At 43.2% G+C, this 54,323-nt stretch overlaps 1 protein-coding gene across 2 annotated transcripts; it reads right to left on the bottom strand.

Annotated features, from left to right (window-relative positions):
* Positions 1-11,257: 11,257 nt before the first annotated feature.
* On the bottom strand, positions 11,258-51,357 carry RABGGTA (Rab geranylgeranyltransferase subunit alpha). 2 transcript variants are annotated; one of them, XM_060779965.2, is made up of 17 exons: positions 51,176-51,357; positions 46,383-46,442; positions 44,892-45,002; positions 42,341-42,462; positions 42,040-42,227; positions 38,613-38,810; positions 30,248-30,331; positions 28,107-28,189; positions 27,912-28,013; positions 23,859-23,964; positions 23,697-23,748; positions 20,051-20,139; positions 18,614-18,702; positions 16,093-16,209; positions 12,961-13,074; positions 11,666-11,753; positions 11,258-11,519 (listed from the first exon to the last, which is right to left on the bottom strand). In XM_060779965.2, exons 2-17 carry the CDS (start codon positions 46,383-46,385, stop codon positions 11,371-11,373), a joined length of 1,695 nt encoding a protein of 564 aa, XP_060635948.2. In that variant the 5' UTR covers positions 46,386-46,442; positions 51,176-51,357; the 3' UTR covers positions 11,258-11,370. The 2 variants fall into 2 exon arrangements, with proteins under 2 accessions (XP_060635948.2, XP_060635949.2); XM_060779966.2 differs by lacking the exon at positions 51,176-51,357 and adding an exon at positions 50,984-51,094.
* Positions 51,358-54,323: the final 2,966 nt, after the last annotated feature.

Raw genomic sequence — 54,323 nt, 5'->3', positions numbered from 1 at the left:
CTTCTAGCAGTCACCAGCCAACCCCTCTCCAATGCCAGAGATAGGCTGAGAGGAGACATAATGGGGGGCATGGATAAATATGTGGAAAGATGTCACGAGAAAGAGGGAGCAGGCCTTGTTTTCTGCTGCCCTGGAAAATAGGACTCGGAGCAATTGGTTCAAATGACAGGAGAGGAGATTCCACCTGAAGATTAGGAAGAATTTCCTGACAGTAAGAGCTGTCCAGCAGTGGAACTCTCTGCCTTAAGAGTGTGGTGGAAGCTCTGTTCTTGGAAGCTTTTAAATGGAGGCTGGATGGCCATCTGTCAGGGGTACTTTGGTGATGCTTTTCCTGCATGGCAGGGGGTTGGACTAGATGGCCCACATGGTCTCTTCCATCTCTATTATTCTATAATTCTTCCAGCTATGTTGAGGATGTTCCTATACCCGGTAATAGAGGATCTTGGAGATGACCAAGATATTTGCCACCTGAGTGGGGTGGCCATTGGAACCCCTTTGTTTCCCAACCAAAGGTTGGCACAAGATACTTTGCTGCCTGAGACAAAGTTTTCAAAAGGCACCCTCTTCAATCGTGGCCAGATTGGTGATGACCCAATATATTTTCTTGCCAGAGAGAGAATATCAACTGGAGCCTTTCAAATGCCATTTTCCCAATTCCAGCCAGGCTGGGAATGACAGGGTTTGAGTCAAGGAAACAAATGGCTAGGTTGGGAATGACCCAAGATGACCTATGCTAGCCAGGTTGAGAGTGACCAGACAGGGTTGGGGCTGGCCCAAGATTGCAACCTGACCCAAGTTTGGACAGTAGTTGGAATTCTTATGACCCCAACCAAGGGATAGCTTACAATATTTATTTTAGGGGGGAAAACATGAGAATCCCCCTTGCCTTTGATGAAATACTAGTCCCAGGAGAGCTGGCTGCGGGATTTTGGGACTTGTAGTCCAAAATAAGGAAGCTTTCCCTTGCTCTGCTTCTGAGGTTGCACACTCATTCATGCAATCCATGGATGCCAAGGGTACAAAGTCATCCTGGGTGTCATCTCCATGCGCACTTTGCTTCTCTCTGTACTTTCCAAGGACTTCTCCTGGGAAGTTGAATCACTGTTTTAGTAAAACGTAATTGCAACAGTTGACTCTCCTGCAGACACGGATGCTTCCAAATTATCACACAGCTGGAAGGGGTCATGAAGGTCACTTTCCTTGACCATTTGCCATTGCACAGTGAGGGTCCCGATTCTGCTTCTTTGCCCTCCAAAAAGGCACAGCATCTTCCTTAGATCTGGAATTAGGACCCAGGGGGCTGGGCCTTGTATTTGGGAGTTGCATTTGGAGAAAGAGTGATGCGAGCGAGTGGGGTGTTGGCACAGGCAAAGGTGAACTGCGTGTTGGAACAGGTTGAAGGGAGGATGCTCCTTGCAGGAGGAAAGGTGGTGTCCTTTTGGGATTGCCTTCAAGAGACCGATCCCCTGGCTTGACAGATAGGCTGGGCCCAAAATGACAGCCCTTGCCTTTTCCCATGAAGCATCCTGTCCCTTTAAGAGCAAGGCAACAGACAGGCATTCCACTGGTGCAGAGTTTCCCTGGGCATGATGAATGTGTATATATATATGTGTGTGTATACATACACACACACATACATACACACACACAAACACACACATATACACACATATACTATAGTTACATATACATACACACAAATTGTCTGTGAGATATATATGTATGCATGCGTATATGTGTGTATATGTGTGTGTAACACACCAGTGTCTTCAATGGGTTGTTGTAGGTTTTTGGTCTATATGGCCATGTTCTAGAAGCATTCTCTCCTGACGTGTCGCCTGCATCTATGGCAAGCATCCTCAGAGGTTGTGTGTTTTCAATGTTTTCATTGTAATTACATAGTGATTCTGCCACGGGTGGTTGTCACAATAACCCTCACAACAATCTTGCAAGGGAGGTCAGGCAAGGGAATGAATACTGGGTTGCTGTGAGTTTTCCAGGCTGTCTGGCCATGTTCCAGAAGCATTCTCTCCTGACGTTTTGCCCACATCTATGGCAGGCATGCTCAGAGGTTGTGAGGTCTGTTGGAATCTAGGCAGGTGAGGTTTATATCTCTGTGGAATGTTCATTTTGTTACAATTGAGGATGCATTTACATAGAATGCACCGTAGAAGTAATGCAGAAGTAATGCAGTAACGTAGAAGCAATGCAGTTTAGCACCATTTTAATCGCCATAGCTTAATGAAAAAACGAAATGCAAAGATACAGAATGGGGGACAATGCCTGGCTCGAGAGCAGTACGTGTAAAAAAGATCTTGGAGTCCTCATGGACAACAAGTTAAACATGAGCCAACAATGTGATGTGGCGGCAAAAAAAGCCAATGGGATTTTGGCCTGCATCAATAGGAGCCTAGTGTCTAGGTCCAGAGAAGTCCTGCTACCCATGCTCTATTCCGCCTTGGTTAGACCACACCTGGAATATTGTGACCAATTCTGGGCACCACAATTCAAGAGAGATATTGACAAGCTGGAATGTGTCCAGAGGAGGGCGACTAAAATGATCAAGGGTCTGGAGAACAAGCCCTATGAGGAGCGGCTTAAGGAGCTGGGCATGTTTAGCCTGAAGAAGAGAAGGCTGAGAGGGGATATGATAGCCATGTATAAATATGTGAGAGGAAGCCACAGGGAGGAGGGAGCAAGCTTGTTTTCTGCTTCCTTGGAGACTAGGACGCGGAACAATGGCTTCAAACTACAAGAAAGGAGATTCCATCTGAACATGAGGAAGAACTTCCTGACTGTGAGAGCCGTTCAGCAGTGGAACTCTCTGCCCCGGAGTGTGGTGGAGGCTCCTTCTTTGGAAGCTTTTAAACAGAGGCTGGATGGCCATCGGTCAGGGGTGATTTGAATGCAATATTCCTGCTTCTTGGAAGGGGGTTGGACTCTTCCAACTCTTTGATTCTATGATTCTATGATTCTAATGTTGTGGAATCATGGAAGCTGTGGTTTTACAAGGTCTTTAGCCTTCTGTACCAACAACAACAAAGGAATTGTGGAAGTTGGAGTGCAAAACCGAAGTTTGTCCATACCTGGGTTACACAGTGAATCCCAAACTCCAGTTCTCCAACTGTTTTGGACTTTAGCTATCAAAGACCGGAGATACTGGGAGCTGAAGTCCAAAACATTAGGAAGAGTTTGGGAAGCACTATAGCAAGGCTGGGAAAATTTTGAGCTTTCCAGATGTTTTGGACTTCCAGATGTCTCTGGCATCACAACTAATGGCAGGGGATGGTGGGTGTTGTAGTCGAGATCATCTAGAGAACATTTCCTGAGTTTAGGGAAACTACTTGAGATAGCTTTCCCAAACTTTAGACTAAAATACGATGCAGTTTCATTACCCCCACTGACAGGTGTCGAGGGCCATGCTGTCCGAGGATGATGGGTGTTGTTGTACCTTCCCCAAACTTTGCAACAAGCTTCCTGGCAACTGGCAGGAGAATCCAACTGGAGTGACGTTCCCTAGACTTGGTGGCTCTCTCAGTGCCTCCTTGCATTTGCTTCTTTGTGGCTTTGAGAGCTACAACTCTGGAGACTTGCCCAGTCCTTTTGGCAACTCCAAAAGCTTAGACAGCAAAGAAGAGCTAGCTATTGCCTCAAAACCTTTGTCATTTGGGAAGGGAGGAGAAGCTCTTTTGGTACAGTGTGAGGATTTCGGTATGTCAATCTGTTGGAACCGAATGGCAGATGGAAAGGAGCCGGGCGCAAGGCACGGTGGTATCTTTCGAAAACAGGTCCTGCTGCTTTGGCAAGAGAAGGGAAAAAAACACCAAAAAGGAAAGGGAGGGAAAAGATTGAACCTGGTGGATCAGATGTAAAAATAACACCCCAGGTGGCCCCACCCCGGCCATGCTGACTAGGGAATTCATCAGCCGGATAGACCGGAATAGCGATGGGGAGAAGGAAGGCGCATTGGAATGGAGCACAGCTGGGAAATGTTCATTTTTGGGAACTGCAACTCCCAGTATCTCTCATCCAACTTTGCTGGGAGCTGCCATCAAAACTCTGGGATGGCTAGATTATGGTGATGGGATAGAAAGGAGCTTGGAGAACATTTCTCTTGTGTGACAACTCCCACAATCCCCTATTTTCCTGGGAGTTGCCATAATCATCATAATAATCATCATCATCATCATCATCACCATCATCATCATCTATATAAATAAAAATGTAATGTTCGTTTGTAGTATTCACAGAACTCAAAAACTGCTGGGAAAATTGACACCAAATTTGGACACAAGACACCTAACAACCCAATGTATGTCTTTCACTCAAAAAAATTGATTTTGTCATTTGGGAGTTGTAGTTGCTGGGATTTATAGTTCACCTACAATCACTGAGCATTCTGAATCCCACCAATGATGGAGTTGATCCAAACGTGGCACACAGAACTCCCATGACCAACAGAAAACACTAGAAGGGTTGGGTGGGCATTGACTTTGAGTTTGGGAGTTGTAGTTCATCTACATCCAGAGAGTACTGTGGACTCAAACAATAATGGATCTGGACCAAACTTGGCAGAAATATTCCATTTGCCCAAAAATGAACACAGATGGAGTTTGGGGAAAATAGACCTTGACATTTGGGAGTTGTAGTTACTGGGATTTATAGTTCGCCTACAATTGAAGAGCATTCTGAACCCCACAAATGACAGAATTGGGGCAAATTTTCCACACAGAATCCCCATGACCAACAGAAAATACTTAAGGGCAACTCTCTTCACCAGGACAAGAAAAAGTAATCGAAGCCCTCCTGACAAAGAGCCAACCAGCCATAGATATAGATAGATATGATTCACACACACACAAACAGTGTTATAGATTTGAAAGGGACCCCTAAAGAAGGACAATGATATGTTGTATGTCCCAGAGCAGGCAAACCAGACACTCTCCACATCAACACTGACAAAGAAACAACAAGAAATACTGTTTACCTACAAGCATAAAGAAATCACATATATTAGAAACCAACGCTTTCTCGTTACTGTATTTTCCAGATCAACAGACTGGGCCACAGCAACGTGTGGCAGGGGATGGCAAATAATAATAATAATAATAATTAAAAAATTATATTCTGCTCTATCTCCCCAAAGTGACTCAGGGCAGATTCCAAACATAAAAGGCAAACATTCAATGCCTGAATACAACAACAATACATCCATACTAACAAAATTTATACAAAACTATAAAAGGTCTTGGATGTCTGGATATTGGGGAAGAGATCATGTACACCAGGGAGCAAGAAGGTGCATCTGCACTGTAGAATTGATGCAGTTTTAATACCACCTGAACTGCCATGACTCAATGCTATGGAGTCATGGAGTTTGTGGTTTGATGAAGCACCAACCATCTCGGGCAGAGAAGGCTCGAGACCTTGCAAACTTCCTGACTGTGAGATCCGTTCAGCAGTGGAACTCTCTGCCCCGGAGTGTGGTGGAAGCTCCTTCTTTGGAAGCTTTTAAGCAGAGGCTGGATGGCCATCTGTCAGGGGTGATTTGAATGCAATATTCCTGCTTCTTGGCAGGGGGTTGGACTGGATGGCCCATGAGGTCTCTTCCAACTCTTTGATTCTATGATTCTATGATCTCCAAGGATTCCATAGCATTGAGCCATGGCACTTCAGGTAGTGCCAACTGCATTTATTCTACAGTGTTGGTCAGGCATTGGCCAACTTGGGCCCTTCAGGTGTTTTGGACTGCAACTCCCACCATTCCTAACAGCCTCAGGTCCTTTCCTTTTCCACCTCAGCCACTTAAGCTTCTCACACCAGGCTTACTCACACCAGAGGCCTACTAACACTGAAGCCTACCTCACACTGAGGCCTTCTCACACTGAGGGCTCTCTCAGACTGATGCCTCTCTCACACTGAGGTGAACTAACACTGAGGCATACTCATACTGAGGCCTACTAACACACTGAGGCCCCTAAGCTTAAGCAGCTGAGGGGGAAAAGGCTGTTAGGAATGGTGGGAGTTGAAGTCCAAAACACCTGGAGAGCTCAAGTTGGCCCATGCCTGGTACAGATGTACCTATAGTCCTAAAATGTCCCATATCCAAACTTAGGTTCTGGGAAAAACAGGGCAGGGAAGCACACTGGCCTTGTTCCCATGCGCTTATCCGGACAGGGCTACCCACACATGGGCTCCATTCACATTCCATTCATTCATTCTCACACGCATCCACAGATAAATAGGGATGACGTAGGCGCTCAGAAGCAAAAGCCTTGAAGGAGTGCCTCTAGGAGGAGCTGCCTTTACATTCTCCCTCCTTCAAAAATTGGTAGTTTTGTCAGAGGGAGATAATCCTGGGACCGAAAAGGGAGGTTTACTGGCTTGGGATTTGTCATGCTGATTCTAAAAATGGCACCAATTTCCCCCCCATCAGCTCTAGGTTTTGAGATACAACATATATGGCATACAGCTCTTTGATTGTAGGTAAAGGTAAAAGTTTCCTCCTGACATTAAGTCCAGTCATGTCCAACTCTGGGCGTTGGTGCTCATCTAAATTTCTAAGCCCAAGAGCCAGTGTTATCCGTAGACACCTCCAAAGTCATGTGTGGCTGGCATGACTGCATGGAGTACTGTTATCTTCCCGCCGGAGTGGAACCTATTGATCTATTCACATTTGCATGTTTTGGAACTGCTAGGTTGGCAGAAGCTGGGGCTAACAGTGGGGGCTCATGCTGCTACTTGGATTTGAACCTGAGACCTTTTGATCAGCAAGTTCAACAGCTCAGCAGTTTGATTGAAGATGAACTATAAATCCCAGCAACAATAACTTCCAAATGTCAAGGTCTATTTGCCCCAAACTCCACCAGTGTTCACACTTTGGCATATTGAGTATTTGTGCCAAGTTTGGTCAAGATCCATAATTGTTTGAGCCCACAGTGCTCTCTGGATGTAGGTGAACTACAACTCCCAAACTCAAGGCCAATGCACCACCAAACCCTTCCAGTATTTTCTGTTGGTCATGGGAGCTCTGTGCGCCAAGTTTGGTTCAATTCCATCGTTGGTGGAGTTCAGAATGCTCTTTGATTGTAGGTGAACTATAAATCCCAGCAACTACAATTCCCAATTGACAAAATCAACCCCTCAACCCCATCAGTATTCAAATTTGGGCATATTGGGTATTTCTGCCAGATTTGGAACAGTGAATGAAAATCCATCCCGCATATCAGATATTTACATTATGATAGACCCAATGAGGAAATGATGTTTATAACCCAGGAACAAACATAGTATAATAATAAATATTATCAAACTGCTTTTCTCTCTTTAAAGAGACTCAAAGCAACTCATTTTTTCTCGAAAAGGATGCCTCATTGCGGACCAAGAATCCGAAAGGTGTCTCCGAATGCCTGAAAGCGCTGTCACCCCAACTACGAATAGAAATATTTTGATCTGGATTTGTAGACGGAAGGGAAAACCCGCACTTGACGTAATGAAAGAGGTGGATCTTACTTGACGCATCTCTGAGAGGATGCCGCAAGACCTTCTTAGCAAACAGCCTTGGCACAGGAGATGTGGCAAAAGCTCGGTCTCCCATGTGCCTGGTTTCATGCGCACGTCTGGGTCATAGTTCTCCTTAAGGGAGCATGAAGCAACCAGCGCATACGTTGTGGAAACATAGTTTTATATCAATGTACTGATGGGGAATCTATCTGCAAACCCGAGGAATGAAAAAAGTGTAGTTGGAGTGTGAAGCTGCAAAGAGTGGGCAAGTTAAAGCAGGTCCACCTTTGGATCAAAGTGTAAACACAGAGAGGAATTCACACCTGAAGGATCATAGCAATAAGAGGGCAAATACTAGCAAGTTGGGATTAAGGTGTATGCATTGCGATTCGAAACACATCCAACTTCTTGTTTTCTTAAGGAAGCTTTCTTGGCAGAGTTTGGGAAGGTCTCTTCTTTGGGGGTGACTTACTTACTTAAGCGATCCCTCATAGCTCGAGGATCATAGAATTATAGAATCAAAGAGTTGGAAGAGACCTCATGGGCCATCCAGTCCAACTCCCTGCCAAGAAGCATGAATATTGCATTTAAATCACCCCTGACAGATGGCCATCCAGCCTCTGTTTAAAAGCTTCCAAAGAAGGAGCCTCCACCACACTCCGGGGCAGAGAGTTCCACTGCTGAACGGCTCTCACAGTCAGGAAGTCCTTCCTCATGTTCAGATGGAATCTCCTTTTTTGTAGTTTGAAGCCATTGTTCCGTGTCGTAGTCTCCAGGGAAGCAGAAAACAAGCTTGCTCCCTCCTCCCTGTGCCTCCTCCCTGTGGCATGCCCAGCTCCTTAAGCCGCTCCTCATAGGGCTTGTTCTCCAGACGCTTGATCATTTTAGTTGCCCTCCTCTGGACTCATTCCAGCTTGTCAATATCTCTGTTGAATTGCGGTGCCCAGAATTGGACACAATATTCCAGGTGTGGTCTAACCAAAGCGGGATAGAGCATGGGTAGCATGACTTCCCTGGATCTAGACACAATGCTCCTATTGATGCAGGCCAAAATCCCATTGGCTTTTTTTGCCGCCACATCACACTGCTGGTCACAGCTGACCTCCAGTTAGAGCGCTCAAGGGCCAGGGCTTCCCAGTTCTCAGTGTCTATGCCACAGTTTTTGAGGTTGGCTGTAAGCCCATCTTTCAATCTCTTTTCCTGTCCACCAACATCCCGTTTTACATTCTTTAGTTGGGAGTAGAGTAACTGCTTTAGGAGACAGTGATCGGGCATTTGGACAACGTGGCCAATCCAGTGGAGTTGATGGTGGAGGACCATTGCTTCAATGCTGCTGTTCATTGCTTCTTTCAGCACGCTGACATTTGTCTGCCTGTCTTCCCAAGAGATTTGCAAGATTTTTCGGAGGCAGCATTGATGGAATCGTTCCGGGAGTGTAACGTCTGTACACAGTCCACCTTTCACAGGTGTATAGCAGGGTTGGGAAGACAATGGCTTTATAAACAAGCACCTTTGTCTCACTACGGATGTCCCGGTCCTCAAACCCTTTCTACTTCATTAGGAAGAATGCTGCACTTGCAGAGGTCAAGCCGTGTTGTATTTCAGTGTCAATGTTGACTTTTGTGGAGAGGTGGCTGCCAAGGTAGCGGAAAAGGTCAACATTTTCTAATGTTACACCATTAAACTGTGTTTCTGGCATAGCAGAGGGATTGGCTGGTGACTGCTGGAAGAGCACTTTGGTTTTCTCAATGTTCAATGAGAGGCTGATCTTCTCGTATGCTTCTGCAAAGGTGTTGAGAGTGGCTTGTAGGTCTCTTTCTGAATGCACATGGACTACCTTATCATCGGCATATTGGAGTTCTATAACAGTTGTTGTTTTGACCTTGGTTTTGGCTTTCAGTCTGCTGAGGTTAATTAGCTTGCCATCTGTCCGATAGATGATTTTCACTCAGGAAGAGGCCTGAGGATGTTAAGAATGATGGGAATTGAAGTCCAAAACACCTGGAGGGCCCAAGTTTGTCCATACTTGGTGCAGATGTACCCATAGTCCTAAAATAGCCAAAGTTAGGTTGTGGGAAAAGTAGGGCAGGGAAGCACTCTGGCCTTGTTCCCAGCTTCCCGTCAACAAGATGAAGTATCATAGCAATGAAGATGGAAAATAAGGTTGGGGCAATAACACATCCCTGTTTGACACCTGATTCCTGGGGATCATGGGCATTGTAGTCACCCCCAAAGGAGAAACCTTCCCAAACTCTGCCAAGAAAGATTGCAGGGCAGCAATCGTAAAGAATGACTTGAAATTAAAACTGTTATGCCCATGACTCATGCCAGTTTCTAGATCAAACAGCAATATTTGGACACGAAATCCCGTGGTGTGTTTACTCAAAGGCAAACCCCACTGAACTGAACTGAAAGGGTTTAATCACTCACCTGTTGACACAGAAGACCTGATCTCTGACTTCCTCTCTGTCATTGTGTGTCTAGGATTACAGCCTTAAATGGATAAAGCAACCACACTCCGTGAAATATTAGCTGATTCATCTTTTAAGTTGAGCAAGAGCCTGGGTGCATCCACACTGCAGAATGGATGCAGTTTGGCACCACTTTAACTATAATGGCTGAAAGCTATAGGATTCTAGGAGTTGTAGCTTCACAAAGTCTTTAGCCTTCTCTGCCAATGAGTGCTGGTGCACCAAACTACAAATCCCAGCATGCAAATAATTTTATGGTTGGGGGTCACTACAACATGAGGAACTGTATTAAGGGGTCGCAGCATTAGGAAGGTCAGGAGTGACTTGAGAAACTGCAAGTCGCTTCTGGTGTGAGAAAATTGGCCATCTGCAAGAACGTTGCCCAAGGGGCGCCCGGATGTTTTTACCATCCTTGTGGGAGGCTTCTCTCATGTCCCCGCATGAGTTGGAGCTGATAGAGGGAGCTCATCCATGCTCTCCCCGGATTCAAACCTGCGACCTGTCAGTCTTCAGTCCTGCCGGCACAGGGGTTTAACCCACTGAGCCACCGCAAATATGTGATATGCAGGGTGTATTTTCATTCATTGGACCAAATGTGGCACAAATACCCGATATGCCCAAATTTTAACACTGATGGGGCTGATTTTGTCATTTGGGAGTTGTATTTGCTGGGATTTATAGTTCACCTACAATCAAAAAGCATTCTGAACTCCACCAATGATGGAATTGAACTAAACTTGGAACACGGAACTCCCATGGCCAACATAACATACTAGAACAGTTTGGTGGGCGTTGACCTTGAGTTTGGGAGTTGTAGTTCACCTACATCCAGAGAGCACTGTGGACTCAAACAATGATAGATCTAGAACAAACTTGGCACAGATACTCTATATTCCCAAATGTGAACACTGGTGGAGTTGGGGGAAAATAGACCTTGACATTTGGGTGTTATAGTTGCTGGTGTTTATAGTTCACCTACAATCAAAGAGCATTCTGAATTCCACCAATGACGGAATTGAACTAAACTTGGCACACAGAACTCCCATGAACAACATAACATACTAGAAGAGTTTGGTGGGCGTTGACCTTGAGTTTGGGAGTTGTAGTTCACCTACATCCAGAGAGCACTGTGGACCCAAAGAATGATGGATCTGGACCAAACTTGGCACGAATACTCAATATGGTGGGTGTATTAGCATATTCCACTGTTGAACAGCTCTTACTATCAGGAAGTTCTTCCTAACAATCAGGTGGGATGCTAATAATAAGACCATTGCTCGATATACCAGTTAATTCTCTTCTTTAATTTCCTCATGCCAATAAATTAAAGGTATCAGGGAAATGGGAGGTGGGGAGAGGCAGGGTTTGACACAGCGAGTGTGCGCCCACCGGCCCATCAGGTCAGGATGGTGGCCACATTTGGCAGCAGTGCAACGAGTTCCGATTGGATGCCGGGGATTCGGCACAGAGGGTTGCCTTGGATGTTGAGGTGGGCAAGTTTGGGGAAAGAGGCCAGGGGTTGGAGATCGGTGGGTCGCCGAAGGCCTGAGCGAGGGAGGAAGGAGTTAAGGAGAATATTGACCAGAAGAGCCCATCTTTGGCTTCCAAGTGGAGTATGGTGCCCCCCACCCCACCCAGCCCCAGAATGCACCCCACTGTTGGGCTAAAGGGCTATTAATGGTCAAGGATACGGTTGTTACAAAGGGAGAGCTCTTCCAGCCGAGGAAGAGGAGGCAGCCCTTCTAAGGTCTCAATCCGGTTGTCATCGGCTTCCAAAACCTGAAACATAAGCAGAAAATACAAAATGGTATAAGCTATGGGGTCAGAGCTCTGCCTCACCACTGCGGGCAAATAAAACCAAGTCCCACTCAGAGTCATATCTAAGAAAAATGTTGCTTTGTTGGAAATTACAACCATCTTCAAGCCTTTGTTGATCGATAATCCTGTTGTTTACTTGTATGTATGTTCTGATATGCAGTTTCTTTCCTTGCTCTATGTTTTTTTTCTCTTGAGAAGTTGTGGGGCTGCAGATCACATGATCCGATCTGAGACTGCTCAGAGCTCAGACTCCATTTTAGATTCTTCTTAGATTTTGGACTGCTAAGAGCAAATACATGCTTGCTTGATGTAAGAGATATTGTTATTGCTTATTGTGTATTTTCTGTTTTGAGTTTATTTTAACTGTTTTGTATTGGTTATTGTTATTGCTTTTGTTTATTGATGTGCTGTGGGCTTGGCCTCATGTAAGCTGCACCGAGTCCCTTGGGGAGATGGTAGCGGGGTACAAATAAAGTATTATTATTATTATTATTATTATTATTATTATTATTACTATTATGTCCCCATGCCATCTACACACAGGGAAACTATCTCAAACATGGGTTGTTGTAAGTTTTTTGGGCTGTCTGGCCATGTTCCAGAAGCATTCTCTCCTGACGTTTCGCCTGGATCTATAGCAGGCATCCTCAGAGGTTGTGAGGTCTGTTGAAAATTCGTGTGTCTTGGAACAGTTTCTCCCCGTAGAGATGGTCAATATATTGTTGAAGACTTTCATAGCCAGAATCACTGGGTTGTTGTAAATTAATTTTCTCAGAGTTCAATTCCCAGAATCCTTCTAGCTGGGGATTTTGGGAGTTGAAATCTGAAAATAGCAAGTGGAAGAAGTGTGCTCTCTTACCTACTATACAACTTAACACTTTTATACCACGTTAAAACTCTAGTTTGGTGAGACAGTTGAGTTCTTCTGATAGAGAATTCTAAAACTCTCAGGAAACTACACAACTCAGCTTTCCATAGGACGGAGCCATGGCAGTTAAAGTGGTATTAAAGTGTTGTAATTGCATAGTGTAAAAACAGGCCTGTGTTTCAATGACTGGCAGGGATGTGTCAGCGCTTGCCCCTCTTGTCAGTGCTTCCAATGCCTCAGGGGATGATGGGAGTTATAGTTTGACAAGCCTGGATGGAAGCTAGGCTGGAGAAGCCTCACCTCAAGGCAGCGCATCATGGCCAACGTGGGGGGCAAAGTGCAGAGGAGGTTGTCCGAGAGGTTCATGTGCGTGACCAGCAAGAGATGCTCCAGGTGGCAGAGATTGGTGAGGCCCTGCAGAAAGGAAGGGATGGGATCAGGGCAAGAGAGGGTAAAATTAAAGGAGAGAAATCCAGAACTCATCTCAATTATTGTCTCCCCTCCACCCCACCTTGCTGCCTTTCAGCTACCATCTCTTAGAAAAAAAGTAACTCTTAATTTTTGGAGCATACCCCCCACAATCCTCTCACTAATGGGAGACTTGAGGAGTTCTAATAACATAGGAACACTGCTCAGTTATATCTTTTTCATGCTGTTGTTATCCAGAGACAAAATCCAGTCGCTCACTTCCCATGTTTCTGCTGTGCCCCTTTAAAACAATCTCAGCCAATACTCAGCACTACATCTTCCCTCTCTTTTCATCTGGTATCTTTCATACATTTATAGATAATGTGATATGTAGCATTTACCGTATATCCTCAAGTATAAGCCAAGTTTTTCAGTCAGTTTTTTAGGCTGAAAGAGCCCCCCTTGGCTTATACTCGAGTCAACGGTATTTATTATTTTACTCTTTTATTATTATTATTATTACATGTATTATTTTACTCTACTTATTATTATTACATTTACATTATTTTACTCTATTATCTTTGTCATTGCATTTATTATTTTACTCTATTTATTATTACATTTATTATTTTACTCTGTTATTATTAATTTATTATTTTACTCTATTTATTATTATTACATGTACATTATTTTACGCTATTATTATTGTTATTACATTTATCATTTTACTAATTTATTATTAATATTGCATTTATTATTTTACTAATTTATTATTGCATTTATTACTTTACTCTATTACATTTATTATTTTACTCTTTTTTTTTTTTTTAAATAATTTTTATTAAAGTTTCCACAAGTCCACACAAGGAAAGAGAGGGAACAATGACAAGGAGATAGAACAGTAGGAAAGGGAAAAAGAAAGGGCAAAAGAAAGAATAATACAAACAGAATAACCAATACATAACCAACCCTCAATACAAACAATAAAATTACTTAAACTATTCTAAAATGACTTCCACTCCAGCCTCAGGATCTTCTCCATATATTTCTTCTCCTTAGTATCTATTCTCATCCTAATGTTTTTTCAACTTTTTTCTCATAGTCATATATGGGGGACCAATCCGTCCTTCTTATAATTTTTCCATTATTCCTTCTCATCAAAAAAGTCAGTTCGTCCATATCTCTTATTTCTTTAATTTTCTTCCACCATTCTTCAATATTCGGGACCTCTTCATTCTTCCAATATTTGGCAAAAACCATCCTAGCCGCTGTTATGCAATAAGTAAATAATTTATCTTCATTCTCTTCCAGTTTGAGATCAGTGTCTGTAAATCCAAGAAGGTAATATTCGGGTTTCTTTTTAAATCTTTTCTTTAGTATTTTTTGCATCTCCTCATGTATAATAGACCAGAACTTACATGTCTCTTTGCATGTCCACCACATGTGGTAAAAAGTACCTACTTGCTCACTACATTTCCAACATTTATCTGAAACATTTTGATACATATGACTAAGTTTACTCGGTGTTAAATACCACCTGTAAAACATTTTATACCAATTTTCTTTCAGATCCATAGCATATGTATATTTTAATTTTTTATTCCACATCATTTCCCATTCACCAAAGTGAATGGGCCTTCTTATATTTTCAGCCCATTTAGTCATACAGGCTTTCACCTGTTCAGTTTCTGTCAGCCATTGAAGCAGCTTGTTATACAGTATTGTAACCGTTTTCTTTTGTGTTTTTAAAATTTTATCCCATATATTCTCCTTCCAATCAAAACCGATTTTTTGATCTTGCTTAAAGTATTCTTTGATTTGTAGGTAATTTAACCAAGTTATATTGCCATATTTTACTCTATTATTTTCTTCTATTTATTGTTATTATTACATTTATTATTTTACTCTATTATTATTTATTATTTATTCTATTATTATTATTATTATTACATTTACATTATTTTACTCTATTATTATTGCATTTATTATTTTACTACATTTATTATTACTGCATGTACATTATTTTACTCTATTATTATTATTTATTATTTTACTCTATTTATTATTAATATTGCATTTATTATTTTACTCTATTATTTATTATTATTACATTTATTATCCTGCTCTATTATTATTATTACATTTACATTATTTTACCCTATTATTATTGCATTTATTATTTTACTCTATTTATTATTACTACATGTACATTATTTTACTCTATTATTATAGTTATTACATTTATTATTTTACTGTATTTATTATTAATATTGCATTTATTATTTTACTCTATTGCAATTATTTTACTCTATTACATTTATTATTTTATTCTCTTTATTGTTATTATTACATTTATTATTTTACTCTATTATTATTTATTATTTTATTCTATTATTATTACATTTATTATTTTACTCTCTTTATTATTATTGGAAGGATACGTAAGCACATTTACACTGAAGAAGGTTAGAATAATGGTTCAATCAGAATTGGACAGTCTTATCTTAAATTCCAGTTTTATGTAAATATTCAAAAACATTTAACCTACTGAGGCCTCAATTCATGTCATTGTATTGGTGTCTATTTTTATTTTGAAATTGACCAATGGCTGCTGCATTTCCCACCCTCGGCTTAGAGTCAAGTCAATACATTTTCCCAGTTTTTTATGGTAAAATTAGGCGTTTTGGCTTATATTTGGGTTGGCTTATACTCAAGTATATACAGTACATATAATTTTAGATCTCATACTGGGAAAAATCCAGGTTCAAGTGCAAGTTAACTCAGTGGGTTTTCATAGCTGAGTGGGATTCAAACTCTGGCGATGTTTGGTAATGTTGAACCCAATAGGAAGGCTTCCCAGGTATACTTGCAGCCAATTGGTAACCAGAAGGGTTGAGTGAAGCTTTCATGCTATCAGGCACATTGGCGACACCTGAAACACACCTGATAATCCTGGCTCTGACTCCCTCTAGGACCCTCCTGCCAAGTCCCATTCACTTTCCATTATGCCCCTCCATCTCTTACCCTCTGTGACAAATCCACGACCCGAGACTCCGCGTATTCCATCTTGAGGATGCTGTTCTCAATCAGAAACTTGCTGCGCAGATCGTCCAGGTAGGCTGAACGCATGGGGTCAGCGGCCTGAGAGCAGTCAAGGTGAAAAGGAAAAAGAGGTCAACAGGTATTGACATTATAAAGCAGGGGTGGAGCATCTAGTTTAAAATACTGGATATCCCGTATTTGGGGGCTTTGAATCCCTTTTGAGTTGTATAGGATGCACCAGATCTTGCATCCCTTGAGAGCGAGCATTAACCATGCTTCCAACAGACCAGCAGTTTGAGAAACTGTAGGGTTTGACTGTGGGGTTAAGTCTTCTCAAACTATAGGGTTTGACCGGGACGGTGGCGCAGCTGGCTGGGAGTCAGCTGTATTAAGATCACTACTGACTGTAAGGTCATGAGTTTGAAGCCAGCCCAGGTCAGTGAGCTTCCGACCAAAATTGTGTAGCTTGTTGTTGACCTTTGCAGCCCGAAAGACAGTTGTGAGAGCCGTTCAGCAGTGGAACTCTCTGCCCCGGAGTGTGGTGGAGGCTCCTTCTTTGGAAGCTTTTAAACAGGGGCTGGATGGCCATCTGTCAGGGGTGATTTGAATGCAATATTCCTGCTTCTTGGCAGGGGGTTGGACTGGATGGCCCATGAGGTCTCTTCCAACTCTTTGATTCTATGATTCTATAAGTAGGAAATTTAGGTACCACTTATGTGGGGAGGCTAATTCAGCTGATTTACGAGGCCATAAAAATCTCCAGGAAGTATGCAAAGAATGAGGAAGTACTTAATCAGAGTCACAAACAGACGGTGAAGCGACAGCTCCCCTGGAATGTTAAACAGCCTCTGAGTGTCTGTCTACATATGTTGTGTGTCTATGGCATTGAATGTTTGCCATGTATATGTACATTGTAATCCGCCCTGAGTCCCCTGCGGGGTGAGAAAGATGGAAGATAAATACTGTAAAGAAATTTGTCTGTTGGGATTATCACAAGTCTGGAGGTGACATGGGAAGTGGGAGCAATCCATAACAATACTGCACTACGGAAGCAAGTGGCAACCTTACAGCGGGGAATCTCTTATGTCGCCTTTACAACATTGTTTGGAAGGTTCTTGCCTTTTGACATATTTCCTTCTCTACTGACAAGAGAAGGAAAGAGAGAGGAGAAGACTGATGGGGAAAGGAAGTAATCCCAAAGGAGAAGCACTTTTCCAGGCTTGGATCAAAAATATGCTCAGACATATCATTGCTACTTATGGTCAGAGACACCAGAAAGCCTTGAAGAGAGGAAAATGTCCATGAAAGGGTGTTAATGTGAGCAATTCAGGTTCTGGGGCTCCTAAAACAACAAGCCGTTGGGTGAGTGGGCTTATTAACAAAAGACCCTCCTCATAAATGAACAGCAGAGACCCAGCACCAGTAGCCCCAAGTAATAAAAACAACAAAAACACACAGACCAATGTTATCTCTTCCATTGGAGGCTTTTCTTTGTAGTAAAATAATATGGTTACACTATTTACAATAACAAGGTATTCACAGCACAAATAAAGTCCTTTATATTTACTTGGTTGCTTTCACACTGGGTTTCTTTCTTATACAGATAAAGAGCTTCACTCTCACAGAGCCTTCTCTCATACTAAACTTATACTGGAGCTTCACACTGTAGCTTTACACACATCTTTACACACGAGGCCTTCAACCTGAGGCTTCTTTCACTGAAGCTTCTCACACCAATCCTTCTCACACTCTGAGGCCTTCTCACAGACTAAGGCCTACCTCACACAGAGGCTTCTCTCACAGAGAAAGGCCTACCGCACACTGTGAGGCCTTCTCTCACAAAGAAAGGCCTACTTCACACTGTGAGGCCTCCTCTTACAGACTAAGGCGTACCTCACACTGTGAGGCTTTCTCTCACAGACAAAGGCCTACCTCACGCTGTGAGGCGTTCTGTCACAGACTAAGGCCTACCTCACGCTGTGAGGCGTTCTCTCACAGATAAAGGCCTACCTCACACTGTGAGGCCTTCTCTCACAGACGAAGGCCTACCTCACGCTGTGAGGCGTTCTCTCACAGACTAAGGCCTACTTAACACTGTGAGGCCTTCTCTCACAAAGGCCTACCCCACACTATGAGATCTATTCTCACATAAAAGGGCCTACCTCAGGCTGAGAGGCCTCCTCTCACAGTCAAAGGGCTACTTCACACTATGGGGCCTTCTCTCATAGACTAAGGCCTACCTCACACTGTGAGGCCTTCTTACAGGCTGAGACCTTTCTCCCACTGAGGTTTACCTCAGACTGATGATGACTCTCACTGAGGCAAACTAACGCAGAGGACTACTAAGCTACAAACACACCTGCTTATAGAGAACTGCAGCTTTGCTGAGTCATTGCATCCATTTAACCCTTTCAGTGCTTGACTCACATTTTTGTAATTAAAAATACCTAATTATTTTTTTAATATTTCTGACAAAATCTACTTATCTCCTTTGTTGGTTTACCTTTAGGGTCGTAAAGTAGCTGAGGGTCTCGTGTTCATAAACCAAGGGGTCTAAGGCTCTCATGAGGAGAATGATGGTCAAGAGGCACCCTGGGAAGAGAGAGATCAGATTAGTGACAAAAAAAAAGGAATTATTTAGACCACGATGACAATGATAATAGTAAGGATGTTGACGCATCCTCCCAAAATGTCCAGTTCCTTGCTATCACTGTTTTATGATGATGAATGGAGTGCAAAACCAGCTTTCTTGAGAGGCACTCTAGAGCAGGCATGGGCAAACTTCGGCTCTCCAGGTGTTTTGGACAGCAACTCCCACAATTCCTAACAGCCTCAGGCTCCTTCCTTTTCCCCCTCAGTTGCTTAAGTGGCAGAGGGGGAAGAGGAGGGGACCTGAGGCTGTTAGAAATTGTGGGAGTTGCGGTCCAAAACACCTGGAGGGTTGAAGTTTGCCCCAATGCCTGCTCTACAGGCAGCTGAAGAAAATGTCTACTCTTGGGTTGTAGGTTTTTCGGGCTATATGGCCATGTTCTAGAAGCATTCTCTCCTGACGTTTCGCCTGCATCTATGGCACGCATCCTCAGAGGTTGTGACCTCGCAACCTCTGAGGATTCCTGCCATAGATGCAGGCGAAACTTCAGGAGAGAATGCTTCTAGAACATGGCCATATAGCCTGAAAAACCTACAACAACCCAGTGATTCCAGCCATGGAAGTCTTCGACAATACATGTCTACTGTTGATTGACTGGAGTAAATTACCTTCAGAGGACTTGAATGTATGAGTAAATTATACAGGAGGAGATGCAGTAAGCAGCCTGTAGAGTAACATATGCAACACTCACAATGAGCATTGACGTAAATGGATCACTCCCCAATACACAACTGGGTGCCAGCTAGGAGGTGTCAAAGCACAATCATAACACCCAATCTGCATCAAAAGTGCCCAACGTGCATCACAAAACTCTTGCTGAAACTTTATTTATAGCCCGCTCTATCTCCCCGAATGGACTCAGAGTGGCTCACAACAAAATGCAATGCCATCAGTAATATGTAAACAATGTAAACATTTTTGCAATGAAACTATGGGTTTACTGACTGTGATGTAGGATCTCAGCCGTTACTTATCTCAGATTCTTGGGATGCCAAATTCTGTGCTTAGTAGGTGCACAAACATACTACAGTTATGGAATGTAAACACAAAGTTCTGAGAGTAAACCCTGAAGTGCCAGCCTCCAAATCCTGGTGTTTTTCTTCCTCCTAAGCAAAAGGTGACTTTTCCAGGTGCTTTTCCTGAACCACAGAATCCTAGAATTGGAAGAGACCCCAAGGGCCATCCAGTCCAATCCTTTGCCATGCACGAACATACAATCCAAGCAGCCTTTGTGCAATGTGATGGGAGACACACACACAATCACAGAGGTGTGCCAACCCAGGGACTCACATTTGTTCTCTGGCTCCAGGGCTTGCAGTTCTTTGCAGGATTCCAGTTCGGACTGAAGCACGGTTGATTTCTCAGTGGACAGCTCACATCTGGAGAAGGGGAAGAGATAGGGAGCAAGGAGATACAAGGATAAGAAACCATATTTGCTGGAGTTGTGGGCACAGGATCCTCAGGAAAGTGGGGAAAACAAGGAAATAAACATATATTTTTTTAACCTAAGGGAACACCTCTCTGAGAATCTCTAGATCAGCGGTTCTCAACCTGTGGGTCGCGACCCCTTTAGGGGTCAAGCAATCCTTTCACAAGGGTCACTTAGACCACCGGAAAAATACGTATTTCTGATGGTCTTAGGAATCAAGACACCACTAACTTTTTCCCCATCCCCTTCGCTTCCCAGAGGCCTCTTCTTCTTCTCCAGAAGGAGGTGGTGACATCTCAGCCCTACCCCCTCCACCATTTTAGGAGGAAGAGATGGGAGTGAGGGAGGTGAGGTTTGCTTTGGAGCCAAGAGGGAAGAGGATGGAGAAGGAGGAGGTGATGAGGTGGGGGGGGGGGGGGAGGGGGGGTAGAGAGGAGGGGAGGGCTTAGAGAGCAGTGGAGTGGCCCGTCCATGGCTGAATCCCAGGAAGAAAGAGAAGTAAAATTCAAAATACTTCCTGCATATCAGATATTTACATTATGATTCATAACAGTAGGAAAAATACAGTTACAGTAGGAATGAAAATAATTTTATGGTTGGGGGTTACCACAACATAAGGAACTGTAGTAAGGGGTCACAACATTAGGAAGGTTGAGAAACTGCTCTAGATCCTTCAGAGCAACCCTAGGGCCAATTTCCAGCAGAAGTTTTTCTCTTGATTAATACCTATGTCCTCCAGTGTTACTATCTGCTCAACTTCCAACTGGAGTTTGATCAGGTTGCAGCATCAACCACTTCCTATTTGTTTCTGAACTCTGGTAGATGGAATTAGGAATGGTTTTTATTAGTTTCCTACTTACTTTAATAATTACAATGTAAAGTTCTATTGTAATGCCCTGGTGGCGCAGCAGGTTAATCCGCTGAACTGTTGACCGAAAGGTTGGCGGAGCAGGGTGAGCACCTGCTGTTAGGCCCAGCTTCTGCCAACCTAACAGTTTGAAAATGTGCAAATGTGAGTAGATCAATAGGAACCACTTCTGCAGGAAGGTCACAGCACTCCCTGAAGTCATGCCGGCCACATGACTTTGGAGGGGTCTATGGACAACGGCGGCCCTTTGGTTTGGAAATGGAGATGAGTGCCACCCCCCAGAGCCGTACATGACTAGACTTAATGTCAGGGGAAACCTTTACTTTTATTTAATGTTTTTATTTGGTAGGAATTTGAATTGTATAGTTTTTAAGATCCTGAGCTGCTTGGGGTTACAGTTCTGGGAGAAAAGCGAGATATTAAAAAAAGATGGAAGAGATTAAGCCTCCATGGGCAGAGGCAACTGACCACAATGACACTATGCAAATAAATAAATATGATAATAATAACATAGATGGAGATGAAGACTTTGTAGGCAAAGGCCACTCTGAACGTAATGACCCTATGCGAACGACAGCACGCATGATGATGACCAAATACAAGTGCTGTTTAAACTCTAGTTGACTTTGATGACTCAACCACAACGTAACGCTTTACCAAGTCACATTTAAGAAACAGCCCCCTGTTGCTAACCCAGGAAATGTTTCGACAGAAATCACTCTTGCGGTTTTTGTTGGCTTTTACGCCTCTTTTTCCATCATGACTCTTAATAGTTTTCATTTCACCTCTTTCCTGTTCTTTGCCTGTTGGACAACAATATTTGCACAAAAAATAACTCAATGGATGAGAAAAAAAGTGCCTATTAGTGGGATAGAGCTTCCAGGGAAGCAAAGTACCCACAGAGTTCATGTGTCTGGCTTCTTTGCAAAAGCATATTTGGGAATGTGCCTTTTAGATAGACAGAAACCGTTTTTGCCAAAGTCACAAGACAGGTCACAAGACCAAGGGTCACAAGACAGTTCTCGACAACAGCCAAGAATTACGCAGTGCCCCTTTCCCTTACACAGTGGCTGCGTAAGAAACGCCAAGCGACCATCTAACCAGATCCACCCTGAACTGTTATCTACTTGGCTGGGCAGAATCAGAGCCACATTAGTTTCTTCTTCTTCTTCTTTTTCAATACACAACAAGATGAGTACACAGCAAACAAGATCACTATGCTGGCTTTGTAATGGATCACACATTGGATGCTTCCCAAGTGTTTAGGACTGTGTGATGTATGTGGTGAATAATAATGCGTGCAGATTTGATAGGATGGTCTTTTGCAGCTGACAGATGGTGATATTGTCAGCGCCAATTGTTTTTAAGTGCAGGCCAAGGTCTTTACACACTGCACTTAGTGTGTCAATCACCACTTGGACCCCCTTTACTGGCTTGTGTCAGAGTCTTTGCAGTTCGATTTTTAAATCCTCCTATTGTGTAAGCCATTGGTTGTACTGGTCCAAGGGCAAGATGGATGGATGGCATCCTTGCAGTGACTGGACTGACCTTGAAGGAGCTGGGGGTGGTGACGGCCGACAGGGAGCTCTGGCATGGGCTGGTCCATGAGGTCACGAAGAGTCGGAGATGACTGAACGAATGAACAATTGTGTAAGCTTTTCCAGTTGCTATTTAGCAATTTTGCTATCACCTGGGATTGTAACATCGACAATCCATACTTTGTTTTTTCCACAATCGTGAGGTCAGGAGAATTGTGTTCCAAAACTGTCGGTCTGAATTCGGAAGTCCCAGCGGAGTTTGACTTGTTCATTTTCTGTAGCCTTTTGAGTCTTGTGATCCCACTAGTTAGTTGTCGCAGGCAGATGGTATTTGTGGCACAACTTCCAATGAATCATCTGAGCAACGGTGTTATGCCTCTGCTTGTAGTCTGTCTGCGTGATCTTCTTGCAGCAGCCGAGTATGTAATCCATCATTTCGTCTGCTTCCTTGCAGAATCTACACTTGGAATATGTCGTCAACTTTTCAGTTCTGGCTTTGATGGCATTAGTTCTTGGGCTGCAAGGATCTATGTTTTTTCCTTGTCAATTTTGCTCTCAGTTTTTTTCCAGGAACTGTCCATGGAGAGCCTTCTTTTGCCAATTTTCTCTTCTGCTCTGCATTGTATATTATTATTATTATTATTATTATTATTGATAACTGGCATTTATGTTGAGTGCTTATAATTTGCAGAGTGCTCAGTATTGCTCATTTTCACAGCCCTCTAATACAGGACATTGTCCCTCTCATTTATTTGGGTGGGGAGAACCAAAATGAACAATTGTGTCGTGAGCAAGGAAGTCCAAGGCTGGATCTGAACACACTTCTTCCAAACCCAGCTTAGTGTAGTTGGTGTAAGGATGCATCTATGCTTTGGAATTAATGCAGTTTGATATCACTTGAACTGTCAAGTCTTATGGAATTGTGTGAGATGTAGGAAAGGCACTAATATTCTTTGACAGAGAAGGCTAAAGACCTTGTGAAACTACAACTCCAAAGATTCAATAGTAATGACCCAAAGGAGTGTATAATATTCTGGTTTTGTGTGAATGCACCTCTCTCTACTCTCCAAATGATCTGCCACCTTTTTTTCTGCATCTCACCTGAAGATTTGTTCCTCTGTGACTGAATCCTGGCTCCAGCAATCTCTGTGTCCTGTGGAGGAAAGACAGGGGTGAGATGTTGCATTGAAGGGGTTTGGAGGTGGGTCAGGTACAGAAAAATGGGGCGGATGAGGTGGAAGTATGGAAGAATGGAGGACTCACCCTTGAAAAGGACACATTCTTTCTGGGACTGGCCCTCGGCCCACAGGACTCGGAAGGTGTGCTGCGGCCAGTGGTCATTGAGGGCCGAAGCCGGCAAGTCACACAGCTGAGAGAGGCCAAAGTTTAAGGAAAAGCAGACAACATCAATTCAAGCTTTTGGAGTGTGATGAAACCTTCTCTTGGAGTGTGGTAAAACCTTCTCTTGGAAGTATTGTCGAAAGCTTACATGGCCGGAATCACTGGTTTGTTTTGTGTTTTCCGGGCTGTATGGCCATGTTCCAGAAGCATTCTCTCCTGATGTTTCGCCCACATCTACGGCAGGCACCCCCAGAGGTGGACAATTTCAACAGAAAGGAAGAAACCATGAAAATGAACAAAATCTGGCTACCAGTGTTTAAAAAACCCTCTAAAATCGGGACAGTAAATAAAGAGCAACACTCAAACACCCAGTCAAGAAACAGTCAGGGCCTGCTAATCACCTCCCAACAAACAATTTCCCCCAGGCAGTAAGAAGCCAGACTTTGAAAACTGCTAGGCCTTGAGTGCTAATCACGGTGGCCAACTGCAACATTCACACCTACCTCAAACAGAAAAGAGTTCTTTTTCCCACCTTGGACATTACACAAACATATTAACCCAAAATTCCTAGTTTCCAACAGACCTCACAACCTCTGAGGATGCCTGCCATAGATGCAGGCGAAACGTCAGGAGAGAATGCTTCAGAACATGGCCATACAGCCCGGAACACACAACAACCCACTTAGAATCAGAATCATTGATTTGGAAGAGACCTCATGGTCCACCCAGTCCAACCCCTTTCTGCCAAGAAGCAGGAAAATTGCATTCAAAGCACCCCCAACAGATGGCCATCCAACCTCACTTCTCTTGGAAGGTTTTTATACAGAGTTGGATGGCCATCTGTCGGGAGGGTTTTGATGGTGTATTCCTGCACTGCAGAATGTGGTTCGACCGAATGGCCTTTAGGGTCTCTTCCAACTCTACAATTCTATGGCAACCAGAGGACTGCCAAATAGGAAGAACTCATATTTTTGCTAATGTAATCTTTGTAGAAAGGAGAAGAATTCTGGGAGTTGCAGTCCAAAAAAAAAAAAAAAAGGAACAGTGAATGCTTTTGATTCTGGACCTACGGCAATTCCCAAAGATTCTTGGAAGGAAGGCGTGTTGCAAGAAGATGACCTTCCAAGATGCCTCCTAAGTTTCTCATTCTCTATTTAGATTTACGACCAACAAGTCTATTAGTAAGGAAATTACTCATTGTTTTTAAGAATTTACTCATGGCCTGCCATTCCCAACTATCTTAAGCAGAGAGAACTCCGTGTTCTCAGTGCTGCTTGGTTATTTTCTGGTGCATCCTAAGGTCAGAAGAAGCATTCAGGTTCAAAGGCCTACATCAGCTTCAGGGTTCTGTTTCCAGTGCGGACAAATAGATGCTTCGGGTCCCTGTTTGTCGTAGTTCTAGAAATACTTCAATACTGTTTTAAGAAAAACACTGACTGCTTTCATTACATCTTTCTGTGGTTGAAAATGTATTTGTTTAATTTTTGTAAAGGTAAAGGTTTCCCCTGACATGAAGTCCAGTTGTGTCCAACTCTGGGGTGTGGTGCTCATTTCCATTTCTAGGCCAAAGAGCCGGCGTTGTCCGTAGACACCTCCAAGGTCATGTGGCCAGCATGACTGCATGGAGCGCCGTTACCTTCCCGCAGAAGCGGTACCTCTTGAGCTACTCACATTTGAATGTTTTCGAGTTGCTAGATTGACAGAAGCTGTTACTACATTCCAAATGTGGTCACACTGCATATTTTTATATCAACAGTAAGTTTTATTTTCAGTTCCTTTTTAACCGGATTCCCCTTTCCAGAACCGCTGAATATTAGGATGTCATTGTGCCGCGGTGGTGCAAGGGGTCAAACCCTTGTACTGCTGAACTGCTGACCTGAGGGTTGGCAGTTTGAATCTGTGAAACAGGGTGAGCTCTCGTCTGTCAGCTCCAGCTCCTGCCAACCTAGCAGTACAAAAACATACAAATATGAGTAGGAAAAGGCAAAGAGATGCTCCAAGCAACCTAGCTGGCTACACAATCTAGAGGTGACAATGCAGGCTCCTCGGCTTGAAAAATGGAGAAAGCACCTTCTGCAGACCTAGAGATGAGCACCACCTCCAGAAGCTGGAAATGAAAGGAGAAGCCTCTGCCTTTGTGTGTCTCATTGTATATGACTGCAAAGGCATTGAAAGTTTGCCTAAGCATGTAAACGCACCAATCCGCTCTGAGTCTCCTAGGGGAGAAGGGCGGAATATAAATAAAGTGTATTATTATTATTATTATTATTATTATTATTATTATTATTATTTGAAAGACAACAAGGTGAATCCACAGCAGACAAGATCACTCTGCTGGCTGTTGCATTGGATCACACGTCGGACATTTCCCAAGTGTCTAGGATTGTGTGATGTATCGGCAAATAATGCATGCAGATCCCAGTAAGGTGGCCTTCTGCAGCTGATAGATGGTGATTTTGTCAGCACCTATATTATTATTATTATTATTATTATTATTATTATTATTAGAAAGACAACAAGATGAGTCCACAGCAGACAAGATCACGCTGCTGGCTGTTGTATTGGATCACACGTCTGACACTTCCCAATTATTATTAGAAGACATCTAATAGTAATCACCTCTCAACAAAAGTTTACTCCAGGCACTGTCAGGCCATTATATGCTAATCAAGGTGGTCAGTTGAAACATTCACATCTAGCTCCAGCAGACAAGAGTCCTTTGTCTCACCCTGGTCATTCCACAGATATATAAACCCTTTTTCCTAGTTCCAACAGACCTCACTACCTCTGGGGATGCTTGCCATAGATGTAGGCGAAACGTCAGGAGAGAATGCCTCTCTAGACCATGGCCATATACCCCGAAAAACCTTACAACAATCCAGTGATTCTGGCCATGAAAGCCTTCAACAATACATTATTATTATTATTATTATTATTATTATTACTATTATTATTATTATTATTATTATTATTATTAGCTCATTTATTTATTTAATTCATTCCATTCCATTCACCTCCTCTTTTCTGCTGACTTCCACTTTCTGCTTTTCCTTACCCTGAGCTGCTTCTGCTTTACTCCCTGTCTCTCCACAGCTCTGCTCGGTCCTTCTATAAAAAGACCTCGTAACCTTTCACTTATAACCAAAATTAGCCTTTTGGGTGCTTGCCCTTCCCAGCTGACATCTGACTTGCATCTTCTGCTTTGGCAATGGAAGTGTCTGCCCAAAAACCAGTATTTATCACCTTCAAATTAGCAGTTTTAATTGCCCAGCGTTCAATTCCCTGCTTGACCATGAAACCCACTGGGTAATCTTATGCAAGTCACACTCTCTCAGCCTCAGAGAAGCCTCAGGGAAGGATACTAGAGACAAAGTTGAAGTACTTTGGCCACATCATGAGGAGACAGCAAAGCCTAGAGAAGACAATTATGCTGGGGAAAGTGGAAGGCAAAAGGAAGAGGGGCCGACCAAGGGCAAGATGGATAGATGGCATCCTTGAAGTGACTGGATTGACCTTGAAGGAGCTGGGGGTGGTGATGGCCGACAGGGAGCTCTGGCGTGGGCTGGTCCATGAGGTCACGAAGAGTCGGAGACGACTGAACGAATGAACAACAACATTCAATGGCCTGCTCCAACTCAACATGTCAAGTCTATAGGCTGAGTTGTTTTTGAATTTTTGTAGCGATCCCAGAATTCTGAGGTATGTATATGAGACTACCACTTGTATGAAATATTGCTCCTGTTTCCCCTTAACTGCAGCTTCTTCTCTGCCCCATAAAGGGTCTTTGGAAGGCAAAAGGAAGAGGGGCCGACCAAGGACAAGATGGATGGATGGCATCCTTGAAGTGACTGGACTGACCTTGAAGGAGCTGGGGGTGGTGACGGCCGACAGGGAGCTCTGGCGTGGGCTGGTCCATGAGGTCACGAAGAGTCGGAGACGACTGAACGAATGAACAACAACAACAACAAAGGATACCCACATAAATCCCGGCCTGTTCCTTCCGTCGGGCGTGCGCCAACGCACCACCAAGGGCGACTCGTCCCCAAAGACGATTAAGTCATGAGATGCTGGAACAATCTGTTTTTGAAAAGGAAAGAGGAGACATATTGAGGGTGACTGGAATAGGTTCCTTAGCAGCCCCCAATTCTTCCTCCTCTCTCTGGCACTTACTGCCACGGGATGGGAGAAGGCAACGGCCAAAGAAGCGTCTTCTCGGTTCACGTAAACACAGCGAATTGTAGGTTCAGGGTCAGCTGTTGAGGAAACAAGACAAATAAAGAGCAATGCAAAATGGGTTGAAAGTACTGGGAAAGTCTCAATGGTCCAAAGCCTGTTTGCTCAGAGCATGGAAGAGAGTTGTCTTTTGCGTGACAAATCCCCGCGTCCTTCAACAAGCATGGCCAATGATGGCTATACATTTATATACATTGCCACTATAACATAAACTTTTTTGGTGTTGAATGGTTATTGCAGGTGATCCACAGCAGAGAATCACATCATCCATCACCATTGTTGTTGTTGGGCTGTTGTAGGTTTTTCGGCTATATGGCCATGTTCTAGAACAGTGGTTCTCAACCTTTCTAATGCCGCGGCCCCTTAATACAGTTCCTCATGTTGTGTTGACCCCCAACCATAACATTATTTTCATTGCTACTTCATAACTGTAATTTTGCTACTGTTATGAAATATAAATATCTGATATGCAAGATGTATTTTCATTCACTAGACCAAATTGGCACAAATACCCAATACACCCAAATTTGAATACTGGTGCGTTTTTTTGGGGGGGGGGGCGGGGAGAATTGATTTTGTCATTTGGGAGTTGCAGCTGCTGGGATTTATAGTACGCCTACAATCAAAGAGTATCCTGAACTCCACTAACAATGGAATTGAACCCAACTTGGCACACAGAACTTCCATGACCAACAAAAAATACAGGTAGGGTTTCGTGGACATAGACCTTGAGTTTTGGAGTTGTAGTTCACCTACATCCAGAGGGCACTGTGAACGCAAACAATGAAGGATCTGGATCAAACTTGGCACGGATACTCAATATGCCCAAATCTGAACACCGGTGGAGTTTGGGGAAAATGTACCTTGACATTTGGGAGCTGTAGTTGCAGGGATTTATAGTTCACCTACAATCAAAGAGCATTCTGAACTCCACCAATGTTGGAATTGAACCAAACTTGGCACACAGAACTCCCATGACCAATAGAAAATACAGGTAGGGTTTGGTGAGCATTGACCTTGAGTTTTGGAGTTGTAGTTCACCTACATTCAGAGGGCACTGTGAACTCAAACAATGAAGGATCTGGATCAAACTTGGCACAGATACGCAATATGCCCAAATGTGAACACTGGTGGAGTTTGGGGAAAATGCACCTTGACATTTGGGAGCTGTAGTTGCTGGGATTTATAGTTAACCTACAATGAAAGAGCATTCCGAACTCCATCAGTGATGGAATTGAACCAAACTTGGTACACAAAACTCCCATGACCAATAGAAAATTCAGGTAGGGTTTCGTAAACATTGACCTTGCATTTTGGAGTAGTAGTTCACCTACATTCAGAGGGCACTGTGGACTCAAATAATGAAGGATCTGGATCAAACTTGGCACAGATACTCAATATGTGCAAATGTGAACTCTGGTGGAGATTCGGGAAAATAGAGTTGACATTTGGGAGTTGTAGTTGTTTGGATTTATAGTTCATCTACAATCAAAGAGCATTCTGAACCACACCAGTGATAGATTTGGGCCAAATTTGCCACACGGAACCTCTATGACCAACAGAAAATATTGTGTTGTCTGATGGTCTTTGGTGACCCTTCTGACACCCTCTCGTCACCCCCCCAGGGGTCCCGACCCCCAGGTTGAGAAATGCTGTTCTAGAAGCATTCTCTCCTGACATTTCACCTACATCTATGGCAAGCATCCTCAGAGGTTGTGAGGTCTATGAGGACCTCACAACCTCTGAGGATGCTTGCCATAGATGCAGACGAAACATCAGGAGAGAATGCTTCTAGAACATGACCATATAGCCCGAAAAACCTACAACAACCCAGTGATTCCAGCCATGAAAGCCTTCAACAATACATTGTTGTTGTTGTGGGAGTTGAAGTCCAAAACACTTGGAAGGCCCAAGTTTTCCCACACCTGCACTAGTGTGTCCCGACACACCGTTTTGAAAGTTCTGCACTAGACAGTTATCCATGCTTGGCTATGAGGAGGACAACATTCCTAGGATCCATCTACCTGGTGTGATAGGACCACAACATTGCCAAATAAAGCACCTTGCTCCGTTCTTACCTCTACCCAGGAGCCAGCGGTGATAGAACCACGCACTCTGGTCATTCGGGTCAGTGAAGAAGGCATTCTGCACCAATTCTAGTTCTGGAAAGGAGAAGAGAAGAAGGGAAGGTGCTTCAACTTGGACTCTTTCAGCAGTTGCCAAGAGTCCATTCACATTATGGGATTAGCATGCTACGATCCCTTTTTCAGTGGTACATCCTGGGATTTGTAGTTTCGGGAAGTCCATTTAAAACTCTCAGCCAGAGAGCTCTAGTGGCTCAAGAACTACAAATCCCAGGATGCCGTAGGATGGAAACCACAGCAGTTTAAGTGGAATGACAACACTAAAATTCTGTAATGTGTGAGGGACTATAACTATAAAACGAACTAAAAGCTACTCTTATAATGCAGAATGGGATCTTGGCCTGCATAAATAGGAATATAGTGTCAAAATTCAAGGAAGTCAGGCTATCCCTCTATTCTGCCTTGGTCGGATAGACCTTGAATACAGAGTCAAATTCTTCTGGGGAAGCCCTGCTCTCATCCCCGCCTCTGTCACAAACATGCCTGGCAAGGACGAGGGACAGGGCCTTCTCGGTGGTGGCCCCCCGCCTGTGGAATTCGCTCCCTGGGGAAATTAGGTCAGAAAAAATTTGAAAACTTGGATGTGGGACCAGGCCTTTGGGTGACTATACTGACAAGGATAATGATAATGAGGACAAATTATTATGGCAATGGACAAGCTTGATGGAGCCTCCGATCTCAGAATCTTGATTAGATAAGGCCATATGGCTGTTATATTTAAGCATATTTTAATTGAATGCATTTAATGTTTTAATTGTATGCAATTATTGGTTTTATTATGTATTGTTATGTACTCATGTAGGCATTAAATTGTGCCGGCTGGAAGCTGCCCTGAGTCCCTCCCCCCCGGGGTTGAAAAGGGCGGGGTACAAATATGGCTGGATGGGCATCTGTCAGGGGTGATTTGAATGCAATATTCCTGCTTCTTGACAGGGGGTTGGACTGGATGGCCCATGAGGTCTCTTCCAACTCTAGGATTCTATTTGAAATAAACAAACAAATAAATAAATTCTGGGCACCAAAATTGAAGGGAGAACTTGACAAGCTGGAATGTGTCCAAAGGAGGACGACTTAAAGGATAAAGGGTCTGGAGAACAAGCCCTATGAGGAGCGGCATAAAGAGCAGACCATGTTTAGCCTGCAGAAGAGAAGGCTGAGAGGAGACATGATGAGGGCCATGCACAAATATGTGACGGGAAGTCATAGGGAGGAGGGAGCAAGCTTGTTTTCTGCTTCCCTGGAGACTAGGACACAATGGAACAATGGCTTCAAACTACAATAAAGGAGATTCCACCTGAACATGAAGAAGAACTTTTTGATTGTGAGAGCTGTTCAGCAGTGGAACTCTCTGCCCCGGAGTGTGTTAGAGGCTCCTTCTTTGGAGGCTTTTAAACAGAGGCGTGATGGTCATCTGTTGGGAATGCTTTGAATGTGATTTTCCTGCTTCTTAGCAGAATGGGGTTGGACTGGATGGCCCACGGGGTCTCTTCCAACTCTAAGATTCTATGATTCTATGAATGAGCCAGGTGAAGCAGAGGCTGGATGGCCATCTGTTGGGTTGTGTTTCTTGTTCTTTTCCTGCTTGACAGAGAGTTGGACCGGATTGTTTTTAAAATCTTTGAACTCTATGATTTTACGATCGCTACATTATAATTAAAATAAAATGTAGTTAGATCTAAAGGAATTTATTGCTTGTAACTAGTTATTTGTAACTAGTTACTTCCAAGTTCATACATCTTGCAGGTGATTTTGAGGCTGCAGAATATAGAGGATTTCTCTTAAAAGCAAAGAGGAAAGACTTTTGTGACTCCGTGTTTGTTTTAGGGATTGTGGTTTGTGGTTGAGTGACACTGCGATCTAGATAAACCTTAGGATTAGTTCTCTTTCTAGCAAAGAACATAAGTGGAAATTCAAATGCCTGCAATAAAATACTTTCCCCTCAACTGGGATATTTTAAGAAATGCTCCCGTTGCATCCAAGCGTAATGAAATGTGAAATCGCTGCCACTTGACATAGAGACTTGAGTCACCAACATTCTTAAATGTTACTTTTTGGTCCAAGTTTTTGAGGTTTGTACCTCCAGTTTGGCACTTAGAAGCAGAAGCTGCGATGGAGAACTACACATCCCAGGAAATGCTGAGAGAGAATACATTTTGTTGGACTTGGATAAATGAAAACATGAGTATATAGGGCGTACAGTGCTATGCTAATAACATAATACAATATATTGTATATAAATATAATATTTATAATATTATCATGGTACTGTATATACTCGAGTATAAGCCTAGTTTTTCAGCCCCCTTTTTAGGTTGAAAAAAATCCCCTCGGCTTATACTTGAGTCAAGGTTATTTATTATTTTACTCTGCTATTAGTATTATTTTTATTACATTTACTAGCCATCCCCTGCCACATGTTGCTGTGGCCAATTGTGTGTATATATATATTTGTGTATATGTTTATATGTGTTTGCATATGTATATATGTGTGTGTGTGTGTGTGTGGTTTTGTGCTTGCCACACGTTGCTGAGCCCCAGTCTGTGGATATGTGTTTTGTGTGTATGTGTGTGTATATGTGTGTGTATATATTTGTGTTTATGTGCATATATGTGGTTTTGCACATGCATTATAATGTGTGGCCCAGTCTGTGTATATGTGTATGTATATATATTTGTTATATCTTTGTTTGCATATATATGTGTGTGTGTGTGTGTGGTTTTGCGCCTGCCACACGTTGCTGTGGCCCAGTCTGTGTAAATGTGTTTTGTGTGTGTGTGTATATATTTGTGTTTATGTATATATATGTGGTTTTGCACATGCATTATAATGTGTGGCCCAGTCTGTGTATATGTGTTTTGTGTGTGTGTGTATATTTGGCTATATATGTGTTTGCGTATATGTATGTTGTTTTGCGCCTGTGTTGCAATGTATTTTTTGTTTTTTGGCTTTTAAAGTCCCTTCCTCTGTGTTTTTCTGTGTTTTTCTGAGTGATGGTCACTCGTTGGCCTGATAGGTGTTTTGTGTCCAAGTTTGGTGTCAATTCGCTCAGTGGTTTTTGAGTTATGTTAATCCCACAAACAAACATTACATTTTGATTTATATAGATTATTTTACTCTATTATTATTATTATTATTACTATTACATTTACATTATTTTACTCTATTATTACTTTCATTGCATTTATTATTTTACTCTATTATTATTATTACACTTATTACTTTATTATTATTATTACTATTATTATTAAATTTCCATTATTTACTCTATTATTATTTTATTACATGTTATTACATTTATTATTTTATTCTATCCTTATAGGTAATAGGTATAGGTATAGGTAATAGGTCTGGACCGTGCTCTTACCTACAAGAAGCACTGCCTGAACATCAAGCAAAAAGTGGGTGCTAGAAACAATATCATACGAAAGCTGACTGGCACAACCTGGGGATCACAACCAGATACAGTGAAGACATCTGCCCTTGCGCTGTGCTACTCTGCTGCTGAGTATGCATGCCCAGTGTGGAACACATCTCACCACACTAAAGCAGTGGATGTGGCTCTTAATGAGACATGCCGCATTATCACAGGGTGCCTGCGCCCTACACCACTGGAGAAATTACACTGTCTAGCCGGTATCGCACCACTTGACATCCGCCGGGAAGTAGCAGCCAATAGTGAAAGGACCAAGGCAGAGACATCTCCAGCCCATCCCCTGTTTGGGTATCAGCCAGCACGTCAACGACTTAAATCTAGAAATAGTTTTCTAAGATCTACAGAGACACTCACTGGAACACCTCAGCAAGCGAGAGTCCAAAAGTGGCAGGCCCAAACCCAGTACCTCAACCAATGGCTGATACCCAATGAGAGACTCCCCCCTGGGCACACAGAGGACTGGGCGACCTGGAAGGCACTGAACAGACTGCGCTCTGGCACCACGAGATGCAGAACCAACCTTCAGAAATGGGGCTACAAAGTGGAATCCTCGACATGCGAGTGTGGAGAGGAGCAAACCACTGACCACCTGCTGCAATGCACCCTGAGCCCTGCCACATGCACAAGGGAGGACCTTCTTGCAGCAACACCAGAGGCACTCCAAGTGGCCAGATACTGGTCAAAGGACATTTAATCAACTCTCATACTCACAAATTTTGTAATCTGCTTGTTTGCTTTGCTCTGTTAGAAATGTAATATAATTTGACTGGTTGTTCTGACACGACAAATAATAAATACGTAATAGGTAAGCACATTTACATTGAAGGAGAATAATGGTTGAATCAGAGTTGGGCAGTCTTCTCTTAAATTACAGTTTTATGTAAATACTCAAAAACATTTAATCTACTGACAATTGCCAGTAGCAACTACATTTCTCACCCTCAGTTTATACTCGAATCAATACGTCTTTCCTATTTTTTTGTGGTAAAATTAGGTCCCTCAGCTTATATTTGTGTCGGCTTATACTCGAGTATATACGGTAATACAATATAATACCAATAATAATAATAATAATAATATGAGATTATAATTATATTTTTTATATTACATGTAATATTACTAATAATATTACCGTATAATGGTATAGTACAATATAGTAATATATAATACTGATATGGTGCTATGCTAATAATATTGTATGCATGTATATCTTGTAAGCTGCTTTGAGTCCCCTTAGGGGTGATAAGCGAGGCATATAAATGTTGTAAATAAATAAATATATTAAGCAGATATTTGTCCGATCACTGTTTTTTCGACCATGAAAGATAAGATGAACAAATAATGATTCAGGCCAAGGAAGTGTCTCCCTTCCGTTGTGCTATGACTTTTCTCCCCTTCATCTGGACCCTTCCCTTCTCAGCAACAGGGCGCTACCTTTCAAGGTGAGCTTACCTTGCCTTAGGTTCTCACGCCCCAGATTCCTGTCCCTTCTACGGGACAGCGGCTAAGTGCCAAAGAAAGAAGCCAGCAGACGGAGGAGTAGCACTTGCCCTGCCCTAGCGCCCGCCCGTCTTAATCCCCTTGGAATTTCACCTGTCTCAGGTGAGGGGCTGGGTACCTGGGCAGGTAACGCTGTGTACACTTTTACTCACAGCCCTGCTATTTGCCTTCCTGCATCTCTCCTCTACGGCCCTTTGCACCTAAGATTGGCTGCTGTGATTCACAATCTTTCCCCTCTCCACCCAAATGATGGAGCTGAAAAGGGAGAGGCTGGTGACCCTTTTCAACTCCTTTTAATCCTACTTTCCCGCAGCTCTGAAGACATCTGTACTGACCATTTAATGCAGTTTCAAACCGCTTTTCCTGTGCAGATCATTGCACTATGTAAAAAAAATTGAAAAAAAAACTGTTCCTGGTTTCAAAGTGTTAAGGGGCTGCAGTGGCGCAACGGGTTAAACCGTTGAGCTGCTGAACTTGCTGACTTGAAGGTTGGCAGGTTGAATCCGTGGGAGGGGGTGAGCTCCTGCTGTTAGTCCCAGCTCCTGCCAACCTAGCAGTTCAAAAACATGCAAATGTGCGTAGATGAATAAATATCGCCTTGGCAGGAAGGTAGAACGCGTAGTCCACGCTCTGGTTACATCCCGTATAGACTACTGCAATGCGCTCTACGTGGGGTTGCCTTTGAAGACTGTCCGGAAGCTTCAAATGGTCCAACAGATGGCAGCCAGATTACTAACAGGAGCGGCGCTCAGGGAGCATACAATTCCTCTGTTGCACCAACTCCACTGGCTGCCAGTTTGCTACTGGGCACAATTCAAAGTGCTGGCTTTAGCCTATAAAGCCCTAATTTTATTTATTTTGTTTTATTTATTTATTTATTTACAGCTTTTATATTCTGCCCTTCTCACCCCGCAGGGGACTCAGGGCGGATTACAGTGTACACATATATGGCAAACATTCAATGCCAATTTTTGACATACAAACATATACAGACATAGACACAGGCTATTCAACTTTTTTTTCTGGCCGCCAGGGGAGCTGTCGCTTTCATTGTCCATCTGCGACGCTGATGAAGCACTTCTGCATTCCTCGCATGCTTTCGCACTGGAATGCTTTGCTGGAGTCTTCTTTATGGCATCATAAATCAATTAATTTAGCCTCCCCACACTTTAATGTGGTACCTAATTTTCCTACTTGACAGATGCAACTGTCTTTTGGGTTGCAAAGGTCGACAACAGGCTACACACAATTGGTTGGAAACCCACTCCAACCCGGGCTGGCTTCGAACTCATGACCTTTTTGGTCAGAGTGATCTTAATGCAGCTGACACTCAGCCAGCTGAGCCACAATCCCGGTGCAATTGAGAGACAAGGCCTTCTCAGTGGTGGTCCCTCGGCTACGGAACGCCCTGCCTAGGGACATTAGATAGGCCCCCTCCCTCTTACAATTCTGGAAAAAAGTCAAGACTTGGCTGTTTGAGCATGCGTTTGAAAATGCAGTGTAACAGATATAGGAATATGGAGACTGGATGATGAGATTGGACAACATTTTAATTAGGAGTCACAAATGATTTCTGTTTTTTATTGATTTTGTATGGTTTTATATTATATGTCAGTTTTTAAATACTTTTGTGGCGTTGTTGGGAATTGCACTGTTGCCTCTGTAAAACGCATTGAGTTGCCTGAGGGCTGAGAAGGGTGGTATACAAATACAGTGAATAAATAAACAAACAAACAAATAAATAAAACTGAGCTTCATGCGGTCATGCCGGCTACATGACCAGGAAATGTCTATGGACAACGCAGGCTCCTTGGCTTGGAAATGAAGATGAGAACTCCTCCAGAGCCAGAGATGAAAAGGGAAGCCTTTGCCTTTGTTTGTGTATTCGTGTCTCATTGTGCTCCAAGGCACTGAATGTTTGCCTGTGTATTTACCGTATATACTCGAGTATAAGCCGACCCGAATATAAGCCGAGACATCTAATTTTACCACAAAAAACTGGGAAAACATATGGACTCGAGTATAAGCAGAGGGTAAGAAATGCAGCCGCTATTGGTTAATTTCAAAACTAAAATTAGATATCACAGCAAACCAGCTGGCAGACAGGTGAATAGGAGAGCAGAGAAGCTGCGTGCGGGGTAAGTGAAGGGGAAACGGATTTACGTACCTCCTTCCCTGCACGTCATGCCGCGCACGCACGCACGCATGCCTCCATTTCTTCCCCACTCACCGCGCATGCATCCTCTCTTCCTTCCGCGCACACAGCAAGACAAGCAGGGAGGGAGGTGCACGCTTCCGTTTCTCCCCCCTTTCGCCGTGCACGCGCCCTCTGCTCTCCGCATAGCAACCCAGCTGGGTTGCTGTTCGGAGAGCAAGACAGACTGCGCATAGGGTGAATGGGGAGAAACGGAGGCGTGCACCTCCCTCCCTGCACGCCTCCATTTCTTCCTCATTCAACGCGCATGCAGCCTCTCTTTCTGCTTGTCTTGCTGTGTGCGTGGAAGGAAGAGAGGCTGCATGCGCGTTGAATGGGGAAGAAATGGAGGCGTGCAGGGAGGGAGGTGCATGCCTCCGTTTCTCCCCCATTCACCCTGTGCGCAACCTGTCTTGCTCTCTGAACTGGGTTGCTATGAGGAGAGCAGAGGGTGCGTGCATGGCGAATGGGGGGAGAAACGGAGGCGTACACCTCCCTCCCTGCATGCATGCCTCCATTTCTTCCCCATTCAATGTGCATGCAGCCTCTCTTCCTTCTGCGTACACAGCAAGACAAGCAGGAAGAGAGGCTGCATGCGCGTTGAATGGGGAAGAAATGGAGGCGTGTGTGGCAAGACGCGCAGGGATGTGCGTGCGCGCGTGGCAAGACGTGCACACCTCCGTTTCCCCTTCACTTGCCCCGCGCACAGCTTCTCTGCAGATGCAACGGAGGAGGAAGCTGTGGGGGCGAAGACAATCCAGGCGAAGACAATTCAGCCCCTAAAAGGGGCTGAAAAACCCGGCTTATATTCGAGTATATACGGTATATATGCTGGAATGCACTCTGCGTCCTCTCAGGGAGATAAGGTAGAATACAAATAAAGTGTTGTTGTTGTTGTTATACTATTGTGCAGCCCTTACTTTGGAAGTAGTTGTTATACTCCAGAAACTTTGTTTGTGTGGCTGCCACAACCTATGATGAATTGGTTGAGACTCAACAAGATATTCATTGAAAAACTATAGCAAAATGGGCTGCAGGATGTCCCGCAGAAACAACATTTTGCAGTTTAATAAAGTTTTGTCATGCTTTAATGATAGAACCAACTAGGAAATGACATTTATAACCCAGGAACAAAAAAATGTAGATGCAGCCTGTTTCCCAGATCACTTACCTTTCAGTAAGACTTCCTCTGTGATCCGGCCCTGCTGCTGGGAGTCAGGGTAAAGCTGTGGAAGGAGGCGGCTGCGGTAATGCCAAGAGGAGTAGTTTGAGAAATTGCGGGTGATGAGGCTGTCGCTAAAGGCCAGTTCGTCCTGCGGAGGCACCTCTGAATGCTGCACCACAAAGCGGCGGTAGTCCCAACAGTGAACTGCAGGGGGAAGCAAAGAGCAATACGAATGTGGAGGGCAAAGGTCATGCCTGCCAACTTGTCAACACCATCTAAGTGGGCCAATTAGGCTCTTGGAATTCCATACTTTGGATCCACCAACAAATAGGTTGTTGTGGGTTTTTTGGGCTGTATGGCCATGTTCTAGAAGCATTCTCTCCTGACGTTTTGCCTGCATCTATGGCAGGCATCCTCAGATATTGTGAATACTTGTTAATTATTACTACCTTTAGAATTGTGGATTTTAAATTGCATTGTCGTTTAATGTTGTGAGCTGCTGTGTGCCCCAACCAAGAGAGAAAAGTGGGCTATAAATATAATAATAATAATAATAATAATAATAAGGCATATGAATTGACTTACGGATTTTAGAACTCGGTGAACGTTGGCTACTAGACTGGCTTTTAGTTGTTATTGTATTAATTGAAATAGTTTTCTAAGATCTACAGAGACACTCGCTGGAGCACCTCAGCAAGCGAGAGTCCAAAAGTGGCAGGATCAAACCCAGCACCTCAACCAATGGCTGATACCAAATAAGAGACTCCCCCCTGGGCACACAGAGGACTGGGCGACTTGGAAGGCGCTGAACAGACTGCGCTCTGGCACCACGAGATGCAGAGCCAACCTTCAGAAATGGGGCTACAAAGTGGAATCCTCGACATGCAAGTGTGGAGAAGAGCAAACTACAGACCACTTGCTGCAATGCAACCTGAGCCCTGCTACATGCACAATGGAGGACCTTCTTGCAGCAACACCAGAAGCACTCCAAGTGGCCAGATACTGGTCAAAGGACATCTAATCAACTACCAAACTTACAATTTTTGTATTTTGTCTGGTTTTTTTTGGTTTTTTTTGCTTTGTTCTGTTAGAAATGTAATATAATCGACTGGTTGCACTGACATGATAAATAAATAAATAAATAAATAGAATGTTTTAACTATTGTTGTTATTGCTGTTATGTATTTTATCTGTTGAATTGTTGGCATTGAATTGTGCCGGTTGTAAGCCGCCCTGAGTCCCCCCCCCCCCCCCCGGGGGGTTGAGAAGGGTGGGGTAGAAGCGCCCGAAATAAATAAATAAATAAATAAGCCAGTAAAGGTGGTCCCAGTGGTGATCAGCACACTGGGTGCAGTACCTAAAGACCTTGGCCTGCACTTAAACACAATCGGCGCTGACAAAATCACCACCTACCAGCTGCAAAAGGCCATCTTACTAGGATCTGCATGCATTATTTGCCGATACATCACACAGTCCTAGACACTTGGGAATGTCCGACGTGTGATCCATTACAACAGCCAGCAGAGTGTTCTTGTCTGCTGTGGACTCATCTTGTTGTGTTTCAAATAATAATAATAATAATACCCACATATCCCCAAGGGATATGTTCCAGGACTTTTTTGTAAATACTTGAACCATAATAATAAATAATAATAATAACACTTTATTTGTACCCCGCTACCATCTCCCCAAGGGACTCGGTGCAGTTTACATGAGGCCGAGCCCAAACACAGCAATACAAGCAATAATAACAACAGTACAAGTAATTAAAAACACATAGACAATAAGATACACAACATTATCAATAAAACAACACATAATTAAAAACAGTGGGAAGGCTAAATGTAGAGTTAAAATTGGAAATAATGCTGGGCCATGAACGGAAGGTGATACTGGTGTTTGTGGAAGGGCAATATGAGCAGACTTAAACCATGACAAATCACGAACCATATTCACAAACAACTTCAAGCAGAATACACCATAGGGCTGTGTTGAAGGATCCAGGCAATAGCTACAGATAATACTTCTCTAATAATAATAATAATAATAATAATAATAATAATAATAATAATAGGCCAGGATCAAAAAATCAGCTGATGACCCAAAATGCAGACTGTGCAAGGAAGCTGATGAAACCTCAGCTGTTGCAAGAAAATCGCACAGACGGACTACAAACAAAGGCACAACTCTGTGGCCCAAATGATTCGCTGGAATTTATGTCACAAGTACCACCTGCCAGCAGTAAAGAATTGGTGGGATCTTAAACCTGCAAAGGTCGTGGAAAATGAACATGCAAAAATACTGTGGGACTTTCGAATCCAGACTGACAAAGTTTTGGAACACAATGCACCAGACATCATGATTGTGGAAAAGAAAAAAGTCTGGATTATTGATGTCGCTATTCTAGGTGACAGTCGCATTGAGGAAAAACAACAGGAAAAACTCAGCTGTTATCAAGACCTCAAAATCAAACTGCAAGGGCTCTGGCATAAACCAGTCCAGGTGGTCCCAGTGGTAATGGGCACACTGGGTGCCGTGCCAAAAGATCTCAGCCGGCATTTGGAAGCAATAAACATTGACAAAATCATGATCTGTCAACTGCAAAAGGCCACCTGACTTGGATCTGCACGCATAATTCGAAAATACATCACACAATCATGGATGCTTGGGAAGTGTTTGACTTGTGATTCTGTGATACGAAACCCAGCATATAGATCTTGTTTACTGAGACATACTGTGCTTTTGTGTCAGTAAAATAATAATAATAACTTTATTTTTTACCTGCATCTCAGTGTGATGTGAAGTGGGTTACAACATAGCTATAACCAATGCAATTTATAATCGCATTATTAGGCCCTTCAACACAACTCCATGGTCAATTTTCTGACCTCCTAACCACAATTATTTTAAAAGACAATTAGGCTAATTTGTAAGGAGCTGTTGCCTTTAGGGCCTACTCATGATCTTCCGAGATGAATCTGGTCGGCCATCTGGGTAACAGATGGGTGTTTATTGTGGCATAGCAGTGCTTCTCTTTGGTTATACAACATCAGCAGAAATGGAGGAAGTGAGCATCATTTCTCTTTGCTTTGTAGCTCTGTGTTGGAACTACAAATCTGAAAGCAGGAGGTTTCTGGCTCGGTCCTGGCCATTTCCAAGGACTGAGATAACAAGGACTGAGCCTTGAAACCTTGGAGATGTTGCAGTGGTTAGTATGACTATCTTTCCACCAAACTGAATATGAATGGACACAGGATGCATCTACACTAGGCATGGGCAAACTTGGGCCCTCCGGGTGTTTTGGACTTCAACTCCCACAATTCCTAAGAGCCTACCGGCTCTTAGGAATTGTGGGAGTTGAAGTCCAAAACACCTGGAGGGTCCAAGTTTGCCCATGCCTAGTTGACAAGGATAGCAAGAGGGAAATACATACAGTTGCGTTCATCAACCTCCAGGAACTTGCCACACAGCTCCAGCTCACGGTCCCAGTCCGGCTCTGGGGTGTGCTCCATCACCCAGCAGCGATGATGCCACGTCCCATAGGATTTGGGGTTCACACGCAGGCAAGACTCCAGAAAGGAGAGTTCTGCCTTACACAGGGTTTGCATCTCTTCTGGGGATCTGTTGGTCCAGAGAAGATGGAGGAGTGAAGAAGACAGGGATAATTTAATCTATATAGTGTCTGCTCAGCCTCACAACCTGCTCCCCTTCTCTTGGGCTCCCCCATTACTTACTCTTCCTGAAAGTGAAGGAATATCTCTCGCCGGAAGTTCCAGAGGGTGGCAAAATCGGGATTGGCGGCCAAGACCTGGCTGCTCAGATCTAAGGCTTCCTTGTCCAGTTGACCCAGTTTCCTCTGAAAGAGGCATGTTAATTATAATATTATAATGTAATGTAATATAATAATAATAATAATAATAATATGATATTATAATTATATATTTATACTACATGTAATATTACTAATAATATTATTATGATATAGTGGTATGGTGCAATATAGCAATGTTTAGTGCTGATATTGTACTAGGCTAATAATAATATAATAATAATAATACTTTATTTATACCCCGCTACCATCTCCCAAGGGACTCGGTGCGGCTTACATGAGGCCGAGCCCACAACACATCAATCACAAAGCAATAACAACAAATAATACAAAGCAATAAAATAAAACTCATAACAAAAAAGCAATAAACATTAACAATAACACAGCGACAGTTAAAACCTATGGTTGTATGCCACTCTAAGTCCCCTTTGGGGTGAAAAGGGCGGCATATAAATGTCGTAAATAAATAAATAATAAATAAATTAACATCATGTAAATCTTTGTAGCAGAAAGAGACAATCCAACTCCACACTTATGGGGTGCTGTGTGGTTTTCCAGCCGAAACCACACAACACCCCTTCAGAGGATCTCAGAAAATGCCAGTCACCGATGAAGGCAAAACGTCAGGAGAAAATGCTACTAAAACACGGACATACAGCCAGAAACCACACAACATCCTAGTGACTCCAGCCATGAAAGCCTTCGACAATACATCCACACCGATGTCCCACATTACTCTATACTTCCCCAAGTGAGGAAGGAACAAATCCTTTATTACATAACCAGTTAAGAAGCGTAGTTAGGAAAGTGGCATTTGACAAGTCCTCCCACTTAGGAAAAGGCCAAACCCAATAGTCACAGTCAAAAGTTCAAGCTGGTCATTCCACAGATATATAAACCCATTGTCCTAATTCCAACAGACCTCACTACCTCTGAGGATGCTTGCCATAGATGCAGGCGAAACGTCAGGAGAGAATGCCTCTAGAACATGGCCATACAGCCTGAAAAAACCTACAACAACCCAGTGATTCTGGCCATGAAAGCTTTCGACAATACAAAAGTTCAAGCTGTTAATACATACCTGCCAAACATTATAAGAGTCAAAGTATCCATCAAAGGTTTAATGGTCAAAGGCCAAAATTGCCACTCAAAAGCTAAAGATCCATGACATCATACATAAGTCAGGTATCAATACTTCCATATGTTTCAACTAAACACTATTTACTCTGCCTTCAGAAATTACTTTTAGGTGGTATTGGCTCATTTACATAACCTCTGTAAGGTCAAGCAACCCATAGCAATCCTCAAGATCTGAAAGGTCAATCTTTGGGGAATTGAAGTTCAATCACACTATTAACCACATCCTTCCTTTGACATGTCAAAGTTGAGGGACTTTCTTCTCCCTTTTGGAAAAAGAAACAGAAAACTAAGACCCCTTCTATGCTGCCATATAATCCAGATTATCAAACCAGATAATCCACATTATCTGCTTTGAACTGGATCTAAGATCTACAGAGACACTCGCTGGAACACCTCAGCAAGCGAGAGTCCAAAAGTGGCAGGCTCAAACCCAGAACCTCAACCAATGGCTGATACCAAATGAGAGACTCCCCCCCTGGGCACACAGAGGACTGGGCGACTTGGAAGGCGCTGAACAGACTGCGCTCTGGCACCACGAGATGCAGAGCCAACCTTCAGAAATGGGGCTACAAAGTGGAATCCTCGACATGCGAGCGTGGAGAAGAGCAAACCACTGACCACCTGCTGCAATGTACCCTGAGCCCTGCCACATGCACAATGGAGGACCTTCTTGCAGCAACACCAGAGGCACTCCAAGGGGCCAGATACTGGTCAAAGGACATTTAATCAACTACCAAACCCACAAATTTTGTATTTTGTCTGTTTGTTTGCTTTGTTCTGTTAGAAATGTAATATAATCGACTGGTTGCCCTGACATGTCAAATAAATAATTACACTGGTTTATAATCTAGTTCAAAGCAAATAATCTGGATTTTATATGGCAGTGTAGAAGAGGCCTAAGAGGTCAATTTGAGCATCTTTTATGGCGATGGATTAAAAGCCTATTTTTCTAGGTTTCAGACCCAAGGAAAAATGCACATGGAATTCATCTGGAATGGAAAGCATCCTGGGACCAAACTACCCAATGTCTTAACCTTTTGTTCATCTAGAGAGCAGAACACGAGATAGCTCTCATTTATGCACTGAGAGAAAAACAGTAATATTGAAGCTGAAAAGCGAGAGGCCAAAAAGTATTACAAAGGCCAACCATAAACAGAAGCCAAGAGTCACGCTAAAGATCTTGCTGACCAATTAGGGATACAAAATTCAAATGAAGCTGTTTCAGCATCCCTCAGTCTCCAAAAGCTAAACTATGGAGGAAGACTATGGAAGGAATTCCTTTTCTTTCTTCCTCGGTCCTCTCCTGTCTTTTTCACCTTCTCAAAGATGGCTTTGGTGGCAGTCACATATTGGTGCAGCTTCTTCTCCCGCTCGAGACGCTTGGCTTCAGCCTGCTCCTCGGTCGTCTTTACCTTCAACCGACCATGCTGTTGGGAGGGGAGATTACGAGAGAGACCATAAAAGAAATATGAGGTTATTGTGTCCCAATCAAGAGTGCAATAAAAGTGGGATGATATTATTATTATTATTATTATAATAATAAAAATATAATTCATGATAGGAGAACTTCTCTCCTTCAAATACTACTCTGGAAGAGACATGGATGTAAAATATTGGCTAAGAAAGAGCAAATAAGCCAATTCAAACTGCTTACTGTATTGTATATGTGTGTGTATTGGTGTGCAGTTTTCCTTAACTCTATGTTGTGGGAAAGGGCTGCAGACCATGTGATCAGATCTGGGCTTGTTCAGGACTCAGACTCCATTTTTAGAAACTGTATGCTTTTAAAAGTCAGCAGAAACAATATGCTTAGAGACTTCAGCCAAAACAGATGCATACTTTCAGACACAAATAGAGATAAATTCCTTTGGACTTTCTGACTAGACAGAGACTCTATTAGACTCTCAGACCAGAGAGATGCTTTGGACAGTTGATTACAAGAAATGATGTCCTGTGTTACCTACAGAGAGAAACCCACTTCCAATCCTATCTGTAATGGGATTGATATGCAAAGTACCTGTATGCTGAATACATGAAGTTTGTGAGTAAACCAGCCATGTTACTTTTTAAGAAATCTGCTTATTTTTGTCTCTTGAGAGCACGATTTAAAGGCAAATAGATTTTAAAGGAGAGTAAATGTTTTTTGGGCAAGTGAAAGAACACTTGTGAAACTCTGCTTTATGTGTGTGTGTGTGTGCGTGCGCATGTGCTTTTTGTGCATTGGCATATCTTTGTCCCTAACAGTTCAAAGAGATATATGGGTATATCAGTTTAACAACTGAGAAACCTACTTGCCTTACATGAATGCCATAAAGGTTAAAGATAAAGGTTTCCCCTGACGTTAAGTCCAGCTGTGTCCAACTCTTGGGGTTGGTGTTCATCCCCATTTCTAAGTCGAAGAGCCGGTGTTGTCCATAGACACCTCCAAGGTCATGTGGCCGGCATGACTGCATGGAGTGCTGTTACCTTCTCACTGGAGCGGTACTTATTAATCTACTCACATTTGCATGTTTTCAAACTGCTAGGTTGGCAGAAGCTGGGCCTAACAGCAGGAACTCACCCTGCTCCTCGGATTTGAACCTGCGACTTTCTGATCAGCAAGATTAGCAGCTCAGCAATTTAAGCCACTGCGCCACTGGGGCTCTCTAACATTTATGGCATCATTTTTCAAAAGGTTGTGACTTCTAACAAGGTTTTGCTTTTCCAAAAATCATACAATCTCCAAGAGGTTATGGAAATTTCCATTTTCCTACAGAATAAGCTATGAAAAGATGAGATAGATCAGAAAGGGCTGCTCCCCAACTCACCATGTTGATCGCACAGCAAAAACAGCTCTAGAGAGGGAGGCGAGGAATGAATTATGTATCCTAAAATATAAAGAAAAATCAGGTGAACATGGAGGGAGATTATTTAGAAACTATTTAATTGTATAAAAGACATTTAATAGAATGCCAAGTTTGCAAACTTTGTGGGTTTTTTTAAAACACAACTGTTTGGTTCGCTCCTGACATGATAAATAAATATCATATAATATCAGGGGCTTCCCCAGGTTGGGAAAAACAACTTTAAGACCAGTGGGTCTATTGCCAGCTTTGGGCAGCAATTCTCTGCCACATGCAGCACAGCCTATGGTCGACGGTTCAGGAGCTGCCTATCTTCGTAACCACATCCCCCCCTACGAGCCCACGCAGTCCTGAAGATCCTCCGGGGATGCTCTTCTCTCACTCCCACCCCTGTCTCGCGGTTGGTGGGGGCGAGGGAGAGAGGACATTCTTGGTGGTGGCCCCTCGTCTCTGGAACTCCCTCCCCAGGGAGATCAGGCTGGCACCCTCCCTACCCACATTCCGAAAGGAATTAAAGACATGGGTGTTTCATTGTGCATTCGACTGATGACTCCTATGACAAATGACTTGTATCATGACCTGATTCTGAATTCCTATATTACATTACTATATATATATATATATATAGTATATATACTATATATATTCTGTTCAGCCTTCAGGCTGAGAACAGCGGTATATAAGTAAGGTAAATAAATAAAGTTAAGCTGAATTGATCCTGTTTAATTGCTCTGTTTCCATGCTATTTCCTATGCTATTGAACGTTTCTATCCACCTATTATATGTTTCTATCCACTTGGCCATGGTGGTCCACACTCTCGTTACATCTAAGATAGACTACTGCAATGCACTCTACATGGGGTTGCCTTTGAAGACTGCTCGGAAGCTTCAAATAGTCCAACGAGAGGCAGCCAGGTTAATAACTGGGGCGGCATACAGGAAGTATACAACTCCCATGTTACGCCAGCTCCACTGGCTGCCTGTTTGCTACCGGGCACAATTCAAAGTGCTGGCTTTGGCCTATAAAGCGCTAAACGGCCCCGGCCCAAATTATCTTTTCCGAATGCATCTCCCCCTATGAACCATCGCGGAGATTAAGATCCTCCAGGGAGGCCCTGCTTTCCGTCCCGCCATTGTCACAGGTGCAATTGGTGGGGGCGAGAGACAGGGCCTTCTCGGTGATTGCCCCCCGGCTATGTAACTCCTTTCCTGGTGAGATCAGATTGGCCCCCTCCCTCCTGTCCTTTAGAAGGTAAAAACTTGGCTGTGGGACCAAGCTTTCAGTACAGGGCAATAAAGCAGCAATTGGAAAGATTACCAGGCCAATTAGATTTGACGCTGATGACCAGGAAGGTTTTAAATTGTGTATTTTAATATTGAGATAAATGTTTTTAATGTTTATGTATGTGTATATGAATTCCTGTCCTGGCATTGAATGTTTGCAGTATATATGCTGTGTCCTGCGCTGAGTCCCCTTCGGGGTGAGAAAGGCGGAATATAAATGTTTTAAATAAATAATTGAACCACCTTATACTTTAACCTGTTCACATAGCGGTCCTCCTTCCCCCGCTCCAAAATTAATTTGCTGTTGCTTTTGATGTTTGTTTATTATTATGACGCTGTTTTAATTTGTTATTGTTTTGTCAGTCCTTCCCACCCGCTACTAAGGAGGCTGTCTGGGTCCTGAACCGGTGCTTGGCCACTGTGATGGTCTGGATGAGGGCGAACAAATTGAAATTGAATCCAGACAAGACAGAGGTACTCCTGGTCAGTCGCAGGGCCGAACAGGGCATAGGGTTACAGCCTGTGTTGGATGGGGTCGCACTCCCTCTGAAGATGCAGGTTTGCAGCTTGGGAGTGATCCTGGACTCATCGCTGAGCCTGGAACCTCAGGTCTTGGCAGTGACCAGGGGAGCATTTGCACAGTTAAAACTTGTGCGCCAGCTGCGCCCATACCTTGGGAAGTCTGACTTGGCCACAGTAGTCCACGCTCTGGCTACATCCTGTATAGACTACTGCAATGCTCTCTACATGGGGTTGCCTTTGAAGACGGTCCAAAAGTTTCAACTAGTCCAACAAATGGCAGCCAGATTGTTAACAGGAGCAGTGCTCAGAGAGCATACAACCCCCTTGTTGCGCCAGCTCCACTGGCTGCCAGTTTGCTACCGGGCCCAATTCAAAGTGCTGGCTTTGGCCTATAAAGCCCTAAATCAGGGGTTCCCAAACTAAGGCCCGGGGGCCGGATGCGGCCCTCCAAGGTCATTTACCCAGCCCTCGCTCAGGGTCAAACTAAGTCTGAAATGACTTGAAAGCACACAACAACAACAATCCTATCTCATCAGCCAAAAGCAGGCCCACACTTCCCATCGAAATACTATTTATTTATTTATTTAGAGTTTTTATAACCCGGTCTTCTCGACCTCCGAGGAGGGACTCAGGCCGGCTAACAACATAAGACTCAATACAATAAGAAAAACATTATAAATCATCAGTATAAAATACATTAAAATACAATTCATACAAGTTACAGCAAAAATCAGTTCGTCAAAAAGAATCACAAATTCATCGCCATCCGCCAGTTTATATTTGTTAAAATTGTTCTTCATTTTAATTATTGTATTATTTTAAAGTGTATTTTGCACTGCAAGTAAGATACATGCAGTGTGCATAGGAATTCATTCTTTTTTTTTTCTTTCAAATTATAATCCGGCCCTCCAACTATGACTATGACCTGGCCCTCTGTTTAAAAAATTTGAGGACCCCTGCCCTAAACGGTTCTGGCCCAACTTACCTGTCCGAACGTATCTACCCTTACGAACCACTGAGGACTTTAAGACCATCTGGGGAGGCCCTGCTCTTGGTCCCTCCTTCGTCACAAGTACGTTTGGAGGGAACGAGAGACAAGGACTTCTCAGTGGTGGCCCCTCGGCTATGGAACGCCCTCCCTAGGGAGATCAGATCTGCTCCCTCCCTCTTGACGTTTCGGATGCAAGTTAAAACGTGGCTGTTCAAGCGAGCGTTTACAAATACAGAGCAGCTAATATAGGAAATTGAATGACCTGACAATGGAACTAGACAATGCTTGATAATAATGAGATGCTAATGATGTTGTTTTTACTGCTTTGGTGATGTTTTACACTGTTTAATGTTTTATCTATATTATGTTTTATGTATACTGATTTGTTGGAAACCGCCTTGAGTTGCCGATTGGCTGAGAAAGGCGGTATACAAATACAGTAAATAAATAAAATAAATTGTATTTTGCTTTGGGCATGTAAAGCTGCCCCGAGTCCCTTCGAGGAGATGGAGGCGGGGTACAAAAATAAAGCTCATTCATTCATTCAAGAACAGACCTTAAGAACACCTTAAGAACAGACAAGCATCCCGAGCTCTGAGGATTACCTGGGAAGGAATCCCACTGGAGCATTGCAGCACACCCAAATACCTGGGAGTCACTCTGGACCGTTCTCTGACCTACAAGAAGCACTGCCTGAACATCAAACAAAAAGTGGGTGCTAGAAACAATATCATACGAAAGCTGACTGGCACAACCTGGGGATCACAACCAGACACAGTGAAGACATCTGCCCTTGCGCTATGCTACTCTGCTGCTGAGTACGCACGCCCAGTGTGGAACACATCTCACCACACTAAAACAGTGGATGTGGCTCTTAATGAGACATGCCACATTATTACAGGGTGTCTGCGCCCTACACCACTGGAGAAATTACACTTGCACCACCTGACATCCGCCAGGAAGTAGCAGCCAATAGTGAAGGGACCAAGGCAGAGACATCTCCAGCTCATTCCTTGTTTGGGTATCAGCCAGCACGTCAATGACTTAAATCAAGAAATAGTTTTCTTAGATCTACAGAGACACTCGCTGGAACACCTCAGCAAGCGAGAGTTCAAAAGTGGCAGGCTCAAACCCAGCACCTCAACCAATGGCTGATACCAGATGAGAGACTCCCCCCTGGGCACACAGAGGACTGGGCGACTTGGAAGGCGCTGAACAGACTGCGCTCGGGCACCACGAGATGCAGAGCCAACCTTCAGAAATGGGGCCACAAAGTGGAATCCACGGCATGCGAGTGCGGAGAAGAGCCAACCACTGACCACCTGCTGCAATGCACCCTGAGCCCTGCCACATGCACAATGGAGGACCTTCTTGCGGCAACACCAGAGGCACCCCAAGTGGCCAGATACTGGTCAAAGGACATTTAACCAAATACCAAATTTGCAAAATCTGTGCGTTTTTTTCCCCTTTTTCTTTTTAATCTGTGTGTTTGTTTTGCTCTGTTAGAATTGTAATACAATGGTTGCTGATGACACGATAAATAAATAAATTTGAGAGCAGCTCCCAGTCTTCCCAGGAAAACCAGGTCAGCCACCCACGTGGTTACACCTTCCTAATTCAAACACCCCATTGCATTGTGGGATTGGGCCAAAGTGGCCACCTTTCGGGCAAGGATTTCTCCCCAGGCAAACAGTAAGAGGTGTTCCAGCAAATCTGTCCCTCCAATCACATTTTCCTAGCACATTTCCCCCATTCCATATATACAAACCCAGCCTATTTCCTTCTTCCTCTTCCTCCCCCCTCTTTCTAGTGACAAAGTGGTGCCTTCCATGACAATCTGGCGAGGCTCCCATGGGGCGAGACCATCCCAAAGCAGCCCATGGGGGTGGGATGGGGGGGGGGGAGCAGGGTAAAGCCTCTGCTGGGCTAATCTAAAGAGCCTCTAGGGGGCGATACCAACCAGTCTGGAGAGGAGGGGGGAGGGATGCGCGGAGGATGCAGCGCCGCCGTAAACCAAGTGGTCTCGTCCGCAGCGGGTCTGTGAAGGAAGGGTGGGCGCCTATGGGCGATACCACTTGAGGCTCTGCATGGGGGGTGTCTGCGCGAAATGTTTCGGAAATGGAACAGACTATGCCGCACGCGGAAGCGTCGAGTTGGAGCCTTCAGTTCTTAAAGGGGCAGCGTTTATTTATTTTCCTTCTTAAAGGGATACACATATGCTTAATTTGGGATGCAGTCTGACTTCTTTTGAACTGTCATCACTCAATGCCAGGTAACTGTGGGAGTTGTAGTTTCCCAAGGGCGTCACCAAACTACAACTTGTTCCAGCTTTTCTCCTGTGCTATGCTAATAATATATAATATAATATAATACAATATATTGTATATTCATATAATATATATAATATTATAATGTAATACAATATACTGCTACTAATAATAATACAATATTGTAATTATATATTTTATATTACATGTAATATTACTAATATTAGTAGTAGTAGTAATATTACATGTAATATAATATTATAATGTAATACAATATCATACTAATACAATATTATACTTATATATTTTATATTATAAAATATATAAGTATATTATTGTATTAGTATGATATTGTATTACATTATAATATTATATTACATGTAATATTACTAATAATATTACAATATAATGGTATAGTACAATATAGTAATATATAATACTGATATTGTACTATGCTAATAATACCTTGTAAGCTGCTTTGAGTCCCCTTTGGGGTGAGAAGGGTGGCATATAAATACCATAAATAAATAAATTAAATTTCCAGGGTTCCATAGCTTTGGCAGTGGTGATTAAAGTGGTGTTAAACTGCATTAATTCTGCAGTGTAGATGAAATCTATGCCAGAGCACCAAATCCTATGAACTAAATGCTTGCTGTGGGATTCAGGAATATTGAAGGATTTTTTAAAAAAATTACCCAATTTGACACTGAATTTTAAATGTACATTTATTCATATGCATTACTTTAATATAATAACCCGGTGGTGCAGTGTGTTAAAGCACTGAAACTGCTGAACTTGTTGACCAAAAGGTCACAGATTCAAATTTAGGGAGCAGGGTGAGCTCCCGCTGTTAGCCCCAGCTTCTGCCTTCCTAGCAGTTTAAAAACATGCAAATGTGAGTAGATCGATAGGTACCAGTCCGGTGGGAGGATAACAGTGCTCCATGCAGTCATGTCTGGCCACATGACGCTGGAGATGTCTACGGACAACGCTGGCTCTTTGGCTTAGAAATGGAGATGAGCACCAACCCCCAGAGTCGGACACGACTGGACTTAATGTCAGGGGAAAATTTTTACCTTTACCTATTATTTTAATGTGCTTTAATCTTATCTTATGTCCTTTAGTTTATTTTTTTACTATATATTTTACTATATATACAGTAGCTACGCAGTTAACTCTCAAGCCACCAGAAACTGCATTTATCTTCTGACATCTACCAATCCCCATGGTTGTTGGTTAACTGATGATGTACTGTATTTTAGCTTTGTTCTATCCCATCTCGAGGGAAGCAACATCAATTATTATTATTGTCATCATCATTTTTTTATTACAGGTCAGGACTTTGCACTCTTCCAAATATTGTTAAATTGCAATCCACTGATTTCCTTGCTATTGGCTGGGGCTACTGGGAGTTATAGTCAAATGACATTTGATTGGCAGCTTTATTTCCAGTCCTGACTTGGAATTGGAGTAGCAGAAACACAGTTCTGCAGCTAATCTCTGTTTCTGAGACTCGCCTTCTTTTTAAGAAGAGCTGTCCTCATTTTCACCCCAAATGGGCAACCGCTCCTTATGTGTCACAGAAATGAATGTCTCGTTTGGCATCCTTTACCAAGAAAACGTTGAATCATTTTTTAGAGATGTAGGCATTAAGACGTATTTCCCCTTCATTCATCATTCCCTTGCATTCGTTCAGAGAGAGAAACCATGAGACATCAAGGCAATCCAGGAAACTTGGACTGTTGTTCACCTGTCATGTTGCTCAGGTTTAAGGAAATCTCAAGGGTAGCAATTATCTGAGTTACATCGTATATTCTCCAGACTCTGCTCTTCCTGTAGCATTTGGACATTTCATAGAATCATAGAATCATAGAATCAAAGAGTTGGAAGAGACCTCATGGGCCATCCAGTCCAACCCCCTGCCAAGAAGCAGGAATATTGCATTCAAATCACCCCTGACAAATGGCCATCCAGCCTCTGCTTAAAAGCTTCCAAAGAAGGAGCCTCCACCACACTCCGGGGCAGAGAGTTCCACTGCTGAACGGCTCTCACAGTCAGGAAGTTCTTCCTAATGTTCAGATGGAATCTCCTCTCTTGTAGTTTGAAGCCATTGTTCCGCGTCCTAGTCTCCAAGGAAGCAGAAAACAAGCTTGCTCCCTCCTCCCTGTGGCTTCCTCTCACATATTTATACATGGCTATCATATCTCCTCTCAGCCTTCTCTTCTTCAGGCTAAACATGCCCAGTTCCCTAAGCTGCTCCTCATAGGGCTTGTTCTCCAGACCCTTGATCATTTTAGTCGCCCTCCTCTGGACACATTCCAGCTTGTCAATATCTCTCTTGAATTGTGGTGCCCAGAATTGGACACAGTATTCCAGATGTGGTCTAACCAAAGCAGAATAGAGGGGTAGCATTACTTCCTTAGATCTAGACACTATGCTCCTATTGATGCAGGCCAAAATCCCATTGGCTTTTTTTGCTGCCACATCACATTGTTGGCTCATGTTTAACTTGTTGTCCACGAGGACTCCAAGATCTTTTTCACACGTACTGCTCTCGAGCCAGGCATCCCCCATTCTGTATCTTTGCATTTCATTTTTTCTGTCAAAGTGGAGTATCTTGCATTTGTCCCTGTTGAACTTCATTTTGTTAGTTTTGGCCAATCATCCCTCTAATCTGTCAAGATCGTTTTGAATCCTGCTCCTGTCCTCTGGGGTATTGGCTCTCCCTCCCAATTTGGTGTCGTCTGCAAACTTGATGATCATGCCTTCTAGCCCTTCATCTAAGTCATTAATAAAGATGTTGAACAGGACCGGGCCCAGGACGGAACCCTGCTTGTGGCA

The sequence above is a fragment of the Anolis sagrei genome, chromosome 6 (genome assembly GCF_037176765.1).
Source record: "Anolis sagrei isolate rAnoSag1 chromosome 6, rAnoSag1.mat, whole genome shotgun sequence".
Lineage (NCBI taxonomy): Eukaryota > Metazoa > Chordata > Lepidosauria > Squamata > Dactyloidae > Anolis > Anolis sagrei.
Note: the sequence above shows the minus strand (reverse complement) of the source record. Positions and strands in the feature narration are given on the sequence as shown.

Coding starts and splice junctions, on each gene's coding strand:
- RABGGTA (XM_060779965.2), bottom strand. Junction 42,463..44,891: donor CCAAAGCCATCTTTGAGAAG/GTGAAAAAGACA, acceptor TGCCTCTTTCAG/AGGAAACTGGGTCAACTGGA. Junction 16,210..18,613: donor GCTACTTTACGACCCTAAAG/GTAAACCAACAA, acceptor GACTGCTCTCAG/GCCGCTGACCCCATGCGTTC.